This window comes from Engystomops pustulosus, chromosome 3 (genome assembly GCF_040894005.1).
Source record: "Engystomops pustulosus chromosome 3, aEngPut4.maternal, whole genome shotgun sequence".
Classification (NCBI taxonomy): domain Eukaryota; kingdom Metazoa; phylum Chordata; class Amphibia; order Anura; family Leptodactylidae; genus Engystomops; species Engystomops pustulosus.
In genome coordinates this window covers 226,192,670-226,264,758 of record NC_092413.1, presented here as the reverse complement: position 1 = coordinate 226,264,758, position 72,089 = coordinate 226,192,670, and the positions used below count along the sequence as shown (strand labels likewise).

Sequence of the window (72,089 nt, the reverse complement as noted above, 5' to 3'; positions counted from 1 at the left end):
TGAGTACAGATCATGTAGTAGATGTGTCCTGCAGTCCTATGTAACACCACAGATAACACAGTGATATCTCTGAGTACAGATCATGTAGTAGATGTGTCCTGCAGTCCTATGTAACACCACAGATAACACAGTGATATCTCTGAGTACAGATGATGTAGTAGATGTGACCTGCAGTCCTATGTAACACCACAGATAACACAGTGATATCTCTGAGTACAGATCATGTAGTAGATGTGTCCTGCAGTCCTATGTAACACCACAGATAACACAGTGATATCTCTGAGTACAGATCATGTAGTAGATGTGTCCTGCAGTCCTATGTAACACCACAGATAACACAGTGATATCTCTGAGTACAGATCATGTAGTAGATGTGACCTGCAGTCCTATGTAACACCACAGATAACACAGTGATATCTCTGAGTACAGATCATGTAGTAAATGTGACCTGCAGTCCTATGTAACACCACAGATAACACAGTGATATCTCTGAGTACAGATCATGTAGTAGACGTGTCCTGCAGTCCTATGTAACACCACAGATAACACAGTGATATCTCTGAGTACAGATCATGTAGTAGATGTGTCCTGCAGTCCTATGTAACAGCACAGATAACACAGTGATATCTCTGAGTACAGATCATGTAGTAGATGTGTCCTGCAGTCCTATGTAACACCACAGATAACACAGTGATATCTCTGAGTACAGATCATGTAGTAGATGTGACCTGCAGTCCTATGTAACACCACAGATAACACAGTGATATATCTGAGTACAGATCATGTAGTACATGTGTCCTGCAGTCCTATGTAACACCACAGATAACACAGTGATATCTCTGAGTACAGATCATGTAGTAGATGTGTCCTGCAGTCCTATGTAACAGCACAGATAACACAGTGATATCTCTGAGTACAGATCATGTAGTAGATGTGTCCTGCAGTCCTATGTAACACCACAGATAACACAGTGATATCTCTGAGTACAGATCATGTAGTGGATGTGTCCTGCAGTCCTATGTAACACCACAGATAACACAGTGATATCTCTGAGTACAGATCATGTAGTAGATGTATCCTGCAGTCCTATGTAACACCACAGATAACACAGTGATATCTCTGAGTACAGATCATGTAGTAGATGTGTCCTGCAGTCCTATGTAACACCACAGATAACACAGTGATATCTCTGAGTACAGATCATGTAGTAGATGTGTCCTGCAGTCCTATGTAACACCACAGATAACACAGTGATATCTCTGAGTACAGATCATGTAGTAGATGTGTCCTGCAGTCCTATGTAACAGCACAGATAACACAGTGATATCTCTGAGTACAGATCATGTAGTAGATGTGTCCTGCAGTCCTATGTAACACTACAGATAACACAGTGATATCTCTGAGTACAGATCATGTAGTAGATGTGTCCTGCAGTCCTATGTAACACCACAGATAACACAGTGATATCTCTGAGTACTGATCATGTAGTAGATGTGTCCTGCAGTCCTATGTAACACCACAGATAACACAGTGATATCTCTGAGTACAGATCATGTAGTAGATGTGACCTGCAGTCCTATGTAACACCACAGATAACACAGTGATATCTCTGAGTACTGATCATGTAGTAGATGTGTCCTGCAGTCCTATGTAACACTACAGATAACACAGTGATATCTCTGAGTACAGATCATGTAGTAGATGTGTCCTGCAGTCCTATGTAACACCACAGATAACACAGTGATATCTCTGAGTACAGATCATGTAGTAGATGTGCCCTGCAGTCCTATGTAACACCACAGATAACACAGTGATATCTCTGAGTACAGATCATGTAGTAGATGTGTCCTGCAGTCCTATGTAACAGCACAGATAACACAGTGGTATCTCTGAGTACAGATCATGTAGTAGATGTGTCCTGCAGTCCTATGTAACAGCACAGATAACACAGTGATATCTCTGAGTACAGATCATGTAGTAGATGTGACCTGCAGTCCCATGTAACAGCACAGATAACACAGTGATATCTCTGAGTACAGATCATGTAGTAGATGTGTCCTGCAGTCCTATGTAACACTACAGATAACACAGTGATATCTCTGAGTACAGATCATGTAGTAGATGTGTCCTGCAGTCCTATGTAACACCACAGATAACACAGTGATATCTCTGAGTACAGATCATGTAGTAGATGTGTCCTGCAGTCCTATGTAACACCACAGATAACACAGTGATATCTCTGAGTACAGATCATGTAGTAGATGTGACCTGCAGTCCTATGTAACAACACAGATAACACAGTGATATCTCTGAGTACAGATCATGTAGTAGATGTATCCTGCAGTCCTATGTAACACCACAGATAACACAGTGATATCTCTGAGTACAGATCATGTAGTAGATGTGTCCTGCAGTCCCATGTAACAGCACAGATAACACAGTGATATCTCTGAGTACAGATCATGTAGTAGATGTGTCCTGCAGTCCTATGTAACACTACAGATAACACAGTGATATCTCTGAGTACAGATCATGTAGTAGATGTGTCCTGCAGTCCTATGTAACACCACAGATAACACAGTGATATCTCTGAGTACAGATCATGTAGTAGATGTGACCTGCAGTCCTATGTAACACCACAGATAACACAGTGATATCTCTGAGTACAGATCATGTAGTAGATGTGTCCTGCAGTCCTATGTAACAGCACAGATAACACAGTGATATCTCTGAGTACAGATCATGTAGTAGATGTGTCCTGCAGTCCTATGTAACACCATAGATAACACAGTGATATCTCTGAGTACAGATCATGTAGTAGATGTGACCTGCAGTCCTATGTAACAGCACAGATAACACAGTGATATCTCTGAGTACAGATCATGTAGTAGATGTCACCTGCAGTCCTATGTAAGACCACAGATAACAGTGATATCTCTGGGTACAGATCATGTAGTAGATGTCACCTGCAGTCCTATGTAAGACCACAGATAACACAGTGATATCTCTGAGTACAGATCATGTAGTAGATGTGTCCTGCAGTCCTATGTAACACCACAGATAACACAGTGATATCTCTGAGTACAGATCATGTAGTAGATGTGTCCTGCAGTCCTATGTAACACCACAGATAACACAGTGATATCTCTGAGTACAGATCATGTAGTAGATGTGTCCTGCAGTCCTATGTAACACCACAGATAACACAGTGATATCTCTGAGTACAGATCATGTAGTAGATGTGACCTGCAGTCCTATGTAACACCACAGATAACACAGTGATATCTCTGAGTACAGATCATGTAGTAGATGTGTCCTGCAGTCCTATGTAACAGCACAGATAACACAGTGATATCTCTGAGTACAGATCATGTAGTAGATGTGTCCTGCAGTCCTATGTAACACCATAGATAACACAGTGATATCTCTGAGTACAGATCATGTAGTAGATGTGACCTGCAGTCCTATGTAACAGCACAGATAACACAGTGATATCTCTGAGTACAGATCATGTAGTAGATGTCACCTGCAGTCCTATGTAAGACCACAGATAACAGTGATATCTCTGGGTACAGATCATGTAGTAGATGTCACCTGCAGTCCTATGTAAGACCACAGATAACACAGTGATATCTCTGAGTACAGATCATGTAGTAGATGTGTCCTGCAGTCCTATGTAACACCACAGATAACACAGTGATATCTCTGAGTACAGATCATGTAGTAGATGTGTCCTGCAGTCCTATGTAACACCACAGATAACACAGTGATATCTCTGAGTACAGATCATGTAGTAGATGTGTCCTGCAGTCCTATGTAACACCACAGATAACACAGTGATATCTCTGAGTACAGATCATGTAGTAGATGTGACCTGCAGTCCTATGTAACACCACAGATAACACAGTGATATCTCTGAGTACAGATCATGTAGTAGATGTGTCCTGCAGTCCTATGTAACAGCACAGATAACACAGTGATATCTCTGAGTACAGATCATGTAGTAGATGTGTCCTGCAGTCCTATGTAACACCATAGATAACACAGTGATATCTCTGAGTACAGATCATGTAGTAGATGTGACCTGCAGTCCTATGTAACAGCACAGATAACACAGTGATATCTCTGAGTACAGATCATGTAGTAGATGTCACCTGCAGTCCTATGTAAGACCACAGATAACAGTGATATCTCTGGGTACAGATCATGTAGTAGATGTCACCTGCAGTCCTATGTAAGACCACAGATAACAGTGATATCTCTGGGTACAGATCATGTAGTAGATGTCACCTGCAGTCCTATGTAAGACCACAGATAACAGTGATATCTCTGGGTACAGATCATGTAGTAGATGTCACCTGCAGTCCTATGTAAGACCACAGATAGCTGTATCTTAGTGTTTTGTACTATATTGTGTTGTATTGTACTCTGCTCTATTGCTCTGCCTTGTTGTATTGTATTGTATTGCATTGTACTTTATTGTACTGAATTGTTTTTTATTGTTCTGTAATGTATTGCACTGTATTGTATTGTACAGTATTATAAGTACTGTATAGTATTATATTGTTTTGTACAATATTTTGTTGTATTGCTCTGTACTTTACTGTATTGTATTATACTTTATTGTACTCTATTGCTTTTTACTGTACATTATTGTTCTGCATCTTATTGTACAGTAATATAATGTACTGTATTGTATTGTACTGTATTTAACTGAATTGTATTGTTTTACTGTATTGAATTATTGTACTATATTTTGAACTGTACTGTTTTGTATTGTACTGTTTTGTGTTGTACAGAAGTGAAAGCTACTGTATTGTATTATAATATAATGTATTGTATTTTATTCTACTGTATTGTACTGTACTGTTTTGTTCTGTATTGACAATTATTGTAATGATTGTAATGTATTGTACTGTAGTGTATTGCTTTTTACTGTATTGTGTTGTATTTTTTTGTACTGCATTTTAATGTATTGTATTGTACTGGATTATATAGTATTTTGCTGTATTGTTTTGTATTGTACTGCATTGTATTCTACTGTACTGTACTGTATTGTTTTGTACTTTATTGTATTGTGTTTACTGTATTTTGTTGTTCTGTATTGTAGTTTATTGTTTTCAATGTTACTGTACTGCTCTGCATTGTCTTGTACAATACTATAATGTATTGCACTGAATTGTGTTGTAATTTATTCTACAGTTTTACTTTTTACTGTACTGTATTGTGTTGTATTGTTCTGCATTGTACTGTACATTGTATAGTTTTACTGCATTGTATTGTCCTGAACTGTAGTGTATTGTATTGTTTGGCACTGTATTGTAGTTATTGTATCTTATTGTATTGAATTGTACTGTATTGTATTGTATTGTCCTGAACTGTAGTGTATTGTATTGTGTGGCACTGTATTGTAGTTATTGTATCTTATTGTTGAATTGTACTCTATTGTATTGAAATATTGTACTATATTTTGTTGTACTATACTGTTTTGTATTGTAGTGTACGGCATTGTACAATATTGTAATATACTAATAACGTATCGTTCTGTATTGTATTTTATTCTAGTGTATTGTGTTGTATTGTACAGTTTTTTATCGTAGTGTATTGTGCTTTACTTTATTGTTTTATACTGTATAGTATTATACTGTATTATAGTGCATTATAGTGTATTGTATTATACTGCGTTGTGTTGTCTGGTTGGACTAAAAATGTGGACTAACGTTCAGAACTTTCACGTTGGTCTGAGGGGAAAATCTCCATCCTTCAGTGTAATGAAGAATTTATAGTGTCCTTGTATACAGTGTGATGCAGGCAACGTGATGGTGTCATGACGTAATCAATGGGCACTATATATATATGCAAATTTACTATGATGTATATATGTAGGTGGTGACCTTGGTTCAGCTTTTTATTGGCCTCCGTTTGGTGCTGTTGGGTTTTGGTGCTGTATTCATGGACTGAGCTTGGTTAGCATGATACCTTTATGTCCTGGACCTGGATGTTATTGTTGGTCCTTCTGCCGTTTTTATATATAAAGATTAGTTTATTAGCTTGTATTTACCAAACTGCTGTTAGTGATTGTATTTATGTACTGACCAGAGCCTGGTGCTATTACCCTATACATGTTCTCAGCTTATCTCTGATATTGTTTTAATGCTTTCACCATAATTCAGATGCTACAATAATGAACTAGACTTGCTGCTGTTGCTGTATGTGTATTTTCATATTTTGCAGGAATATATTTATGTGTACAGTATAGTGACTGCAGGGATATATTTATGTGTACAGTATAGTGACTGCAGGGATATATTTATGTGTACAGTATAGTGACTGCAGGAATATATTTATGTGTACAGTATAGTGACTGCAGGGATATATTTATGTGTACAGTATATAGTGACTGCAGGGATATATTTATGTGTACAGTATATAGTGACTGGAGGGATGTATTTATGTGTACAGTATATAGTGACTGCAGGGATATACTTATGTGTACAGTATATAGTGACTGGAGGGATATATTTATGTGTACAATATAGTGACTGCATGGATATACTTATATGTACAGTATATAGTGACTGCATGGATATATTTATGTGTACAGTATAGTGACTGTAGGGAAATACTTATGTGTACAGTATAGTGACTGCAGGGATATATTTATGTGTACAGTATATAGTGACTGCATGGATATATTTATATGTACAGTATATAGTGACTGCATGGATATATTTATGTGTACAGTATAGTGACTGCAGGGATATACTTATATGTACAGTATATAGTGACTGCATGGATATATTTATGTGTACAGTATATAGTGACTGCATGGATATATTTATGTGTACAGTATATAGTGACTGCATGGATATACTTATATGTACAGTATATAGTGACTGCATGGATATATTTATGTGTACAGTATAGTGACTGTAGGGAAATATTTATGTGTACAGTATAGTGACTGCATGGATATATTTATGTGTACAGTATATAGTGACTGCATGGATATATTTATATGTACAGTATATAGTGACTGCATGGATATATTTATGTGTACAGTATAGTGACTGCAGGGATATACTTATATGTACAGTATATAGTGACTGCATGGATATATTTATGTGTACAGTATAGTGACTGCAGGGATATAGTTATGTGTACAGCATATAGTGACTGCATGGATATATTTATGTGTACAGTATAGTGACTGCAGGGATATAGTTATGTGTACAGTATAGTGACTGCAGGGATATATTTATGTGTACGGTATATAGTGACTGCATGGATATATTTATGTGTACAGTATAGTGACTGCAGGGAAATATTTATGTGTACAGTATAGTGACTGCATGGATATATTTATGTGAACAGTATAGTGACTGCATGGATATATTTATGTGTACAGTATAGTGACTGCAGGTATATATTTATGTGTACAGTATAGCAACTGCAGGAATATATTTATGTGTACAGTATAGCGACTGCAGGAATATATTTATGTGTACAGTATAGAGTGGCGGCGTGGATATATTTAGATGTACAGTATAGTAACTGCAGGGATATATTTATGTGTACAGTATAGTGAGTGTAGGGATATTTTTATGTGCGAGGTATAGTGACTGCATGGATATATTTATGTGTACAGTATATAGTGACTGCATGGATATATGTATGTGTACAGTATAGTGACTGCAGGGATATATGTATGAGTACAGTATAGTGACTGCAGGGATATATTTATGTGTACAGTATAGTGACTGCAGGGATATATTTAAGTGGCCAGTATAGTGACTACATGGATATATTTATGTGTATAGTATATAGTGACTGCAGGGATATTTTTATGTGCGAGGTATATTGACTGCATGAATATATTTGTATGTACAGTATAGTGACTGCAGGGATATATTTATGTGTACAGTATATAGTGACTGCATGGATATATTTATGTGTACAGTATAGTGACTGCAGGGATATTTTTATGTGTGAGGTATAAAGACTGCGAGGATATAATTATGTGTACAGTATATAGTAACTGCATGGTTATATTTATGTGTGAGGTAAAGTGACTGCAGGAATATAATTATGTATTCAGTATATAGTGACTGCAGGGGTATATTTATGTGTACAGCATATAGTGACTGCAGGGATATATTTATGTGTACAGTATAGTGACTGCAGGGATATTTTTATGTGTTAGATATAGTGACTGCATGGATATATTTATGTGTACAGTATATAGTAACTGCATGGATATATTTATGTGTGAGGTAAAGTGACTGCATGAATATATTTATGTATATAGTATATAGTGACTGGAGGGATGTATTTATGTGTACAGTATAGTGACTGCAGGTATATATTTATGTGTACAATATATAGTGACTGCATGGATACATTTATGTGTAAAGTATATAGTGACTGGAGGGATATATTTATGTGTACAGTATAGTGACTACATGGATATATTTATGTGTATAGTATATAGTGACTGCAGGGATATTTTTATGTGCGAGGTATATTGACTGCATGGATATATTTGTATGTACAGTATAGTGACTGCAGGGATATATTTATGTGTACAGTATACAGTGACTGCATGGATTTATTTATGTGTGCAGTATAGTGACTGCAGGGATATATTTACGTGTACAGTATATAGTGACTGCATGGATATATTTATGTGTACAGTATAGTGACTGCAGGTATATATTTATGAGTACAGTATAGTGACTGCAGTAATATATTTATGTGTACAGTATATTGACTGTATGTATATATTTATGTGTACAGTATAGTGACTGCAGGGATATATTTATGTGTACAGCACATAGTGACTGCGGGGATATATTTATGTGTACAATATATAGTGACTGCATGGATATATTTACGTGTACAGTATATAGTGACTGCATGGATATATTTATGTGTACAATATATAGTGACTGCATGGATATATTTATATGTACAGTATATAGTGACTGCATGGATATATTTATGTGTACAGTATAGTGACTGCAGGTATATATTTATGAGTACAGTATAGTGACTGCATGGATATATTTATGTGTACAGTATAGTGACTGCAGGGATATATTTACGTCTGCAGTATATAGTGACTGCATGGATATATTTATGTGTACAGTATAGTGACTGCAGGTATATATTTATGAGTACAGTATATAGTGACTGCATGGATATATTTATGTGTACAGTATATTGACTGCAGGTATATATTTATGTGTACAGTATATAGTGACTGCAGGGATATATTTATGTGTACAGTATAGTGACTTCATGGATATATTTATGTGTACAGTATAATGCCTGCAGGGATATTTTTATGTGTGAGGTATAGTGACTGCAGGAACATATTTATGTGTACAGTATATAGTAACTGCATGGATATATTTGTGTGTGAGGTAAAGTGACTGCAGGAATATATTTATGTATACAGTATATAGTGACTGCATGGATACATTTATGTGTACAGTATATAGTGACTGGAGGGATATATTTATGTGTACAGTATAGTGACTGCAGGGATATATTTATGTGTATAGTATATAGTGACTGGAGGGACATTTTTATGTGTGAGGTATAGTGACTGCATGGATACATTTATGTGTACAGTAAATAGTGACTGTAGGGATATATTTATGTGTACAGTATAGTGACTGCAGGAATATATTTATGTGTGAGGTATATAGTGACTGCATGGATATATTTATATGTACAGTATATAGTGACTGGAGGGATATATGTATGTGTACAGTATATAGTAGCTGCATGGATATATTTATGTGTACAGTATATACTGACTGGAGGGATATATTTATGTGTACAGTATATAGTAGCTGCATGGATATATTTATGTGTACAGTATATAGTGACTGCAGGGACATATTTATGTGTACAGTATAGTGAATGCAGGGATATTTTTATGTGTGAGGTATAGTGACTGCATGGATATATTTATGTGTACAGTATAGTGACTGCAAGGATATTTTTATGTGTGAGGTATGGTGACTGCAAGGATATTTTTATGTGTGAGGTATAGTGACTGCATGGATATATTTATGTGTACGGTATAAAGTAATTGCATGCATATATTTATGTGTGAGGTAAAGTGACTGCAGGAATATATTTATGTATACAGTATATAGTGACTGGAGGGATGTATTTATGTGTACAGTATATAGTGACTGCAGGGATATATTTATGTGTACAATATATAGTGACTGCATGGATACATTTTTGTGCACAGTATATTGTGACTGGAGGGATATATTTATGTGTACAGTATAGTGACTGCAGGGATATATTTATGTGTACAGTAGATAGTGACTGTAGGGATATTTTTAAGTGTAAGGTATAGTGACTGCATGGATATATTTATGTGTACAGTATAGTGACTGTAGGGATATATTTATGTGTACAGTATAGTGACTGCAGGGATTTATTTATGTGTGCAGTATAGTGACTACATGGATATATTTTTGTGTATAGTATATAGTGACTGCAAGGATATTTTTATGTGCGAGGTATATTGACGGCATGGATATATTTGTATGTACAGTATATTGACTGCAGGGATATATTTATATATACAGTATAGTGACTGCAGGGATATATTTATGTGTACAGTATATAGAGACTGGAGGGATATATTTATGTGTAATGCATAGTGACTGCAGGGATATATTTATGTGTACAGTATAGTGAATGCAGGGATATATTTATGTGTACAGTATAGTGACTGCAGGGATATATTTATGTGTACAGTATATAGTGACTGTAGGGATATTTTTATGTGTAAGATATAGTGACTGCATGGATATATTTATGTGTACAGTATAGTGACTGCAGGGATATATTTATGTGTACAGTATAGTGACTGCAGGGATATATTTATGTGTGCAGTATAGTGACTACATGGATATATTTTTGTGTATAGTATATAGTGACTGCAAGGATATTTTTATGTGCGAGGTATATTGACGGCATGGATATATTTGTATGTACAGTATATTGACTGCAGGGATATATTTATATATACAGTATAGTGACTGCAGGGATATATTTATGTGTACAGTATATAGTGACTGGAGGGATATATTTATGTGTACAGCATAGTGACTGCAGGGATATAGTTATGTGTACAGTATAGTGAATGCAGGGATATATTTATGTGTACAGTATAGTGACTGCAGGAATATATTTATGTGTACAGTATATAGTAGCTGCATGGATATATTTATGTGTACAGTATATAGTGACTGGAGGGATATATTTATGTGTACAGTATAGTGACTGTAGGGATATTTTTATATGTGAGGTATAGTTACTGCATGGATTTATTTACGTGTACATTATATAGTGACTGCATGGATATATTTATGTGTACAGTATAGTGAATGTAGGGATATATTTATGTGTACAATATAGTGACTGTAGGAATATATTTATGTGTACAGTATATAGTAACTGCATGGATATATTTATGTGTGAGGTAAAGTGACTGCAGGAATATATTTATGTGTACAGTATATAGTGACTGGAGGGATATATTTATGTGTACAGTATAGTGACTGCAGGTATATATTTATGTGTGCAATATATAGTGACTGCATGGATATAGTTATGTGTACAGTATATAGTGACTGGAGGGATATATTTATGTGTACAGCATAGTGACTGCAGGGATATATTTATGTGTACAGTATAGTGAATGCAGGGATATATTTATGTGTACAGTATAGTGACTGCAGGAATATATTTATGTGTACAGTATATAGTAGCTGTATGGATATATTTATGTGTACAGTATATAGTGACTGGAGGGATATATTTATGTGTACAGTATAGTGACTGTAGGGATATTTTTATATGTGAGGTATAGTTACTGCATGGATTTATTTACGTGTACAGTATATAGTGACTGGAGGGATATATTTATGTGTACAGTATAGTGACTGCAGGAATATATTTATGTGTACAGTATATAGTAGCTGCATGGATATATATATATGTGTACAGTATATAGTGACTGGAGGGATATATTTATGTGTACAGTATAGTGACTGTAGGGATATTTTTATATGTGAGTTATAGTGACTGCATGGATTTATTTACGTGTACAGTATATAGTAACTGGAGGGATATATTTATGTGTACATTATATAGTGACTGCATGGATATATTTTTGTGTACAGTATAGTGACTGCAGGGATATATTTAAGTGAACAGTATAGTGACTGGAGGGATATTTTTACGTGCGAGGTATAGTGACTGCATGGATAAATTTATGTGTACAGTATAGTGACTGCAGGGATATATTTATGTGTACAGTATAGTGAATGCAGGGATATATTTATGTGTACATTATATAGTGACTGCATGGATATATTTATGTATACAGTATAGTGAATGTAGGGATATATTTATGTGTACAATATAGTGACTGTAGGAATATATTTATGTGTACAGTATATAGTAACTGCATGGATATATTTAAGTGTGAGGTAAAGTGACTGCAGGAATATATTTATGTGTACAGTATATAGTGACTGGAGGGATATATTTATGTGTACAGTATAGTGACTGCAGGTATATATTTATGTGTGCAATATATAGTGACTGCATGGATATAGTTATGTGTACAGTATATAGTGACTGGAGGGATATATTTATGTGTACAGTATAGTGACTGCAGGGATATATTTATGTGTACAGCATATAGTGACTGCAGGGATATATTTATGTGTACAATATATATTGACTGCATGGATATATTTATGTGTAGAGTATAGCGACTGCAGGGATATAGTTATGTTTACAGTATATAGTGAATGCGTGGATATATTTATGTGTACAGTATAATGACTGCAGGGATATTTTTTATGTGTGAGGTATAGTGACTGGAGGAACATATTTATGTGTACAGTATATAGTAACTGCATGGATATATTTATGTGTGAGGTAAAGTGACTGCAAGAATATATTTATGTATACAGTATATAGTGACTGGAGGGATGTATTTATGTGTACAGTATAGTGACTGCAGGGATATATTTATGTGTACAATATGTAGTGACTGCATGGATACATTTATGTGTACAGTATATAGTGACTGGAGGGATATATTTATGTGTACAGTATATAGTGACTGGAGGTAAATTTTTTTATGTGAGGTATAGTGACTGCATGGATACATTTATGTGTACAGTATAGTGACTGCAGGGATATATTTATGTCTGCAGTATAGTGACTACATGGATATATTTATGTGTATAGTATAGGGACTGCAGGAATATATTTATGTGTGAGGTATATAGTGACAGAATGGATATATTTATGTGTACAGTATATAGTGACTGGAGGGATATATTTATGTTTACAGTATATAGTAGCTGCATGGATTTATTTATGTGTAAGGTAAAGTGACTGCAGGAATATATTTATGTGTACAGTATATAGTGACTGCAGGGATATATTTATGTGTACAGTATAGTGACTGCATGGATATATTTATGTGTACAGTATAGTGACTGCAAGGGTATTTTTATGTGTGCGGTAAAGTGACTGCAGGAATATATTTATGTATACAGTATATAGTGACTGGAGGGATGTATTTATGTGTACAGTATAATAACTGCAGGGATATATTTATGTGTACAGTATATTGACTGCAGGGATATATTTATGTGTACAATATATAGTGACTGCATGGATACATTTTTGTGCACAGTATATTGTCACTGGAGGGATATATTTATGTGTACAGTATATAGTGACTGCATGGATATATTTAGATGTACAGTATAGTAACTGCAGGGATATATTTATGTGTACAGTATATAGTGACTGCAGGGATATATTTATGTGTACAGTATATTGACTGCAGGGATATATTTATGTGTACAGTGTATAGTGACTGTAGGGATATTTTTATGTGTGAGGTATAGTGACTGCAGGGATATATTTATGTCTGCAGTATAGTGACTACATGGATATATTTATGTGTATAGTATATAGTGACTGCAAGGATATTTTTATGTGCGAGGTATATTGACGGCATGCATATATCTGTATGTACAGTATAGTGACTACAGGGATATATTTATGTGTACAGTATATAGTGACTGCAGGGATATATTTATATGTACAGTATAGTGACTGCAGGGATATATTTATGTGTACAGTATATAGTGACTGGAGGGATATATTTATGTGTACAGCATAGTGACTGCATGGATATATTTTTGAGTACAGTATAGTGACTGCAGGAATATATTTATGTGTACAGTATAGTGACTGCAGGGATATATTTATGTGTACAGTATATAGTGACTGGAGGGATATATTTATGTGTGCAGCATAGTGACTGCATGGATATATTTTTGTGTACAGTATAGTGACTGCAGGAATATATTTATGTGTACAGTACATAGTGACTGCAGGGACATATTTATGTGTACAGTATAGTGAATGCAGCGATATATTTATGTGTACATTATATAGTGACTGCATGGATATATTTATGTGTACAGTATAGTGAATGCAGGGATATATTTATGTGTACAATATAGTGACTGCAGGAATATATTTATGTGTACAGTATATAGTAACTGCATGGATATATTTATGTGTAAGGTAAAGTGACTGCAGGAATATATTTATGTGTACAATATATAGTGACTGGAGGGATATATTTATGTGTACAGTATAGTGACTGCAGGTATATATTTATGTGTGCAATATATAGTGACTGCATGGATATAGTTATGTGTACAGTATATAGTGACTGGAGGGATATATTTATGTGTACAGTATAGTGACTGCAGGGATATATTTATGTGTACAGCATATAGTGACTGCAGGAATATATTTATGTGTACAATATATATTGACTGCATGGATATATTTATGTGTACAGTATAGCGACTGCAGGGATATAGTTATGTTTACAGTATATAGTGAATGCGTGGATATATTTATGTGTACAGTATAATGACTGCAGGGATATTTTTCTGTGTGAGGTATAGTGACTGGAGGAACATATTTATGTGTACACTATATAGTAACTGCATGGATATATTTTTGTGTGAGGTAAAGTGACTGCAAGAATATATTTATGTATACAGTTTATAGTGACTGGAGGGATGTATTTATGTGTACAGTATAGTGACTGCAGGGATATATTTATGTGTACAATATATAGTGACTGCATGGATACATTTATGTGTACAGTATATAGTGACTGGAGGGATATATTTATGTGTACAGTATAGTGACTGCAGGGATATATTTATGTGTATAGTATATAGTGACTGGAGGTATATTTTTTTATGTGAGGTATAGTGACTGCATGGATACATTTATTTGTACAGTAAATAGTGACTGTAGGGATATATTTATGTGTACAGTATAGGGACTGCAGGAATATATTTATGTGTGAGGTATATAGTGACAGCATGGATATATTTATGTGTACAGTATATAGTGACTGGAGGGATATATTTATGTTTACAGTATATAGTAGCTGCATGGATATATTTATGTGTACAGTATATACTGACTGGAGGGATATATTTATGTGTACAGTATATAGTAGCTGCATGGATATATTTATGTGTGAGGTAAAGTGACTGCAGGAATATATTTATGTGTACAGTATACAGTGACTGCAGGGATATATTTATGTGTACAGTATAGTGACTGCATGGATATATTTATGTGTACAGTATAGTGACTGCAAGGGTATATTTATGTGTGAGGTAAAGTGACTGCAGGAATATATTTATGTATACAGTATATAGTGACTGGAGGGATGTATTTATGTGTACAGTATAGTGACTGCATGGATATATTTATGTGTACAGTATATTGACTGCAGGGATATATTTATGTATACAATATATAGTGACTGCATGGATACATTTTTGTGCACAGTATATTGTCACTGGAGGGATATATTTATGTGTACAGTATATAGTGACTGCATGGATATATTTAGATGTACAGTATAGTAACTGCAGGGATATATTTATGTGTACAGTATATAGTGACTGCAGGAATATATATATGTGTACAGTATAGTGACTGCAGGGATATATTTATGTGTACAGTATATAGTGATTGTAGGGATATTTTTATGTGTGAGGTATAGTGACTGCAGGGATATATTTATGTCTGCAGTATAGTGACTACATGGATATACTTATGTGTATAGTATATAGTGACTGCAAGGATATTTTTAAGTGCGAGGTATATTGACGGCATGCATATATCTGTATGTACAGTATAGTGACTACAGGGATATATTTATGTGTACAGTTTATAGTGACTGGAGGGATATATTTATGTGTGCAGCATAGTGACTGCATGGATATATTTTTGTGTACAGTATAGTGACTGCAGGAATATATTTATGTGTACAGTATAGTGACTGCAGGGATATATTTATGTGTACAGCATATAGTGACTGCAGGGATATATTTATGTGTACAATATATATTGACTGCAGGGATATATTTATGTGTACAGTATAATGACTGCAGGGATATTTTTATGTGTGAGGTATATTGACTGGAGGAACATATTTATGTGTACAGTATATAGTAACTGCATGGATATATTTATGTGTGAGGTAAAGTGACTGCAAGAATATATTTATGTATACAGTATATAGTGACTGGAGGGATATATTTATGTGTACAATATACAGTGACTGCATGGATACATTTATGTGTACAGTATATAGTGACTGGAGGGATATATTTATGTGTACAGTATAGTGACTGCAGGGATATATTTATGTGTAAAGTATAGTGACTGCAGGGATATATTTATGTGTATAGTATATAGTGACTGGAGGTATATTTTTTATGTGAGGTATAGTGACTGCATGGATACATTTATGTGTACAGTATAGTGACATCAGGGATATATTTATGTCTGCAGTATAGTGACTACATGGATATATTTATGTGTATAGTATAGGGACTGCAGGAATATATTTATGTGTGAGGTATATAGTGACAGCATGGATATATTTATGTGTACAGTATATAGTGACTGGAGGGATATATTTATGTTTACAGTATATAGTAGCTGCATGGATATATTTATGTGTACAGTATATACTGACTGGAGGGATATATTTATGTGTACAGTATATAGTAGCTGCATGGATATATTTATGTGTGAGGTAAAGTGACTGCAGGAATATATTTATGTGTACAGTATATAGTGACTGCAGGGATATATTTATGTGTACAGTATAGTGACTGCATGGATATATTTATGTGTACAGTATAGTGACTGCAAGGGTATTTTTATGTGTGCGGTAAAGTGACTGCAGGAATATATTTATGTATACAGTATATAGTGACTGGAGGGATGTATTTATGTGTACAGTATAATAACTGCAGGGATATATTTATGTGTACAGTATATTGACTGCAGGGATATATTTATGTGTACAATATATAGTGACTGCATGGATACATTTTTGTGCACAGTATATTGTCACTGGAGGGATATATTTATGTGTACAGTATATAGTGACTGCATGGATATATTTAGATGTACAGTATAGTAACTGCAGGGATATATTTATGTGTACAGTATATAGTGACTGCAGGGATATATTTATGTGTACAGTATATTGACTGCAGGGATATATTTATGTGTACAGTGTATAGTGACTGTAGGGATATTTTTATGTGTGAGGTATAGTGACTGCAGGGATATATTTATGTCTGCAGTATAGTGACTACATGGATATATTTATGTGTATAGTATATAGTGACTGCAAGGATATTTTTATGTGCGAGGTATATTGACGGCATGCATATATCTGTATGTACAGTATAGTGACTACAGGGATATATTTATGTGTACAGTATATAGTGACTGCAGGGATATATTTATATGTACAGTATAGTGACTGCAGGGATATATTTATGTGTACAGTATATAGTGACTGGAGGGATATATTTATGTGTACAGCATAGTGACTGCATGGATATATTTTTGTGTACAGTATAGTGACTGCAGGAATATATTCATGTGTACAGTATAGTGACTGCAGGGATATATTTATGTGTACAGTATATAGTGAATGCGTGGATATATTTATGTGTACAGTATAATGACTGCAGGGATATTTTTATGTGTGAGGTATAGTGACTGGAGGAACATATTTATGTGTACAGTATATAGTAACTGCATGGATATATTTATGTGTGAGGTAAAGTGACTGCAAGAATATATTTATGTATACAGTATATAGTGACTGGAGGGATGTATTTATGTGTACAGTATAGTGACTGCAGGGATATATTTATGTGTACAATATATAGTGACTGCATGGATACATTTATGTGTACAGTATATAGTGACTGGAGGGATATATTTATGTGTACAGTATAGTGACTGCAGGGATATATTTATGTGTACAATATATAGTGACTGCATGGATACATTTTTATGCACAGTATATTGTGACTGGAGGGATATATTTATGTGTACAGTATATAGTGACTGCATGGATATATTTAGATGTACAGTATAGTAACTGCAGGGATATACTTATGTGTACAGTATATAGTGACTGCAGGGATATATTTATGTGTACAGTATAGTGACTGCAGGGATATATTTATGTGTACAGTATATAGTGACTGCAGGGATATTTTTATGTGTGAGGTATAGTGACTGCATGGATATATTTATGTGTACAGTATAGTGACTGCAGGGATATATTTCTGTCTGCAGTATAGTGACTACATGGATATATTTTTGTGTATAGTATATAGTGACTGCAAGGATATTTTTATGTGCGAGGTATATTGACGGCATGCATATATCTGTATGTACAGTATAGTGACTACAGGGATATGTTTATGTGTACAGTATATAGTGACTGCAGGGATATATTTATATGTACAGTATAGTGACTGCAGGGATATATTTATGTGTACAGTATATAGTGACTGGAGGGATATATTTATGTGTACAGCATAGTGACTGCAGGGATAAATTTATGTGTACAGTATAGTGAATGCAGGGATATATTTATGTGTACAGTATAGTGACTGCAGGAATATATTTATGTGTACAGTATATAGTAGCTGCATGGATATATTTATGTGTACAGTATATAGTGACTGGAGGGATATATTTATGTGTACAGTATATAGTGACTGCAGGAATATATTTTTGTGTACAGTATAGTGACTGCAATGATATATTTTTGTGTACAGTATAGTGACTGCAGGGATATTTTTACGTGCGAGGTATAGTGACTGCATGGATATATTTATGTGTACAGCATATAGTGACTGCATGGATATATTTGTATAGTGACAGCAGGGATATATTTATGTGTACAGTATATAGTGACTGCAGGGTTATATTTATGTGTACAGTATAGTGAATGCAGGGATATATTTATGTGCACATTATATAGTGACTGCGTGGATATATTTATGTGTACAGTATAATGACTGCAGGGATATTTTTATGTGTGAGGTATAGTGACTGCAGGAACATATTTATGTGTACAGTATATAGTAACTGCATGGATATATTTATGTGTGAGGTAAAGTGACTGCAAGAATATATTTATGTATACAGTATATAGTGACTGGAGGGATGTATTTATGTGTACAGTATAGTGACTGCAGGGATATATTTATGTGTACAATATATAGTGACTGCATGGATACATTTATGTGTACAGTATATAGTGACTGCAGGGATATATTTATGTGTACAATATATATTGACTGCATGGATACATTTATGTGTACAGTATAGTGACTGCAGGGATATATTTATGTGTACAGTATAGTGACTGCAGGGATATATTTATGTGTATAGTATATAGTGACTGGAGGTATATTTTTTTATGTGAGGTATAGTGACTGCATGGATACATTTATGTGTACAGTAAATAGTTACTGTAGGGATATATTTATGTGTACAGTATAGTGACTGCAGGAATATATTTATGTGTGAGGTATATAGTGACAGCATGGATATATTTATGTGTACAGTATATAGTGACTGGAGGGATATATTTATGTTTACAGTATATAGTAGCTGCATGGATATATTTATGTGTACAGTATATACTGACTGGAGGGATATATTTATGTGTACAGTATATAGTAGCTGCATGGATATATTTATGTGTGAGGTAAAGTGACTGCAGGAATATATTTATGTGTACAGTATATAGTGACTGCAGGGATATATTTATGTGTACAGTATAGTGACTGCATGGATATATTTATGTGTACAGTATAGTGACTGCAAGGGTATTTTTTTTTGTATTCAAACAAGCTTTATTGAAATTGCAAAGAGGGTACAGACATATAAATTAGTAGCATTATATTGCGAGAGCAAAATGTAAGCATTTACGGTTACAAAGAATGCATTCGTTAAACGCAGTTGCTCCTTACAATTACAATGTGTAGAGAACATCATAGACTTATGCAACTGATAACATTATCTATTTTTCCAAATTGTACAGAGAAGAGAAAAACAAATTTAAACCATGGGGATAGGGAATGCAGGGATGTGGTAGGAGTGAGGGGTATTTGGAGTGTAGGGAGGGGGAGAGTCAGTCCTGCAGCGTGGTATAGGTGGAAGAGTGCATAAAGTCCAACCAGGGCCCCAAGTCAGGATGTGGCTGTCGCCTGTGCGGTGGGAGTCCGCAGAAAGCTCCTCCATCCTTTTCAAAAACAATATTTCTGAGAACCAGTCCGACATGGTTGGCACCCGGGTGGACTTCCACAGTCTGGGGATCAGCGCTCGGGCTGCAATCAGTAAAAAAACAGTCAGTGACCTTTTGGCTTTTGAGGTTGATAGTGGGAGAATAGATAACAGGAGGTGTGCTGGGTCATTTCTCAGTGAGCTGCCAGTTAGGTCGTTTACAAGGTCCACAACTCGGGTCCAGAAGGGCTGTAAAACTGGGCATTCCCACCAAATATGTAACATATTGCCTACATCTTGTCTGCATCTCCAGCACTCGGCTGGACAGGAAGTGTAGATGGAGTGTAATTTAGCTGGGGTCCAGTACCATCTGGACAAGATTTTGAAATTAGTTTCCTGGGCCCTACCTGAGACAGAGATTTTATGACAGAGTTCATAAGCTTTTGACCACTCGTCTGTTGTAAAGGTTCTACCCAGTTCCTTCTCCCAAGCATTTACGTAATGCGGGGTTTCTTTAGCCCACTCGTCCTGAAAGAGGCCATAGATCACTGAGATCGGGTGGGAAATAGCTGTAGGAGATGTGCACATGTGTTCGAAGGGTCGTAGCTGGCGGTGAAGGTTGAGGCGTCTTTTGTGTGCGGTATAAAAGTGGAGCAACTGTTTGTATTCCCAAGTAGTGCGTGGTGTGCACATGGGTTGGGAGATAAGTTTGTCAAGGGGTTTGAGAGAGGAGTCTTGTATCAGGTCCTTGAACATCAGGGTGACACCAGATCTGATGGGGGCGAGAAACTCAGAGTGATTCCCCGGAGGGAAGTCTGGGTTGTCTGTGATGGGGACCATTGGCCCATCGGGGTCGAATAGGCGGGTAGTGGGGTCTAGTCTTTTTAGCGTTTTTAGTGTTTGAGCAGATACATAGGGGAGTGTGTCCAGGAGGTGGTTTAGAGATGCATACGAATGGGACCAGGGCAGAGTGGTTAAGTGAACCGGAGAGAGGCTCTCTTCTATCTGAACCCATAGTTTATGTGTGCTGTTATGGAACCAGTCCAGGACCCTCGCATACGTAGCTGCAAAGAAGTAATGCCTGCATTCGGGCAGTCCCAGCCCCCCCTGTACTTTTCTCAGCACCATTGTATTTTTAGCTATTCTAGGGGATGAAGAGGACCAGATGAATTTATTAAGAAGACTCCCTAATTTCTGAAAGAACAGTTTGGGCAAGGCTAATGGGATCATTTGAAAAAGATATAGGAGTCTTGGCAGTAGGGTCATTTTGACACAGCTCACCCTCCCCATCCATGAGATTTGTTTTGACGCCCAGATCGCAAGGTCCCTTTTTGCTGATTGTAGGAAATTCTCGTAGTTCATAGCGTATGTGGATTTGAGATCTGAGGGGATTTGGATCCCGAGGTAGGTAATAGCCTTCTGCTGCCAGGAGAAAGGGTATTGTTGGCAGAGGCTACGTATCTCGGAGTCCCGCAACCCTAGCCCCATCGCTACGCTTTTGGTAACGTTTATTTTATGGTTGTTGAAATGGCCAAACGTTTCTAGGACTGCCATAAGTGGAGGTAGAGAGGTACTGGGGTTTGTTAAGTATACGAGGACATCATCAGCGAAAGCTGAGCATTTGTAATCTCTTTTTCCCACTCTGATTCCCTTGATATCTGGGTGCGATCTGATAGCAATGAGAAGGTGTTCCATCACTAGAGCGTAGAGCAGGGGGGACAGGGGGCACCCCTGCCTGGTCCCGTTTTTGATGGAGAAGGGAGGTGATAGTGAGCCATTGATTCTAATTTGTGCTTGAGGGGCACAATAAAGGGCACTGATTTTAGCCCTAATTGCGGGGCCCAATCCAATTTGGGACAGAGTTTCCTCTAAGAATGTCCAGTCCACCCGATCAAAAGCCTTTTCGGCATCTAGGGATAGAATGAGGGTAGGGGTTTTAGATAGGGCTGTTTGGTGGATCAAGGAGAAGGATTTGAGAGTGTTATCCCTCGCCTCCCTATTTGGGATAAAACCCACCTGATCGGGGTGGACCAGGCCTCCCATAAATTTTGCTAATCTGCAGGCAAGCATTTTGGCATAAATTTTGGTGTCAGTATTAATGAGGGATATCGGCCTGTAGCTCGGACAGAGCTGGGGATCTTTCCCCGCCTTGGGTATTACAGTGATGAGTGCGTGAAGAAACGAGGGGGGAAGGGGGTTGGTTGAGGTAACTGCATTGAATGTCTCTAGCAAATTTGGTGTGATTTCGTGAATCATGGCCTTATAGAAAGCAGCAGTGTACCCATCAGGTCCCGGGCTGTTACCTGCTGGCAGGGATTTTATCACAGATTGTAGCTCTTCCAGCGTGAAGGGTAAATCGAGTGATTCTATATCCTCCTGAGAAAGAGTTAGCAAAGCAGTGTCTTGAATGTATTGTTGCAACGTGCGCGGGGGTTGCGGCGAGGCGAATGTAGTAGCGGGAGGTGGGAGATTATATAAAGAGTGGTAATAAGAGGAAAAGGCCTCAGCTATCTCATCCGTGGTATGGACAGGGGTATTACCTTCCTTTTTTATTGATGCTATATAGGTAGATGCTCTCTTATCCCGAAGGGCCCTGGCTAGTAGCCGCCCCGGCTTGTTCCCCCATTCATAAAATGAGTGGGAGCACAGATGTTTGAACCGTTGTTGTTTGGCCTCCAGAATAGTTTTAACTTCGTGTCTGACTGCAGTGAGTTCGCGGAGAGTGTCAAGCAGTAGTGTTTGTTTGTGTTTGGCCTCCAGTTCGTGGAGAGTGAGTAGGAGGGATTTGAGTTTAGCCCCCGCTGTCTTTTTCAGATGGGATCCGTGCTTTATGAGGATACCCCTCAGGTTGCGCTTGAGGATTTCCCATTTGAAGGCAGGGGATGTGGTGTCATGTTGGTGGTCCAGGTGAAAAGTGTTAGTGGCCTCCTTTAGTTCCGTTAGACAGAGCTGGTCCTGTAATAGAGTCTCGTTCAATCTCCAATTAAAGGAAGAACGTCTATTGGGTAGGAGAGAGAGTGTGCATGTTACCGGGGCATGGTCCGAGGTGATTATTGAGCCTATCTCTGTGGAGAGAGCCGAAGGAAGGAGGTGGTGCTGAATGTAAATGTAATCTATTCTGCTGTATGTGTTGTGGACTTGCGAATAGAATGTATAATCCCTACCCTCTGGATGGTGCAGCCGCCAAATGTCGCATAACTGCATTGAGCGGAGTAGTTTACGCATGCGATTTAGCTTGCCATATGACACGGATGTTTTGCCTGTAGAGGTGTCTATGAGGGGGTTGATAGCTAAATTGAAATCACCACACAGGATAAGAGAGCCACTTGTGAATTCGGTTAGTTTCTCCAGTATTTTGAGTAGGAAATTTGTCTGGTCGATGTTCGGGGCATAGATGTTAGCAAATGTGTATATAGACCCCTGGATGTCACATTTTAAAAAAATGTATCTGGCTTCGGTGTCAATTACGGATTCCACTATGGAGCATTGTGCAGATTTGTGTATGAATATGGAGACCCCTTTAGATTTTGTCTCGGGGTTAGTGCTGTGGAGATGAGTAGGGTAGTGCTTGCAATTGATTGTAGGCATGTTGTCAGTCTTAAAGTGTGTTTCCTGTACACACAGTACTTGAGTTCTCTGCTTGTGAAAAGAGTAGAGAGTCTGCGATCTCTTTTCTGGGACGTTTAGTCCTTTAGCGTTAAAAGATGCAATTTTAAACGGTAGCGCTGCTAAGGCAGCCATTGTGGGGAGTTTGCGAGAGGACACTTCGACCTGTCTGGATGACTCTGAGGTGAAGGACCAGAAGATGGTGGCTGCAGTGAAGGGGGGTGGGGTGGAGGGGGTTAGGTAGGTGCAAGGGTTAGGATATCAGGGGGGAAAACCTAAAACACAGGGAGAACCCGGTACGGGGATAAGTCCGGGATGGGTTCTAAATAGAGATGAGCGAACACTAAAATGCTCGGGTACTCGTTATTCGAGACGAACTTTTCCCGATGCTCGAGTGCTCGTCTCGAATAACGAACCCCATTGAAGTCAATGGGAGACTCGAGCATTTTTCAAGGGGACCAAGGCTCTGCACAGGGAAGCTTGGCCAAACACCTGGGAACCTCAGAAAAGGATGGAAACACCACGGAAATGGACAGGAAACAGCAGGGGCAGCATGCATGGATGCCTCTGAGGCTGCTTAATCGCACCATTATGCCAAAATTATGGGCAACAGCATGGCCATGACAGAGTGACAGAATGAAGCTAGATAGCATCTAAAACATCCAATAATTGACCCTGACACTATAGGGGACGGCATGCAGAGGCAGCGGCAGCAGGCTAGAGAGTGTCATGGCGACATACCCTAAATGGACTCAGGCTTCAAACCAATGGGTGGCAGAGAGGAACCAAAGGAGGTGAGCAAGAAGCGCTCAAATAATATCGGTACATGATAAAAGTTTGCCAGTATATTTTGTGGATTACACAGCAGGGTGGCGACAAAGTTAACATGGAAGCCATGAAAACAACCCAAAATTCTGCCTGACACAGCTCGTTTGATAAGGGGACCATGTATGGAGGCAGTGAACTAGTAGTAGATTAAAGGTGCTGCAGTTAAAACTATGTTAGTTGGATCTTGGCATGGAGCTGGCGCTCCGCTGCCAGGCGAGCTTTCGCCAATCCAAGCCCCTGTCTCTAGGCTACTCCCCAAACAGCACTTCTAAGAACCTTTTGTATAAGATCAAGTGTAGTAGCGTTCTTATAAGTTTAGGATATGGCGGGTGAGGGGAATGTAAACAGATGCGCAAGAAGCGCTGAAATAATATCCCTAAATGGTAAAAGTTTGCAAGTATATTTTGGGGATTACACAGCAGGGTGGCGACAAAGTTAACAACTTTGATGTGGAATGCCCTGTAATAGCTCTTGGGCGGTGTGCCTTTTATCGCCTAGGCTCAGCAGTTTCAGCACCGCCTGCTGTCGCTTAGCGACGGCACTGCTGCTGTGCCTAGAGCTACCGACTGATGGCGCCATGCCCACGGATGGTAATTCGGAGGAGGAGGAGGTGGAGGAGGGGTGGGAGGAGGTATAGTAGGCCTTTGAGACCTGGACCGAGGTAGGCCCCGCAATTCTCTGCGTCGGCAGTATATGACCAGCCCCAGGGTCAGACTCGGTCCCAGCCTGCACCAAGTTAAGTGTAGTAGCGTTCTTATAAGTTTGGGATATGGCGGGTGAGGGGAATGTAAACAGATGCGCAAGAAGCGCATGATGCGCATGGAGCTGGCGTTCCGCTGCCAGGCGAGCTTTCGCCAATCCAAGCCCCTGTCTCTAGGCTACTCCCCAAACAGCACTTCTAAGAACCTTTTGTATAAGATCAAGTGTAGTAGCGTTCTTATAAGTTTAGGATATGGCGGGTGAGGGGAATGTAAACAGATGCGCAAGAAGCGCTGAAATAATATCCCTAAATGGTAAAAGTTTGCCAGTATATTTTGTGGATAACACAGCAGGGTGGCGACAAAGTTAACAACTTTGATGTGGAATCCATGAAAACAACCCAAATTTCTGCCTGACACACCTCGTTTGATAAAGGGACGATGTATGGAGGCAGCTATATGGACGACTTTTGGAGGTAGCAATGGAGACAACGTGTGGAGGCTGCTATGGAGACAATTTAATTTGGATAGTGCCTGTATGTGGCAGTCCCAAACATTTTTCAAACCAGAGGAGCAGGTAGGTGGCCCTCCAGAAAAATGGAATAGATTGAGTGCCTGTATGTGGCAGTCCCAAAAATGTTTCAAACCAGAGGAGCAGGTAGGTGGCCCTCCAGTAAAATGGAATAGATTGAGTGCCTGTATGTGGCAGTCCCAAAAATTGTTCAAACCAGAGGAGCAGGTAGGTGGCCCTGCAGTAAAATGGAATAGATTGAGTGCCTGGATGTGGCAGTCCCAAAAATGTTTCAAACCAGAGGAGCAGGTAGGTGGCCCTCCAGTAAAATGGAATAGATTGAGTGCCTGTATGTGGCAGTCCCAAAAATTGTTCAAACCAGAGGAGCAGGTAGGTGGCCCTGCAGTAAAATGGAATAGATTGAGTGCCTGTATGTGGCAGTCCCAAAAATTGTTCAAACCAGAGGAGCAGGTAGGTGGCCCTGCAGTAAAATGGAATAGATTGAGTGCCTGTATGTGGCAGTCCCAAAAATGTTTCAAACCAGAGGAGCAGGTAGGTGGCCCTCCAGTAAAATGGAATAGATTGAGTGCCTGTATGTGGCAGTCCCAAAAATTGTTCAAACCAGAGGAGCAGGTAGGTGGCCCTGCAGTAAAATGGAATAGATTGAGTGCCTGTATGTGGCAGTCCCAAAAATTTTTTAAAACAGAGGACCGGGTAGGTGGCCCTCCAGAAAAATGGAATAGATTGAGTGCCTGTATGTGGCACTCACAAAAATTGTTTCAAACAGAGGACCGGGTAGGTGGCCCTCCAGAAAAATTAAATGCATGAAGTACTATAGCAAGAGCCAGTGGGCCCTGTCAAAAAATAGCCATTTTCCTCTGCTTTACTGTACAAAGAGGAGGAGAAGGAGGAAAATGAGGAGGAGGAGGAGGAGTGGATCAATTATTCAGGTTGAGCTTCCTTCACCTGGTGGAGATTGGAAATTCTGAGAAATCCAGCCTTTATTCATTTTAATAAGCGTCAGCCTGTCAGCGCTGTCAGTCGACAGGCGTGTACGCTTATCGGTGATGATGCCACCAGCTGCACTGAAAACCTGCTCAGACAAGACGCTAGCGGCAGGGCAGGCAAGAACCTCCAAGGCGTACAGCGCCAGTTCGTGCCACATGTCCAGCTTTGAAACCCAGTAGTTGTAGGGAGCTGTGTGATCATTTAGGACGATGGTATGGTCAGCTACGTACTCCCTCACCATCTTTCTGTAAAGATCAGCCCTACTCTGCCGAGACTGGGGACAGGTGACAGTGTCTTGCTGGGGTGACATAAAGCTGGCAAAAGCCTTGTAAAGCGTACCCTTGCCAGTGCTGGACAAGCTGCCTGCTCGCCTACTCTCCCTCGCTACTTGTCCCGCAGAACTACGCACTCTGCCGCTAGCGCTGTCAGAAGGGAAATACTGTTTCAGCTTGTGCACCAGGGCCTGCTGGTATTCATGCATTCTCACACTCCTTTCCTCTCCAGGGATGAGAGTGGGAAGATTTTGCTTGTACCGTGGGTCCAGGAGAGTGAACACCCAGTAATCGGTGCTGGAATAAATTCTTTGAACGCGAGGGTCACGGGATAGGCAGCCTAGCATGAAATCTGCCATATGCGCCAGAGTACCAACGCGTAAGAATTCACTCCCCTCACTGGCCTGACTGTCCATTTCCTCCTCCTCCAACTCCTCCAACTCCTCTTCTTCTGCCCATACACGCTGAACAGTGAAGGACTCAACAATGGTCCCCTCTTGTGTCTCGCCAACATTCTCCTCCTCTTCCTCCTCATCCTCCTCCACCTCCACCTCCTCCGATATGCGCTGAGAAACAGACCTCAGGGTGCTTTGGCTATCAACAAGGGAATATTCTTCCCCCGTCTCTTGTGACGAGCGCAAAGCTTCCGACTTCATGCTGACCAGAGAGTTTTTCAACAGGCCAAGCAGCGGGATGGTGAGGCTGATGATGGCGGCATCGCCACTGACCATCTGTGTTGACTCCTCAAAGTTACTCAGCACCTGACAGATATCAGACATCCACGTCCACTCCTCATTGTAGACTTGAGGAAGCTGACTGACCTGACTACCAGTTCTGGTGGAAGTTGACATCTGGCAGTCTACAATCGCTCTGCGCTGCTGGTAAACTCTGGATAACATGGTCAGTGTTGAATTCCACCTCGTGGGCACGTCGCACAACAGTCGGTGAGCGGGCAGTTGGAGGCGGCGCTGCGCTGCCCTGAGAGTGGCAGCATCTGGGCTGGACTTCCTGAAATGCGCACAGATGCGGCGCACCTTCGTGAGCAAATCAGACAGATTGGGGTATGTCTTGAGGAAACGCTGCACTATCAGATTTAACACATGGGCCAGGCATGGCACATGTGTCAGTCTGCCGAGTTGCAGAGCCGCCACCAGGTTACGGCCGTTGTCACACACAACCATTCCCGGCTTGAGGTTCAGCGGTGCCAGCCACAGATCAGTCTGCGCCGTGATGCCCTGTAATAGCTCTTGGGCGGTGTGCCTTTTGTCGCCTAGGCTCAGCAGTTTGAGCACCGCCTGCTGTCGCTTAGCGACGGCACTGCTGCTGTGCCTAGAGCTACCGACTGATGGCGCCGTGCCCACGGATGGTAGTTCGGAGGAGGAGGTGGAGGAGGGGTGGGAGGAGGAGGAGGCATAGTAGGCCTGAAACACCTGGACCGAGGTAGGCCCCGCAATCCTCGGCGTCGGCAGTATATGAGCAGCCCCAGGGTCAGACTCGGTCCCAGCCTCCACCAAGTTAACCCAATGTGCCGTCAGCGATATATAGTGGCCCTGCCCGGCAGCACTCGTCCACGTGTCCGTGGTCAGGTGGACCTTGTCAGAAACGGCGTTGGTCAGGGCACGGATGATGTTGTCTGACACGTGCTGGTGCAGGGCTGGGACGGCACATCGGGAAAAGTAGTGGCGGCTGGGGACCGAATACCGAGGGGCGGCCGCCGCCATGAGGTTGCGAAAGGCCTCGGTCTCTACTAGCCTATAGGGCAGCATCTCCAGGCTAAGCAATCTGGAGATGTGCACATTAAGGGCTTGGGCGTGCGGGTGGGTTGCACTATATTTGCGTTTCCGCTCCAGCGTCTGGGGTATGGAGAGCTGAACGCTGGTGGATGCTGTGGAGGATCGTGGAGGCGACGATGGGGTTTTTGTGCCAGGGTCCTGGGCAGGGGGCTGACTAGCAGCTGACACAGGGGAAGGAGCAGTGGTGTGCAGGGCCGGAGGTGAACGGGCTTGTTGCCACTGAGTGGGGTGCTTAGCATTCATATGCCTGCGCATACTGGTGGTAGTTAAGCTAGTAGTGGTGGAACCCCTGCTGAGCCTGGTTTGGCAAATGTTGCACACCACAGTCCGTCGGTCATCCGGTGTTTCCTTAAAGAACCTCCACACTTCTGAAGATCTAGCCCTCGCCGCAAAAGCCCTCACCACGGGAGCTTCACTAGTTGACAGTGGCGCTGATGCACCAGCTCTGGCCCTGCCTCTCCGTCTGGCCCCACCACTGCCTCTTCCAACCTGTTCAGGTCGAGGACTCTCCTCCGTCTCAGAAGCACTGTGTTCACCCGGCCTCTCAACCCAGCTTGGGTCTGTCACCTCATCATCCTCCGATCCCTCAGTCTGCTCCCCCCTCGGACTTCCTGCCCTGACAACAACTTCCCCACTGTCTGACAACCGTGTCTCCTCATCGTCGGACACCTCTTTACACACTTCCACTACGTCAAGAAGGTCATCATCACCCACAGACTGTGACTGGTGGAAAACCTGGGCATCGGAAAATTGCTCAGCAGCAACCGGACAAGTGGTTTGTGACTGTGGGAAGGGTCCAGAAAACAGTTCCTCAGAGTATGCCGGTTCAAATGCCAAATTTTCCTGGGAGGGGGCAGACTGGGGGGGAGGAGGCTGAGGTGCAGGAGCTGGAGGAGTGGGGATTTCGGTGACATGGGTGGACTGCGTGGAAGACTGACTGGTGGTGGACAAATTGCTCGAAGCATTGTCAGCAATCCACGACATCACCTGTTCGCACTGTTCTGGCCTCAACAGTGCTCTACCACGAGTCCCAGTAACTTCAGACATGAACCTAGGGAGTGTAGCTCTGCGGCGTTCCCCTGCTCCCTCATCAGCAGGTGGTGTCTCACCCCGCCCAGGACCACGGCCTCTGACCCCTGCAGTAGTTGGACGCCCACGTCCCCGCCCTCGTCCTCTACCCCTAGCCCTCGGGTTAAACATTTTTAAAATGAGAGTTATAACTTTTTTTTTTTTTTACTTCTTTTTGTTTTTTTTGGTGTTTTTTTGTGTTTTTTTTTTTTTTTTGTGTTTTTTGTTTTTTTTTGAGTTTTTAAAACCAAACAATCCTATCCTATTGCTATGGCTATTTTCTAGCCAAGTATCAAAGGAAGCACACTACTATGCCAGATGAGATGACACTGAGTTATTGCCTAATAGAAATCCAACCCCTACTGAATTTTGCCACTTCGGCCTTTGCTATGGATATGTGCGCCACTAAGCGCAGAACACAGCGGTCGCAAGTCTCACTACAAATTGCTCAGAATTGGCAAGTACATGCACTGCAGAAACTACAGCCACCAGCAGATCAACCAGAAATCAAATATATAGAACGCTACTGTAGGCTTCAAGAAGCTGTTTGTATTCTCCTCTGGCTATTTTCTAGCCAAGTATCAAAGGAAGCACACTACTATGCCAGATGAGATGACACTGAGTTATTGCCTAATAGAAATCCAACCCCTACTGAATTTTGCCACTTCGGCCTTTGCTATGGATATGTGCGCCACTAAGCGCAGAACACAGCGGTCGCAAGTCTCACTACAAATTGCTCAGAATTGGCAAGTACATGCACTGCAGAAACTACAGCCACCAGCAGATCAACCAGAAATCAAATATATAGAACGCTACTGTAGGCTTCAAGAAGCTGTTTGTATTCTCCTATGGCTATTTTCTAGCCAAGTATCAAAGGAAGCACACTACTATGCCAGATGAGATGACACTGAGTTATTGCCTAATAGAAATCCAACCCCTACTGAATTTTCCCACTTCGGTCTTTGCTATGGATATGTGTGGCACTAAGAGCTAAACACAACGGTAGCAAGTCCCCCTGCTAATTCCTCACAAAATGGTAAAAGATGCAAATTAAAATAAAAAAAGTAGAACGTTATTGTAGCCCTAAGAAGGGCTGTTGGGTTCTTTGAGAATCACTCCTGCCTAACAGTAAGCTAATAGAACACCCTAACGCTTTCCCTGACCAGCAGCAGCTCTCTCCCTAGCGGCATCCAGAGACAGAATGATCCGAGCAGCGCGGCCAGCGGCTAGTCTATCCCAGGGTCACCTGATCTGGCCAGCCAACCACTGCTATCGACGTGTAAGGGTACCACGTCATGCTGGGTGGAGTGCAGAGTCTCCTGGCTTGTGATTGGCTCTGTTTCTGGCCGCCAAAAAGCAAAACGGCGGGAGCTGCCATTTTCTCGAGCGGGCGAAGTATTCGTCCGAGTAACGAGCAGTTTCGAATACCCTAATGCTCGACCGAGCATCAAGCTCGGACGAGCATGTTCGCTCATCTCTAGTTCTAAACAGAATAGTGCGGTAGCACGAAACAAAACCGTAGTGTCTTACTACGATTACACCTATGGGGGTAGGTACTTTTACTGAACGCAGATGTGATATGTCATAAACCTAGGCAGAGTAGTAGTACGTGGTGGCCTAATTGTTTTGCGTTGGATAGGTACATGCATAGGGGCTGGCTAGTAAATCAAACAATAAAGTATGGTAGGGGAATGGGCTGTAGTCTTTTTGCGTCTGTGTACCCAGCATCCGATAAAGTGGGTGCTTTAGCTGCTAGACATCGTCTTTGAGGGTAGACGAATGATGTATGGGTCACAGAGGCCTGGGAGTCAGCATCAAACCATTGTAATAACAGTCAAGACAAAATATGGAGGAGCACAAAAGGATACAATACTTTACGTAGAAAGAACATCAGAGTTTGACCCGTGGGGATTGCGGACTCGGATCTACTCGGGGTCGAATCGTCCCCTGTTCCTTTGCTGTTGCGGTCGGGGCGAAGCTGCGTTTAGCGGTCTTCTGGGTGCCGGGGCATGAGGACCACTGGCCTGGAGAGGGCGGTCTGGAGGTGGATTGTCCCAATCGGGGAGGGTCATCGGTGGTAGGTCCAAGGTACGTAGGAAAGATGGCAGGTCTTCTAGATGAACCAGCGACGCTTGAGCATTGGAAGAGCGAGCGTGTAGTGCAAAGGGAAATCCCCACCTGTAGGGGATATTATTTTCCTGCAACACTTGTAGGAGCGGGCGAAGAGTGCGTCTAGAAAGGTCAGGAAACAAGGCTATGCGTGCTCCATCAAAGTCCAGATCACCTTTTTGTCTTGCCTTCTGCATTATCTGATCCTTAATGGAGTAGAAATGGATCCTGCAAATAACATCGCGTGGTCTTGACTGGTCTGTGCTCCGGGCCCTAAGTGCTCTATGAGCATGGTCAATTTCAATACGTGTGTCCACCGGTCGACCCAGAAGCATGTTGAATATCCCTGTGAGTGTGGGAATAAGATCAGATGCGTGGGTCGCTTCAGGTAGACCCCTAACTCTGATGTTGTTTCGCCGGTTCCTGTTTTCCAGGTCGTCCATCTGAGACATAAGTTGTCTTACTTGTGTGGATTGTGATTCGGTTTTCTCTAAAATCTCCGATAAAGTGGCTTTTGTCTCGGCTCTAAAAGCTTCTAGGGACTCGACCCTATCTTGTATAGCATTGACCTCCACTTGCACTTTCTGGAGATCTTGGCGCCAGGCCCCTTTAAGGTCTTGTGCTAGTGTGTCCATGTCCCCCTTAGAGGGAAGTAGGGCTAGTAGAGCCTGTAACTCTGGATGACCCTGGAGAGCACGGGCCGCAGCCTCAGGTGTAGGCAGTGTGGGGCCTAAGGAGCCGCGGTGTTCCTCCTCTGTGCCATCAAGTCTGGCTTGGTGCTGTGACTCCCGTGAATCACCCCCATCCAGAAGTAACAGGCGCTTAGTTGGGGGGCTCTGGGTTGACGCATTCGCCCCTTTAGGTCCCTTCTTTGGGGTCTCATGTGGAGTCTGTGGCATGGCAGCTAATGAGGCCTTGGATGGAGGGGCCATACTACTGGGGGCCCTGTTTGTGTGGATGTCAGACCCCTGTGGATTGTGCTGATGAGTTAGCAGGTGGCCTGAATGTGCTCCGGGCAGGGAGTATAGCTCACCGTTAGTTGGGTCTTCAATCCCTAGGGAGAGACCTGTGGAGGGGGAAGCACGTTGGATCCGGAGTGACAGCCGATTGCTGCACTCCCGCTCCGCTCCTTCTCCGGTGTAAGCAGCTGGCACGTGTGTCCTCCGTGCAACTGAGGACGAGGTTCACCTCTTCGCTGCAGCGCTGGATAAGCCCCGGTCTGATCGGCGGTCCCCGCTGCTTCGGGACCTTGTATTCTCTTTCCCCCTGTTTGAACGGGTGGCGATCGGGGTCCTCTCTGCGGCTCCACGTGGTGCGCAAGATGGCATCGCGCGGGAGGAAACGCTGCCGCTGTCGGAGGAGGGTATGTGCTCCTGGAGGGGCGAGAAGAAGTTAAAGATGGGCGTGCTGTGCGGTGACCGGCTCTTTTGTCTCGGTGCCCTCTTAGTGCCCGGTTTCCCCATGTGGCAGTGTAGTTTGCCCCTATTTAGTTTCGGCCCGGCACGGAGCTCTGCTTAGGCACGTCTGTGCGCCATCGCGATCAGGCCACGCCCCCTGCAAGGGTATTTTTATGTGTGAGGTAAAGGGACTGCAGGAATATATTTATGTATACAGCATATAGTGACTGGAGGGATGTATTTATGTGTACAGTATAATGACTGCAGGGATATATTTATGTGTACAGTATATTGACTACAGGGATATATTTATGTGTACAATATATAGTGACTGCATGGATACATTTTTGTGCACAGTATATTGTGACTGGAGGGATATATTTATGTGTACAGTATAGTGACTGCAGGGATATATTTATGTGTACAGTATATAGTGACTGTAGGGATATTTTTATGTGTGAGGTATAGTGACTGCATGGATATATTTATGTGTACAGTATAGTGACTGCAGGGATATATTTATGTCTGCAGTATAGTGACTACATGGATATATTTATGTGTATAGTATATAGTGACTGCAAGGATATTTTTATGTGCGAGGTATATTGACGGCATGCATATATCTGTATGTACAGTATAGTGACTACAGGGATATATTTATGTGTACAGTATATAGTGACTGCAGGGATATATTTATATGTACAGTATAGTGACTGCAGGGATATATTTATGTGTACAGTATATAGTGACTGGAGGGATATATTTATGTGTACAGAATAGTGACTGCACGGATATATTTATGTGTACAGTATAGTGACTGCAGGGATATATTTATGTGTACAGTATAGAGAATGCAGGGATTTATTTATGTGTACAGTATAGTGACTGCAGGAATATATTTATGTGTACAGTATATAGTAGCTGCATGGATATATTTATGTGTACAGTATATAGTGACTGGAGGGATATATTTATGTGTACAGTATAGTGACTGCAGGGATATATTTATTTGTACAGTATATAGTGACTGGAGGGATATATTTAAGTGTACAGTATATAGTGACTGCATGGATATATTTTTGTGTACAGTATAGTGACTGCAGGGATATATTTATGTGTACAGTATAGTGACTGGAGGGATATTTTTACGTGCGAGGTATAGTGACTGCATGGATTTATTTATGTGTACAGTATATAGTGACTGCAGGGATAAATTTATGTATACAGTATATAGTGACTGCATGGATATATTTGTATAGTGACAGCAGGGATATATTTATGTGTACAGTATATAGTGACTGCAGGGACATATTTATGTGTACAGTATAGTGAATGCAGGTATATATTTATGTGCACATTATATAGTGACTGCATGGATATATTTATGTGTACAGTATAGTTAATGCAGGGATATATTTATGTGTACAGTATAGTGACTGCAGGAATATATTTATGTGTACAGTATATAGTAACTGCATGAATATATTTATGTGTACAGTATATAGTAACTGCATGGATATATTTATGTGTGAGGTAAAGTGACTGCAGGAATATATTTATGTGTGCAATATATAGTGCCTGGAGGGATATATTTATGTGTACAGTATAGTGACTGCAGGTATATATTTATGTGTGCAATATATAGTGACTGCATGGATATATTTATGTGTGCAGTATAGTGACTGGAGGGATATATTTATGTGTACAGTATATAGTGACTGGAGGGATATATTTATGTGTACAGTATATAGTGACTGCAGGTATATATTTATGTGTACAGTATAGTGACTGTAGGGATATTTTTATGTGTGAGGTATAGTGACAGCATGGATATATTTATGTGTACAGTATATAGTGACTGCAGGGATATATTTATGTGTACAGTATATAGTGACTGCAGGGACATATTTATGTGTACAATATAGTGAATGCAGGGATATATTTATGTGTACATTATATAGTGACTGCATGGATATATTTATGTGTACAGTATAGTGACTGCAGGGATATAGTTATGTGTACAGTATATAGTAACTGCAGGGATATATTTATGTGTACAGTATAGTGACTGCAGGGGTATTTTTATGTGTTAGGTATAGTGAATGCAGGGATATATTTATGTGTACAGTATAGCGACTGCAGGAATATATTCATGTGTACAGTATATAGTAACTTCATGGATATATTTATGTGTGAGGTAAAGTGACTGCAGGAATATATTTATTTGTACAGTATATAGTGACTGGAGGAATATATTTATGTGTACAGTATATAGTGACTGCATGTATATATTTTTGTGTACAGTATATAGTGACTGAAGGGATATATTTATGTGTACAGTATATAGTGACTGCATGGATATATTTATGTGTATAGTATATAGTAACTGCATGGATATATTTATGTGTGAGGTAAAGTGACTGCAGGAATATATTTATGTATATAGTATATAGTGACTGCAGGGATATATTTATGTGTACAGCATATAGTGACTGCAGGGATATATTTATGTGTGAGGTAAAGTGACTGCAGGAATATATTAATGTATATATTATATAGTGACTGGAGGGATGTATTTATGTGTACAGTATAGTGACTGCAGGTATATATTTATGTGTACAATATATAGTGACTGCATGGATACATTTATGTGTAAAGTATATAGTGACTGGAGGGATATATTTATGTGTACAGTATAGTGACTGCAGGGATATATTTATGTGTACAGTATATAGTGACTGGAGGGATATATTTATGTGTGCAGTATAGTGACTGCAGGGATATATTTATGTGTACAGTATATAGTGACTGGAGGGATATATTTATGTGTGCAGTATAGTGACTGTAGGGATATTTTTATGTGCGAGTTATAGTTACTGCAGGGATATATTTATGTGTTCAGTATATAATGACTGCAGGGATATATTTATGTCTAAAGTATAGTGACTGTAGGGATATTTTTATGTGCGAGGTATAGTGACTGCTTGGATATATTTATGTGTGCAGTATATAGTGACTGCATGGATATATTTATGTGTACAGTATAGTGACTGCAGGGATATATTTATGTGTACAGTATAGTGACTGCAGGGATATATTTATGTGTACAGTATATAGTGAATACATGGATATATTTCTGTGTACAGTATAGTGACTGCAGGGATATATTTATGTGTACAGTTTAGTGTGTGCAGGGATATATTTATGTGTACAGTACAGTAACTGTAGGGATATATTTATGTGTATTGTATAGTGACTGCAGGGATATATATGTGTATTGTATGACTATATGACATGTGTATTGTATGACTATATTACCTGTGTATTGTATGACTATATGACATGTGAATTGTATGACTTTATTACATGTGTATTGTATGACTATATTACCTGTGTATTGTATGACTATATTACCTGTGTATTGTATGACTATGTTACCTGAGTATTGTATGGCTATATTACATTTGTATTGGTATATTACCTGTGTATGACTATATGACATGTGTATTGTATGACTATATTACCTGTGTTTTGTTTGACTATATTACCTGTGTATTGTATGACTATGTTACCTTTGTATTTTATGACTATATTACCTGTGTATTGTATGACTATGTTACTTATGTATTGTATGACTATGTTACCTGAGTATTGTATGACTATGTTACATGTGTATTGTATGACTATGTTACCTGTGTATTGTATGACTATGTTACCTGTGTATTGTATGACTATGTTACCTGTGTATTGTATGACTATATTACCTGTGTATTGTATGACTATGTTACTTATGTATTGTATGACTATGTTACCTGAGTATTGTATGACTATGTTACATGTGTATTGTATGACTATGTTACTTATGTATTGTATGTTTATATGACATTTCCTCATCACGCTCCCTGTCTCTCCTATAGTCTGAGATGCTGAAGACATTTTTCCGCCCCTTGGTGTTTGTTCCCATATTGCCGGTGGGTGAAGAACCTTATGGGGCACGGCCGGTGTGCAGCCTGGAGCCTCTTCAGGACACACCTGAGAATTATGTGAAAGCCGGAGACCTCCTCATTGGTGCGATACTGAAGATCACTCTCATGGGCTATAGCAGACCCGTGCAATTTTGGTACAAGAGACCTCCGAGCGACAATTGCGGGTTGTGAGTAATACATCAATAGTGATGGTAACCTCTCCTATCATATACATGGGGGACTCATGACATCTGCCTGCTGATATGTCTCCCTTCCCCGCCAGCTTCCTTGCTTATCCAACCTGCGCCCCACAATGGGCTCGTCAGGTGGGGAGAGGGGCGGGAGCCTCCTAGTACATACGGGCACCAATCTTTATTCCCTTGTTTCCACAGGATATCCTTCGGTTACATCCGGCACATGTTGACCTTCATGTTTGCCATAGAAGAGATAAATAACAGGACGGATCTGTTACCTAATCTCACCCTTGGATATCATATCTACGACACGTGTGCTAAAGAATATAAGACTCTGCAGGGGGTGATGAACTTATTATCCAACACAGAGGAACCCATCCCAAATTACAGCTGCCATAACCGGAGTACAGTGGTCGGATTCGTAGGTCACTTGGAGGCGTCATCTTCCCTGACATCAGCTTCACTAACTGGGGTCTACCACCTTCCTCAGGTCAGGACATCAACTTCTCTAGAGCTTTTCTTTCATCTGTAAAGCATCATGTCCCCTCAAAAGTCCTCGAGTCATTGACATTTATATATCAATGCTTAGAAATACAGTATATAGACACATAAACACACTATGAACACATAGTACTGTATGCTTTACATATGTTATTCAATGTGCAGCATAAAATGTATATAATGGTGCACATGCTCCATTCTTTAGTGAGTTTGGTCAGATGACAGGGCCCCTGACACTTCGGGTCCCATAGCAGCCACTATGGCTGATACCCCTTTTGTTATATCCATGACTTCTGGGATGAGAGAACTCTTGGAGGCATTATAGGTTTTCCCACCTTTTCCGCTCTCCAGCAGTTTTAGGAAGTGACCTGGGTGCCACACTGAGTCGAAGCCTTTTTAAAGTCCACAATACAGGCGTATATATCCTTCACCACTTTACCTTGTGGTTCTGGATGAAGCTGTGCAGGTTACAGATTTTGTCAGTGGCCATCGGTCCCACGCGCGTCAAGTCCTCAGTTGTCTAAGAGCCAATCACCGCTACGCCAAACTTGACAAGTGCCAGTTCCATCAGAAGAGTCTTCCCTTCCTTGGCTATAGTATCTCTGACAGGGGTCTACAAATGGATCCTGCTAAGTTTTCTGCGGTTCTTCAATGGCCACGCCCAGTAGGACTACAGGTATTTTAGACATTCCTGGGCTTTGCGAACTATTACCGGCAGTTTATCCCGCACTAATCCTCTCTTGTGTTTCCTATGGTGGCGCTCCCCAAGATGGGCGGATAGCGGGCACATAGCGGAATTACTCCATAGGAGATAGATAACTACTGGCCATTAAACTTGCTCTGGAAGAATGGCGCTATGGAGGGAGCTCACCATCTGGTCTGTGTATATACAGATCATAAGAATCTCATATATCTGCAGACTGCTCAACGCCTCAACTGTAGGCAAGCCCGCTGGTCGCTCTTTTCACTTTTTAACTTCCTGAAACACTTACCGTATATACTCGAGTATAAGCCGAGCTCCATAATTTTACCACCAAAAACTGTGAAGACCTATTGACTTGAGTATAAGCCGAGGGTGGGAAATGCATTGATCACAGACCCCCCCCAGTACATAGCCAGCCTGCCCCCAGTAGTATACAGCCAGCCCAGCCTGCCCCCTGTAGTATATAGCTAGCCCAGCCTGTCCCCAGTAGTATACAGCCAGCCCAGCCTGCCCAATGTAGTATACAGCCAGCCCCCACTAGTATACAGCCTGCCCAGCCTGCCCCGTGTAGTATACAGCCAGCCCCCACTAGTATACAGCCAGCCCAGCCTGCCCCGTGTAGTATACAGCCAGCCCCCACTAGTATACAGCCTGCCCAGCCTGCCCCATGTAGTATACAGCCAGCCCCCACTAGTATGCAGCCAGCCCAGCCTGCCCTGTGTAGTATACAGCCTGCCCCCACTAGTATACAGCCATCCCAGCCTGCCCTGTGTAGTATACAGCCTGCCCCCACTAGTATACAGCCATCCCAGCCTGCCCTGTGTAGTATACAGCCTGCCCCCACTAGTATACAGCCAGCCCAGCCTGCCCCATGTAGTATACAGCCAGCCCCCACTAGTATACAGCCAGCCCAGCCTGCCCCGTGTAGTATACAGCCTGCCCCCACTAGTATCCAGCCAGCCCAGCCTGCCCCGTGTAGTATACAGCCTGCCCCCACTAGTATACAGCCATCCCAGCCTGCCCCGTGTGGTATACAGCTTGCCCCCACTAGTAAACAGCGAGCCCAGCACTTTAAAAAAAAAAAAACTTATATTCTCTCCCTCCGGTGGCCGCAATGAATAGCGCTGTTCCCCCAATGTCCTCGAGGCTCCTCTTCTGTCTTCTATCTTCTTTTGTCTTCCGTAATATCCTGCAGGGCGCCGCCATGCTCTTCCTGGCCGACAGGCGCATAGTATGACGCGACCGCTGCTGACGTCAGCAGCGGTCGCTTCATACTATGCGCCTGTCGGCCAGGAAGAGCATGGCGGCGCATAGCAGGATATTACGGAAGACAGAAGATAGAAGACAGAAGAGGAGCCGCGCGGACATCGGGGGAGCAGCACGGACATCGGGGGAGCAGCGCTGCGCATTAGGGCCGCCGGGGATGAGTATATAAGATTTTTTTTTTTAAGTGCTTGGCTTATACACGAGTATATACGGTACATTCTGCTGAGAAGAATGTCAAGGATGATGCCCTCTCCTGTGCCATTGATGTCATTGGGGAAGAACCGGCTCCTCAGCATATTATTTCTCCTGAGCAACTGGTTGTTGATGCTCCAGTGGATTTTTCGTCAGCTTCCTCCTGGCAAGACTTATGTCCAACCTGCACTTCAAAAGAGGATATTGACTTGGGAACATTGCTCTAGTGTGGCTGGGCACCCTGGAGTGAAACGCTCTGTAGCCCTCATTTCCTGTTTCTATTGGTGGCCTGACCTGGTCAAAGATGTACGCGATGTTGTGGGTTCCTGAACTTCCTGTGCTCGTAATAAGCTATTTTGCCTTAAACCAGCTGTTATGCTACTGCCATTAACGATACCCAGCTGCCCGTGGTCGAACGTGACAATGGACTTCATCACAGACTTTCCGCCTTCCTCTGGCAATACCATAATCTGGGAAGTAACTGATCGGTTTTCCAAAATTTCCCATTTTATTCCTCTTTCAGGTCTACCATCTGCTCCTCGCCTTGCCAGTCTGTTCTTACATCACATCTTCCGGCTTCAAGGACTTCCTATGCACATTGTTTCTGATCAGGGGGTTCCGTTTGTTTCTAAGTTATGGTGATCCCTGTGTAACTAGCTTCAATTAAAATTGGACTTTCTTCCGCCTATCACCCACAGTCGAATGGGCAATTGGAGAGAGTGAATTAGACTTTGGGCTGCTATCTCCGCTATTTTGTTTCTGCCCATTAGAACGATTCTGTTGGCCACTCTGCCCCATTCTACATCAACTATGGTCTTCACCTACGCCCTCCTCTACCTATGTCCTGGGCGTTCATGCAGTACAGGAGTTGGTACACGATCTGAAGTTAATTTGGGAGCAGACTCGCCTTTCCCTGCTACAGGGTTCTGCTCAAACCAGGCTCCAGGTGGATAGGAAATGCAGGCCTCCTCCTACTTTCTCTCTGGGTGAGAAAGTCTTGATGTCTGGCTAAAGATTCCTGGCTACAAACTTGGTCCGTGTTTCCTGGGTCCTTTTGAGGTCCTCAGGCGCATCAATTTTGTGGCCTACAAACTGCGTCTTCCTCCCACCATGCGCATCCCGAACTCCTTCCATGTATCGTTACTCAAATCAGTCATCCCGAACCGCTTCTTCCGGCAAGTCCATCCTCCTGCTCCTGAGGCTGAAATCACTGATGTCTATGAGGTCAAAGGGATCCTGGACATGAAGACAGTGAGAGGTAAGCGGTTCTTCTTGGTTGACTGGAAGGGGTTCGGGCCGGAGGAAATATCTTGGGAGCCCGAGGACAATATCCTGGACCATGACCTCCTGCAGAGGTTTATCAGGCCCAAGAAGAGGAGGGGCCAAAGGGGGAAGGGGACTGTCACTGTACTGCCCCATATCACTGGTCACGGGCTCACCTCGCCTCCTAGGGCACGCAAAGTTTTAAAGGTCCAGCACACCGCTGATTGGTACTGGCCGTCCCCTGGTAATTGCTTAAATGCCCGTCCCTTCCATTATTCCCCGCCGGATCTTCATGCTTATGCCATTGAGAAAACTTGTGTCCGGGTGTTGTGCCCGTGTTTGGATTTCCTGTTGTCACCTCGGTTCTGTACTTGATTTTGATCGTGTTCCGCCTGCCCTGACCTCCTTTTTTGTTCCTGACGTTGATCCTGTGCTGCCTTTCTCAACCTCCTGCCTGTCCCCGAACATGATTCTGCCTGTCATCTTTGTACCATGCCTTGGCTGCCACCGAGGACAAAGTCACACCTGTGGAACGACCTGGTGGTACCACGCCGCAGTCCAACCCGCTTTGCGGCGGGCTCTGGTGAAAACCGGGTACCACAAAGATTCAGGTCCCAGTTGTCGGCTTACGTCATCATCTGCGGTGGTCCAGTGGGTCCACTTCCCCTGGAGCCTGATGTTGAGCTTGGTGGAGACGTTGTCTGAACTATATACTGATGTTGTATGTTCTTGTAGGCTTCCCTTAGGCTAGCACGGCTGCTCTGTGTTTCTTGTTGGAGGCCATTCTGAGGACCTTCCATAGGGCTTTGGACTTGTGTGAATGGACTTATATTGATGATGTATGCTCTTGTAGGCTTCCCTCAGGCTGACATTGTTGAAATTTATTAATTAGTAGAGTTTAAGCCCTTACGGGCAGGGTTGTCTCTTCTGTGGAGTGTAAGCACTTCTGGGAAGTTTTAACATATTATTGTTCTTGTCTGTAAAATAAGTCACTTCTCCCCATCTCATCATGGTTCTCATGTTTTTAATTACAGATCAGTTATGGAGCGATGGAATCAATATTCAGCAATAAATTTATGTTCCCCTCCTTCTATCGCACTGTTCCCATTGAGACCGCCCAATATCAAGTCTTGGTTCTTTTATTGAAGCATTTTGGCTGGAGCTGGGTGGGAATCGTAGCCTCAGATAATGAGAGCAGCCAACGAGCCAGCATTGATCTGCAACGTTTGCTGGTCCAGAATGGGATCTGCATTGAGTTTGCTGTCTCTATAGTAGAAGATTATGGACTTTTGAGTCTTCCCAATGGAAATGCCTTGAGAATTCTCGCCCAATCCACCTGCAACGTCGTTATACTTTATAGTGATTCAGCAAATAAAGTGATGATGGAGGACATCGGTAGAGTTCATGGACTGAGGAAAGTTTTCATATTGTTTGCAAAATTTTTTATAAACAAAAATGATAAATATTTATCTATTCTAAACGGGTCTCTGCTGCTTCACTTGCACAGTGGGAACATCCCTCACCTAAAAGATTATCTGCTGAATATCCACCCCCTAAAATATCCAGAAAACTTCTTTTTACATGAATTATGGAAACTTGCCTTCTCGTGTCTACCAGAAAATCTTCTGAATATCTCCAAGTTCGGTGCATTTCCCTGTACAGAGGCAGAGGATCTCCGTACTCTCCATCCAGCTGAGTATAACGTGGAGGATTTCCGCTTCACGTTTGGCATATATGCTGCAGTTCAGGTCCTGGCCCAGGCCGTAGATGATATCATCTCACACAGACCACAGAAATTTACTGGAGGAAGAGCACAAAATGTGAAGCCCTGGCAGGTAAGAGGAGCAGGTAAAACTCTGTACTAGGTGATGGCCTCAATTCTATTTACCCCTGGAGCCTCCATCCATCATGAACTTGAAGGTCCCGTTCTTTCTTGTATCTTGTGAACCTTGTATAATAGTGCCTGAAATGGCCGAGCAAAATTCTAGGCTATCTTTGGCCCTCTAGCTCATCGAGCAATGTATAGCAATGTATTTCAAATATTTCCATAATTTTTGTTGATGAGTAAAATGTAACCTTTTTCCTGATTAATTTTCCTAGTAATAGTTGACCCTGACAAATCATACATGTTTCCGTGCATAGAAGAGAACAATGAATATTCTTTATTGGTTATGATATGAAGATGCTGATCTTCTCCAGATGATAGAGAGATGACTCTGACGACCTCATCCTCAAATGATTCAGGGAAATCAACCACTTGGAAATCCAGTATTGTTACTAAACCTACTTACTGGTTGGCATTTTCATGTAGATGTTGGTGCAGATCTTCATTGGTCCTAATTTTTACCACAATTATAAGAGAGAGTTCCCAGCTCTCGGGAAGGCGAATAGAAAGTTGGAGAGGGAGCACGCAGGAGGTGTGCACAATCATAAGTGTAACACAAGAGCACCAAGAAATTTGTCCATTTTTGTTTTTTTTTTTGCGATGTGATTTTTGAAACATTTGTTGATACAAGCACATTATTTACAAATTAGATTTTTTTCCTTTTTGAAGAAAGCTCGGCCCAATGTTATTTTTTTTTTCATTTACTTATATTTTTTAAGGTTAGAATAGAAGGCTACAGGAAAACATACATTTTCTTAATGTCATTGTCTCCAGTGATATATGGGTGTTTATAGCGGTTCCTTGGCCACTAAGTGGAGAAAAAAAGAAATTATAGTTCAGGGCAATATGTACCTAGATATTCACCAAAGTTTTACCCACTTAAATTGCCCCTTTTGTTTATTTTTTGCGCTTACTTACCTTTTATCTCGTCACCTTGCTATGGCTTGCCTCCGTGTGACTTCATTCCCATGATCCTTTGTGGTATGCACCTGTGCTCTCTGCTATATCTGGTGCTTGTCCCATTCCCATGTAATACATACGAACACAAGGCCACCAGGAGGAGTTCACGCATGTGCAACAAGAAGACAAGAAGACAACAGGTCGTTTTTGAGGAGATCGCCAGGGGAGGCAATCCAGGTAAGTATAGACCAATGTGTGTTATATCTTGTTGCTTTTGATAAGTGAAATAAAGTCACCTTCTTGAGATAGTGATACCTTTTAATGGCTACTGATATATAAGATGGTACAAGCTTTTGGGACATCTTAGGTCCCTTCACCAGGCAGATATAACAGGATCACTGAAGGGATACAGATCTCATACACTATGAACAGAAAAGTGATGCAAAATAATGTAAACAAAAGGACAATAGCAATAACAAAGTTGAGACAATAGGTCCTTAATTAGTGTGATGGTTTGTTGTTTCCAAGTTAATGACTCTGGAGTTTCTAATGACCCACTATCTCAGGATAACATTTGTTAGATGTTGTAGCAGGTCATGAATCCTTTTGAAAAATTGAGTCCGATGTATTTTTGGCCACAGGTAGATGTTTCTGCTCATCTTTTACTGAGTGGCATGAGACCTCATCCGGGCTCTAAGTTTTTGTCCTGTCTCTCCAACATAAAGGCCGCCCACATGACATGGTAAAAACTACAAAAAATTATTGGCAAAACTAGAAAATGACTTCTTGGAATCCTGCTACATCAAACGCTTGGCCTACTACTGGTTTGTTGGTGATATTTTGATTATCTTGACAGGTTCAGAACAACAGTTTATTAAATTTCATGAACATTTCAACAAATTCCATCCTACAATGAACCTTGCATTAAACTTCTCACACAGTGAAATAAACTGCTTAGAAACAACTATACAAATCCAAAATAACTATCCGTAAATCCCTATTTCAAAAACCAATTGATCGGCCTTTACAGCTTTCACCCTAAACACATAAAAATGTCTACAAAATCATCTACAGCCAGGCCATCCCATATATTCGTATCTGCTCCAGTCCAACGGACAGAGACACTGATCTAAAGAATCTTAGGAAGACAACCAAATCAGTAGAGCCACCAGAATACCCAGGAGCCATCACCTCCAGCACCACAAGGATACCCAGGAGCCATCACCTCCAGCACCACCAGGATACCCAGGAGTCATCAGCTCCAGCATCACCAGAATACACACGAGCCATCACCTCCAGCACCACCAGAATACCCAGGAGCCATCACCTCCAGCACCACCAGGATACCCAGGAGCATCACCTCCAGCACCACAAGAATACCCAGAGCCATCACCTCCAGCATCACCAGAATACACAGGAGCCATCATCTGCAGCACCACCAGGATACCCAGAGCCATTACCTCCAGCACCACCAGAATACACAGGAGCCATCACCTTCAGCACCACCAGGATACTCAGAGCCATCACCTCCAGCACCACCAGAATACACAGGAGCCATCACCTCCAGCACCACCAGGATACCCAGAGCCATCACCTCCAGCACCACCAGAATACACAGGAGCCATCACCTCCAGCACCACCAGGATACCCAGAGCCATCACCTCTAGCACCACCAGAATACACAGGAGCCATCACCTCCAGCACCACCAGGATACCCAGAGCCATCACCTCCAGCACCACCAGAATACACAGGAGCCATCACCTCCAGCACCACCAGGATACCCAGAGCCATCACCTCCAGCATCACCAGAATACACAGGAGCCATCATCTCCAGCACCACCAGGATACCCAGGAGCCATCACCTCCAGCACCACGAGGATACCCAGGAGCCATCACCTCCAGCATCACCAGGATACCCAGAGCCATCACCTCCAGCACCACCAGGATACCCAGGAGCCATCACCTCCATCACCACCAGGATACCTAGGAGCCATCACCTCCAGCACCACCAGGATACACTGGGGCCATCACCTACAGCACCACCAGAATACCCAGGAGCCATCACCTCCACCACCACCAGGATACCCAGGAGCCATCACCTCCAGCACCACCAGGATACCCAGGAGCCATCACCTCCAGCACCACCAGGATACCCAGAGCCATCACCTCCAGCATCACCAGAATACACAGGAGCCATCATCTCCAGCACCACCAGGATACCCAGGAGCCATCACCTCCAGCACCACCAGGATACCCAGGAGCCATCACCTCCAGCATCACCAGGATACCCGAAGACATCACCTCCAGCACCACCAGGATACCCAGGAGCCATCACCACCAGGATACCTAGGAGCCAGCACCTCCAGCACCACCAGGATACCTAGGAGCCCTCACCTCCAGCACCACCAGGATACCCAGGAGCCATCACCTCCAGCACCACCAGGATACCCAGGAGCCATCACCTCCAGCACCACCAGGATACCCAGGAGCCATCACCTCCAGCACCACCAGGATACCCAGGAGCCATCACCTCCAGCACCACCAGGATACCTAGGAGCCCTCACCTCCAGCACCACCAGGATACCCAGGAGCCATCACCTCCAGCACCACCAGGATACCCAGGAGCCATCACCTCCAGCACCACCAGGATACCTAGGAGCCATTACTTCCAGCACCACCAGGATACCCAGGAGCCCTCATCTGCAGCACCACCAGGATACCCAGGAGCCATCACCTACAGCACCACCAGAAAACCCAGGAGCCATCACCTCAAGCACCATCAGAATACCTAGGAGCCATCATCTGCAGCACCACCATAATAACCAGGAGCCATCATCTGCAGCACCACCAGAAAACCCAGGAGCCTTGACCTCCAGCACCACCAGAATACCCAGAAGCCATCATCTCCAGCACCACCAGAAAACCCAGGAACTTTCACCTCCAGCACCACCAGAATACCATGAAGCCATCATCTCCAGCACCACCAGGATACCGAGGAGCCATCTTCTCCAATACAAAGAAAAGGAGAACAACAATCATGTACTACTGGTTGTGACTTACAGTCCACATTTGGAAATACTAAGAACAACCTCATCAACACATAGAGGAGAGGAGGTTCTACCATCACCATAGACAGGGGCATCACCTACACCTAGAGGAGAGGAGGTTCTACCATCACCATAGAGAGGGGGCATCCTCTACACCTAGAGGAGAGGAGGTTCTACCATCACCATAGACAGGGGCATCATCTACACCTAGAGGAGGTTCAACCATCATCATAGACAGGGGGCATCCTCTACACCTAAAGGAGGTTCTATCATCACCATAGACAGGGGACATCCTCTACAACTAGAGGAGAGGAGGTTCTACCATCACCATAGACAGGGGGCATCCTCTACACCTAGAAGAGAGGAGGTTCTACCATCACCATAGACAGGGGACATCCTCTACACCTAGAGGAGAGGAGGTTCTACCATCACCATAGACAGGGGGCATCCTCTATACCTAGAAGAGAGGAGGTTCTACCATCACCATAGACAGGGGACATCCTCTACACCTAGAAGAGAGGAGGTTCTACCATTACCATAGACAGGGGACATCCTCTACACCTAGAAGGGATGAGGTTCTACCATCACCATAGACAGGGGGCATCCTCTACACCTAGAGGAGAGGAGGTTCAACTATCACCAAAACAGGGGACATCCTCTACGCCTAGAGGAGAGGCAGCTTTACCATCGCCATAAACAGGGGCATCCGCTTCACCTAGAGGAGAGGAGGTTTCACCTTCAACACAGAAAGGGGGCATCCTTAACATCTAGAGAAAAGGAGGTTCTACCATCACCACAGACAGGGGGCATCCTCTACACCTAGAGGAGAGGAGGTTCTTTCATCACTATAGACAGCGGGCATCCTCTACACTTAGAGGAGAGGAGGTTCTACCATCACCATAGACATGGGGCATCCTCTACACCTAGAGGAGAGAAGGTTCTACCATCACCAGAGACAGGGAGCATCCTCTACACATAGAGGAGAGGAGGTTCTACCATCACCATAGACAGGGGGCATCCTCTACATCTAGAGGAGAGGAGGTTCTACCATCACCATAGCAAGGGAGCATCTTCTACACCTAGAGGAGAGGAGGTTCTACCATCACCATAGAAATGGGGCATCCTCTACACCTAGAGGAGAGGAGGTTCTACCATCACCATAGACATGGGGCATGCTTTACACTTAGAGGAGAGGAGGTTCCACCATCACCATAGACAGGGGGCATCCTCTACACCTAGAGGAGAGGAGGTTCTACCATCACCATAGACAGGGGGCATCCTCTACACCTAGAGGAAGTTCTACCATCACCATAGACAGGGGGCATCCTCTACACCTAGAGGAGAGGAGGTGCAACCATCACCATACACAGGGGACATCATCTACACCTAGAGGAGAGGAGGATCTACCATCACCATAGACAGGGGGCATCCTCTACACCTAGAGGAGAGAAGGTTCTACCATCACCATAGACAGGAGACATCCTCCACACCTAGAGGAGAGAAGGTTCTACCATCACCATAGACATGGGGCATCCTCTACATCTAGAGGAGAGGAGGATCTACCATCACCATAGACAGGGGGCATCCTCTACACCTAGAGGAGAGGAGGTTCTACCATCACCATACACAGGGGGCATCCTCTACACCTAGAGGAGAGGAGGTTCTACCATCACCATAGACAGGGGGCATGCTCTACACCTAGAGGAGAGGAGGTTCTACAATCAGCATAGACAGGGGGCATCCTCTACAACTAGAGTAGAGGCGGTTCTACCATCACCATAGACAGGGGGCATCCTCTACACCTAGAGGGGAGGAGGTCCTACCATCAATATAGACTGGGGCATCCTGTACACCTAGAGGAGAGAAGGTTCTACCATCACCATTGAAATGGGGCATCCCCTACACCTAGATAAGAAGAGGTTCTACCATCACCATAGACATGGGGCATGCTTTACACCTAGAGGAGAGGAGGTTCCACCATCACCATAGACAGGGGGCATCCTCTACACCTAGAGGAGAGGAGGTTCTACCATCACCATAGACAGGGGGCATCCTCTACACCTAGAGGAGGCTCTACCATCATCATAGACAGGGGGCATCCTCTACACCTAGAGGAGAGGAGGTGCAACCATCACCATACACAGGGGACATCATCTACACCTAGAGGAGAGGAGGATCTACCATCACCATAGACAGGGGGCATCCTCTTCACCTAGAGGAGAGAAGGTTCTACCAACACCATGGACAGGGGGCATCCTCTACACCTAGAGGAGAGGAGGATCTACCATCACCATAGACAGGAGACATCCTCCACACCTAGAGGAGAGAAGGTTCTACCATCACCATAGACAGGGGGCATCCTCTACATCTAGAGGAGAGGAGGATCTACCATCACCATAGACAGGGGGCATCCTCTACACCTAGAGGAGAGGAGGTTCTACCATCACCATAGACAGGAGGCATCCTCTACACCTAGAGGAGAGGAGGTTCTACCATCACCATAGACAGGGGGCATCCTCTACACCTAGAGGAGAGGAGGATCTACCATCACCATAGACAGGGGACATCCTCTACACCTAGAGGAGAGGAGGTTCTACCATCACCATACACAGGGGGCATCCTCTACACCTAGAGGAGAGGAGGTTCTACCATCACCATAGACAGGGGGCATCCTCTACACCTAGAGGAGAGAAGGTTCTACCATCACCATAGACAGGAGACATCCTCCACACCTAGAGGAGAGAAGGTTCTACCATCACCATAGACATGGGGCATCCTCTACATCTAGAGGAGAGGAGGATCTACCATCACCATAGACAGGGGGCATCCTCTACACCTAGAGGAGAGGAGGTTCTACCATCACCATACACAGGGGGCATCCTCTACACCTAGAGGAGAGGAGGTTCTACCATCACCATAGACAGGGGGCATGCTCTACACCTAGAGGAGAGGAGGTTCTACAATCAGCATAGACAGGGGGCATCCTCTACAACTAGAGTAGAGGCGGTTCTACCATCACCATAGACAGGGGGCATCCTCTACACCTAGAGGGGAGGAGGTCCTACCATCAATATAGACTGGGGCATCCTGTACACCTAGAGGAGAGAAGGTTCTACCATCACCATTGAAATGGGGCATCCCCTACACCTAGATAAGAAGAGGTTCTACCATCACCATAGACATGGGGCATGCTTTACACCTAGAGGAGAGGAGGTTCCACCATCACCATAGACAGGGGGCATCCTCTACACCTAGAGGAGAGGAGGTTCTACCATCACCATAGACAGGGGGCATCCTCTACACCTAGAGGAGGCTCTACCATCATCATAGACAGGGGGCATCCTCTACACCTAGAGGAGAGGAGGTGCAACCATCACCATACACAGGGGACATCATCTACACCTAGAGGAGAGGAGGATCTACCATCACCATAGACAGGGGGCATCCTCTTCACCTAGAGGAGAGAAGGTTCTACCAACACCATGGACAGGGGGCATCCTCTACACCTAGAGGAGAGGAGGATCTACCATCACCATAGACAGGAGACATCCTCCACACCTAGAGGAGAGAAGGTTCTACCATCACCATAGACAGGGGGCATCCTCTACATCTAGAGGAGAGGAGGATCTACCATCACCATAGACAGGGGGCATCCTCTACACCTAGAGGAGAGGAGGTTCTACCATCACCATACACAGGGGGCATCCTCTACACCTAGAGGAGAGGAGGTTCTACCATCACCATAGACAGGAGGCATCCTCTACACCTAGAGGAGAGGAGGTTCTACCATCACCATAGACAGGGGGCATCCTCTACACCTAGAGGAGAGGAGGATCTACCATCACCATAGACAGGGGACATCCTCTACACCTAGAGGAGAGGAGGTTCTACCATCACCATACACAGGGGGCATCCTCTACACCTAGAGGAGAGGAGGTTCTACCATCACCATAGACAGGGGGCATCCTCTACACCTAGAGGAGAGGAGGTTCTACCATCACCATAGACAGGGGGCATGCTCTACACCTAGAGGAGAGGAGGTTCTACAATCAGCATAGACAGGGGGCATCCTCTACACCTAGAGGGGAGGAGGTCCTACCATCACTATAGACTGGGGCATCCTGTACACCTAGAGGAGAGGAGGTTCTACCATCACTATAGAAAGGAGGCATCCTCTACACCTAGAGGAGAGGAGTTTCTACCATCATCATAGACAGGGGGCATCCTCTACACCTAAAGGAGGTTCTATCATCACCATAGACAGGGGACATCCTCTACACCTAGAGGAGAGGAGTTTCTACCATCACTATAGACAGGGGACATCCTCTACACCTAGAGGAGAGGAGTTTCTACCATCACCATAGAAATGGGGCATCCCCTACACCTAGAGGAGAGGAGGTTCTACCATCACCATAGAAATGGGGCATCCCCTACACCTAGATAAGAGGAGGTTCTACCATCACCATAGACATGGGGCATCCTTTACACCTAGAGGAGAGGAGGTTCCACCATCACCATAGACAGGGGGCATCCTCTACATCAAGAGGAGAGGAGGTTCTACCTTCACCATAGACATGGGGCATCCTCTACCCCTAGAGGAGAGAAGGTTCTACTATCACTAGAGACAGGGAGCATCCTCTACACATAGAGGAGAGGAGGTTCTACCATCACCATAGACAGGGGGCATCCTTTACACCTAGAGCAGAGGAGGTTCTACCATCACCATAGACAGGGAGCATCCTCTACACCTAGAGGAGAGGAGGTTCTACCATCACCATAGACAGGGGGCATCCTCTACACATAGCACAGAGGAGGTTCCACCATCACCATAGAAATGGGGCATCCCCTACACCTAGAGGGGAGGAGGTTCTACCATCACCATAGAAATGGGGCATCCTCTACACCTAGAGGAGAGGGGGTTCTACCATCACGATAGACAGGGGGCATCCTTTACACCTAGAGGAGAGGAGGTTCCACCATCACCATAGACAGGGGGCATCCTCTACACCTAGAGGAGAGGAGGTTCTACCATCACCATAGACAGGGGGCATCCTCTACACCTAGAGGAGAGGAGGTTCTACCATCACCATAGACAGGGGCATCCTCTACACCTAGAGGAGAGGAGGTGCAACCATCTCCATAGACAGGGGGCATCCTCTACACCTAGAGGAGAGGGGGTTCTACCATCACGATAGACAGGGGGCATCCTCTACCCCTAGAGGAGAGAAGGTTCTACCATCACCATAGACAGGGGGCATCCTCTACACCTAGAGGAGAGGAGGTTCTACTATCGCCATAGATAGGAGGCATCATCTACACCTAGAGGAGAGGAGGTTCTTCTATCGCCATAGACAGGAGGCATCATCTACACCTAGAGGAGAGGAGGTTCTACCATCACCATACACAGGGGGCATCCTCTCCAACTAGAGGAGGTTCTACCATCAACATAGGCAGGGGTCATCCTCTACACCTAGAGGAGAGGAGGTTCTACCATCATAATAGACAGGGGGCATCCTCTACACCTAGAGGAGAGGAGGTTCTACCATCACCATAGATGGGGGGCATCCTCTACACCTAGAGGAGAGGACATTTTTTCATCACCATAGACAGGGGACATCCTCTACACCTAGAGGAGATGAGGTTCTACCATCACCATAGACAGGGGGCAACATCTACACCTGGAGGAGAGGCACTTCTACCATCACCATAGACAGGGGGCATCTTCTACACCTAGAGGAGAGGAGGTTCTACCATCACCATAGACAGGGGCATCCTCTACACCTAGAGAAGAGAAGATTCTACCATCACCATAGACAGGGGGTATCCTCTACACTTAGAGGAGAGGAGGTTCTACCATCACCATAGACAGGGGGCATCCTCTACACCTAGAGGAGAGGAGGTTCTACCATCACCATAGACGGGGCATCACGGTTTATGGGTAAAAAAATTTGATTAATTCTTAAGGGTTGGACTTGATGGACTACTATGATGATATGATAAAATGATGTAGCATATTTTGTGTCACTTGGTGTCGTAGCGGCTGGAATGGTAACCTATAAATATTTTGGATTAATGATAATCTAAGTTGGTAAATGTAATCGCAAAGTATCGAGACTATTCTTCCTCTGCTCCCTAAGGTCATTACTACATGTGTGTACGACAATGTCACCCTTCTTATAGCCGGCTGTAGTTTTCTGTACACGGGGGAAATCGATCTAAGTACAAGCCGGAGTCGCTTTATTTATCTGTTGGTTGCAGATGTTTCGCTTCTAGTCGCATCTGTGATTTGTTTTTTAAAAGTTGAAAAAAATAAACAAATGTCTATTATCACTTTACTGCAAGAAACAGAACAAACACATTTGCAACTTTATTTTCAAAAAATTTGTGAGATAAAAAAAATCCAAAACTTCATCCAAACAAAGAGACACAGGTCCAATACAACACAAAGAAAACCCCCAAGGACAAATCAGATTAAAAAAGAAGCCAGAAAGAAATTGACAGAAAAAAAGTACAGATAAACTGTTACTGTTCTTCACGTTCATTTCTTGGGATAAAGGGATCTTGGCCACAGATGCAAAGAGAAAACAAAGGGGCTTATTTACTAAGGGTCCGCAGACGCACTTTGGCCGGATTTACCGTCTTTGTGTTGCACACAATGGGATTGTGACGCGGCTGCGCTGCTTCCATGTGACAGAAATTGGGGGGGGGGGGTTGGGCGCTCGTTGGACGATCCAACTGATTCGGACTGAGTGCAGGATTTAACTTTGAAATTGTGTCGCAAGACAATGCACCTACATGCACCAGGAAGAAGAAGGTGAACTCCGGGGACCTGAGCGGGGAAGTGACACATGCAGGATATCGGGCGCAGGATCTTAGTGACTCCCCGCACAGCGCATTATACACAGACAATGCACTTACATGCACCAGGAAGAAGAAGGTGAACTCCGGGGACCTGAGCGGGGAAGTGACACATGCAGGATATCGGGCGCAGGATCTTAGTGACTCCCCGCACAGCGCACTATACACGGACAATGCACTTACATGCACCAGGAAAAAGAAGGTGAACTCCGGGGACCTGAGCGGGGAAGCGACACATGCAGGATATCGGGGCAGGATCTTAGTGACTCCTCGCACAGCGCATTATACACGGACAATGCACTTACATGCACCAGGAAGAAGAAGGTGAACTCCGGGGACCTGAGCGGGGATGCGACACATGCAAGATATCGGGTGCACGATCTTAGTGACTCCCCGCACAGCGCATTATACACGGACAATGCACTTATATGCACCAGGAAGAAGAAGGTGAACTCCGGGGACCTGAGCGGGGAAGCGACACATGCAGGATATCGGGCACAGGATCTTAGTGACTCCCCGCAAAGCGCATTATACACGGACAATGCACTTACATGCACCAGGAAGAAGAAGGTGAACTCCGGGGACCTGAGCGGGGAAGCGACACATGCAGGATATCGGGCGCACGATCTTAGTGACTCCCCGCACAGCGCATTTCACATGGACAATGCACTTACATGCACCAGGAAGAAGAAGGTGAACTCCAGGGACCTGAGCGGGGAAGCGACACATGCAGGATATCGGGCGCATGATCTTAGTGACTCCCCGCACAGTGCATTATATACAGACAATGCACTTACATGCACCAGGAAGAAGAAGGTGAACTCCGGGGACCTGAGAGGGGAAATGACACATGCAGGATATCGGGCGCAGGATCTTAGTGACTCCCTGCACAGCGCATTATACATGGACAATGCACTTACATGCACCAGGAAGATGAAGGTGAACTCCGGGGACCTGAGCAGGGAAGCGACACATGCAGGATATCGGGCGCAGGATCTTAGTGACTCCCCGCACAGCGCATTATACACGAACAATGCACTTACATGCACCAGGAAGAAGATGGTGAACTCCGGGTACCTGAGCGGGGAAGTGACACATGCAGGATACCCGGCGCACGATCTAAGTGACTCCCCGCACAGCGCATTATACACGGACAATGCACCTACATGCACCAGGAAGAAGAAGGAGAACTCCGGGGACCTGAGCAGGGAAGCGCCACATGCAGGATATCGGGCGCATGATCTTAGTGACTCCCCGCAAAGCGCATTATACATGGACAATGCACTTACATGCACCAGGAAGAAGAAGGTGAACTCCGGGGACCTGAGCAGGGAAGCGATACATGCAGGATATCGGGTGCACGATCTTAGTGACTCCCCTCACAGCGCATTATACACACACAATGCACTTACATGCACCAGGAAGAAGAAGGTGAACTCCAGGGACCTGAGCGGGGAAGCGACACATGCAGGATATCGGGTGCAGGATCTCAGTGACTCCCCGCACAGCGCATTATACACACACAATGCACTTACATGCACCAGGAAGAAGAAGGTGAACTCCGGGGACCTGAGCGGGGAAGCGACACATGCAGGATATCGGGTGCACGATTTTATTGTCTCCCCGCACAGCGCATTATACACGGACAATGCACTTACATGCACGAGGAAGAAGAAGGTGAACTCCGGGGACCTGAGAGGGGAAGTGACACATGCAGGATATCGGGTGCACAATCTTAGTGACTCCCCGCACAGCGCATTATACACAGACAATGCACTTACATGCACGAGGAAGAAGAAGGTGAACTCCGGGGACCTGAGAGGGGAAGTGACACATGCAGGATATCGGGTGCACAATCTTAGTGACTCCCCGCACAGCGCATTATACACGGACAATGCACTTACATGCACCAGGAAGAAGAAGGTGAACTCCGGGGACCTGAGAGGGGAAGTGACACATGCAGGATATCGGATGCACAATCTTAGTGACTCCCCGCACAGCGCATTATACACGGACAATGCACTTACATGCACCAGGAAGAAGAAGGTGAACTCCGGGGACCTAAGCAGGGAAGCACCACATGCAGGATATAGGGCGCACGATCTTAGTGACTCCCCGCAAAGCGCATTATACATGGACAATGCACTTACATGCACCAGGAAGAAGAAGGTGAACTCCGGGGACCTGAGCGGGGAAGCGTCACATGCAGGATATCGGGCGCACGATCTTAGTGACTCCCCGCACAACGCTTTATACACAGACAATGCACTTACATGCACCAGGAAGAAGAAGGTGAACTCCGGGGACCTGAGCAGGGAAGCGATACATGCAGGATATCGGGCGCACAATCTTAGTGACTCCCCTCACAGCACATTATAAACGGACAATGCACTTACATGCACCAGGAAGAAGAAGGTGAACTCCGGGGACCTGAGCGGGGAAGCGACACATGCAGGATATCGGGCGCAGGATCTTAGTGACTCCTCGCACAGCGCATTATACATGGACAATGCACTTACATGCACCAGGAAGAAGAATGTGAACTCTGGGGACCTGAGCGGGGAAGCGACACATGCAGGATATCGGGCGCACGATCTTAGTGACTCCCCGCACAGCGCATTATACACGGACAATGCACTTACATGCACCAGGAAGAAGAAGGTGAACTCCGGGGACCTGAGCAGGGAAGCGATACATGCAGGATATCGGGCGCACAATCTTAGTGACTCCCCTCACAGCACATTATAAACGGACAATGCACTTACATGCACCAGGAAGAAGAAGGTGAACTCCGGGGACCTGAGCGGGGAAGCGACACATGCAGGATATCGGGCGCAGGATCTTAGTGACTCCTCGCACAGCGCATTATACATGGACAATGCACTTACATGCACCAGGAAGAAGAATGTGAACTCTGGGGACCTGAGCGGGGAAGCGACACATGCAGGATATCGGGCGCACGATCTTAGTGACTCCCCGCACAGCGCATTATACACGGACAATGCACTTACATGCACCAGGAAGAAGAAGGAGAACTCTGGGGACCTGAGCGGGGAAGTGACACATGCAGGATATCGGGGGCAGGATCTTAGTGACTCCCCGCACAGCGCATTATACACGGACAATGCACTTACATGCACCAGGAAGAAGAAGGAGAACTCTGGGGACCTGAGCGGGGAAGCGACACATGCAGGATATCGGGGGCAGGATCTTAGTGACTCCCCGCACAGCGCATTATACACGGACAATGCACTTACATGCACCAGGAAGAAGAAGGTGAACTCCGGGGACCTGAGCGGGGAAGCGACACATGCAGGATATCGGGCGCAGGATCTTAGTGACTCCCCGCACAGCGCATTATACACGGACAATGCACTTACATGCACCAGGAAGAAGAAGGTGAACTCCAGGGAACTGAGCGGGGAGCGATAACATGCAGGATATCGGGTGTAGGATCTTAGTGACTCCACGCACAGCGCATCATACACGGACAATGCACTTACATGCACCAGGAAGAAGAAGGTGAACTCCAGGGACCTGAGCGGGGAAGCGACACATGCAGGATATTGGGTGCAGGATCTTAGTGACTCCCCGCACAGCGCATTATACATGGACAATGCACTTACATGCACCAGGAAGAAGAAGGTGAACTCCAGGGACCTGAGCGGGGAAGCGACACATGCAGGATATCGGGTGTAGGATCTTAGTGACTCCGCGCACAGCGCATTATACATGGACAATGCACTTACATGCACCAGGAAGAAGAAGGTGAACTCCGGGGACCTGAGCGGGGAAGCGACACATGCAGGATATCGGCGCAGGATCTTAGTGACTCCCCGCACAGCGCATTATACACGGACAATGCACTTACATGCACCAGGAAGAAGAAGGTGAACTCCGGGGACCTGAGCGGGGAAGCAACACATGCAGGATATCGGGTGCACAATCTTAGTGACTCCCCGCACAGCGCATTATACACGGACAATGCACTTACATGCACCAGGAAGAAGAAGGAGAACTCTGGGGACCTGAGCGGGGAAGCGACACATGCAGGATATCGGGGGCAGGATCTTAGTGACTCCCCGCACAGCGCATTATACACGGACAATGCACTTACATGCACCAGGAAGAAGAAGGTGAACTCCGGGGACCTGAGCGGGGAAGCGACACATGCAGGATATTGGGTGCAGGATCTTAGTGACTCCCCACACAGCGCATTATACACGGACAATGCACTTACATGCACCAGGAAGAAGAAGGTGAACTCCAGGGACCTGAGCGGGGAAGCGACACATGCAGAATATCGGGCGCAGGATCTTAGTGACTCCCCGCACAGCGCATTATACACGGACAATGCACTTACATGCACCAGGAAGAAGAAGGTGAACTCCAGGGACCTGAGCGGGGAGCGATACATGCAGGATATTGGGTGCAGGATCTTAGTGACTCCCCGCACAGCGCATTATACATGGACAATGCACTTACATGCACCAGGAAGAAGAAGGTGAACTCCAGGGACCTGAGCGGGGAAGCGACACATGCAGGATATCGGGTGTAGGATCTTAGTGACTCCGCGCACAGCGCATTATACATGGACAATGCACTTACATGCACCAGGAAGAAGAAGGTGAACTCCGGGGACCTGAGCGGTGAAGCGACACATGCAGGATATCGGCGCAGGATCTTAGTGACTCCCCGCACAGCGCATTATACACGGACAATGCACTTACATGCACCAGGAAGAAGAAGGTGAACTCCAGGGACCTGAGCGGGGAGCGATACATGCAGGATATTGGGTGCAGGATCTTAGTGACTCCCCGCACAGCGCATTGTACATGGACAATGCACTTACATGCACCAGGAAGAAGAAGGTGAACTCCAGGGACCTGAGCGGGGAAGCGACACATGCAGGATATCGGGTGTAGGATCTTAGTGACTCCCCGCACAGCGCATTATACACGGACAATGCACTTACATGCACCAGGAAGAAGAAGGTGAACTCCGGGGACCTGAGCGGGGAAGTGACACATGCAGGATATCGGCGCAGGATCTTAGTGACTCCCCGCACAGCGCATTATACACGGACAGTGCACTTACATGCACCAGGAAGAAGAAGGTGAACTCCAGGGACCTGAGCGGGGAAGTGACACATGCAGGATATCGGGTGCAGGATCTTAGTGACTCCTCGCACAGCGCATTATACATGGACAATGCACTTACATGCACCAGGAAGAAGAAGGTGAACTCCAGGGACCTGAGCGGGGAAGCGACACATGCAGGATATCGGGTGTAGGATCTTAGTGACTCCGCGCACAGCGCATTATACATGGACAATGCACTTACATGCACCAGGAAGAAGAAGGTGAACTCCGGGGACCTGAGCGGTGAAGCGACACATGCAGGATATCGGCGCAGGATCTTAGTGACTCCCCGCACAGCGCATTATACACGGACAATGCACTTACATGCACCAGGAAGAAGAAGGTGAACTCCAGGGACCTGAGCGGGGAGCGATACATGCAGGATATTGGGTGCAGGATCTTAGTGACTCCCCGCACAGCGCATTGTACATGGACAATGCACTTACATGCACCAGGAAGAAGAAGGTGAACTCCAGGGACCTGAGCGGGGAAGCGACACATGCAGGATATCGGGTGTAGGATCTTAGTGACTCCGCGCACAGCGCATTATACACGGACAATGCACTTACATGCACCAGGAAGAAGAAGGTGAACTCCGGGGACCTGAGCGGGGAAGTGACACATGCAGGATATCGGCGCAGGATCTTAGTGACTCCCCGCACAGCGCATTATACACGGACAGTGCACTTACATGCACCAGGAAGAAGAAGGTGAACTCCAGGGACCTGAGCGGGGAAGTGACACATGCAGGATATCGGGTGCAGGATCTTAGTGACTCCTCGCACAGCGCATTATACATGGACAATGCACTTACATGCACCAGGAAGAAGGTGAACTCCGAGGACCTGAGCGGGGAAGCGACACATGCAGGATATCGGGGGCATGATCTTAGTGACTCCCCGCACAGCACATTATACACGGACAATGCACTTACATGCACCAGGAAGAAGAAGGTGAACTCCGGGGACCTGAGCGGGGAAGCGACACATGCAGGATATCGGGGGCATGATCTTAGTGACTCCCCGCACAGCGCATTATACACGGACAATGCACTTACATGCACCAGGAAGAAGAAGGTGAACTCCGGGGACCTGAGCGGGGAAGCGACACATGCAGGATATCGGGCGCAGGATCTTAGTGACTCCCCGCACAGCGCATTATACACGGACAATGCACTTTCCATGAACTCCTCTGGAAGGGTAAGTAAATGTGCCCCATTGTGTCAGTAACACGTCCTCCTCTATTTAGGTTATAAGCTGTGTAAATGGTTTATGGAATTAATGCATGAGAAATACCATAAAATAGAGCAGTGAGCTCCTGACGCATGAATCAAATGTCGATCAACATAGCAAACGTTTTATTCCATTGAGTTTTCGCTCTGGAAGAGATCATAGATCTTTTTTACCAGTTTGTGTAGTTGTAAGTGATCGAGTAAGATGATGTGACTGACATCTTGGAACAAATACATTTCCTGTCCTATTAGTCTATGATTAAAGGGAACGTGGTTTCACATTGATAGGTGGGTCAGCACTGTATGGGATGGGGTAAGGTTAGTCATCAGACCTCAGTTGAGAGTTGACCTCCATCATTCACCTGAAAGAGCCCGAACAACACGTCACGACTGAGGAGCAGGTTGTGCCTCGACAGAACTTCCTTCCTACATGTGGAGCTACAAGAAGTTTCCATCTAGGAAGTTATAAATAATTGTTCCCTAACATCACTTGTCTTTTGTTTTCCAGATTAACACTTACCTGAGAAGAGTGAAATTTACTACCCCGGGCGGAGAAGAAATACAATTGGATGAAAATTCAGCCATGTTTGACATATTGAATGTAGTCGTTATGCAGGACGGAAGCCTAGAGACCAGGAAAGTCGGGTCGTTTTATCGACGCCATTCATCTGATTATCAGTTTGAGATTAACGCGAGCTCCGTCCGATGGATTCCAGCATTTACAAAGGTATCATGAACATTCCCATATGAAGGGGTTACTGGTAGTTACCGATCCTTCTCTTAGGCTACATGCACACTGACGTTGCCTGCTGTACCATAGCACGGCAAGCACACGGCAGTCCCGGGGGAGAGGAGGAGGGGAGAGCGCCGCTCACTCCGCCCCTCTCCATAGGAATATATGGCGCATGGTGCCGTATTCCGGAGAAACATAGAACATGTCCTATCTTTCTTCGGGGTACGAAACGGGATGGTGCCGCACATGTGCCGCATGTATGGGGGACGTATAGCGGCCATGTATGCGTCCCCCATACGTTTGTGTGAATGTAGCCTTAGACTGTCCACTAGGGAACAAAACTAGAAAGTAAAAAAGAAGAGAAGAGCCCCAAGCGCTCGTAGGGGAAAAAGCTGCTTCTACAAAGAGAAATAAATGATTGAAATAATTTTGTGGAATGAGATGACGTTTTCATTGTTACCATTTTGAGGACCCATTGATAACTTAAAAAAAAAATGTTGCAAAATGGCAAAAAATTGCCATTTCGGATATGTGGGCACAATTTTCCCATGGGCCACAAATAACCCTTATTAAATTTTGACGGGACATTTTGGGACGCGGCGAAACCCAAAATGTTTATGATTTTTACTGATTATTTATATTTGTAACAGTTCTAGGAAAAGGGTGGAGATTTAAATTTTTAGGTTCTTCTCTATTTACTTTTAAATTTTTTATTTTTCAGACCCCCTTGGGGTACACTATGGCAGTATATGGGGATTTTACATTTCATTTATGTGAATGGCTAGAAAACATACAGCCTTGTGTCCTACAAATATGATCCAAGACAATAAAGTGGCGTCCATGCACCTCAGTTTTTTTTAACTGTGTCGGCAAAGCTAGCATCGAGCTGGTGGGTGTTTGCTGCAGTGTGCAGAAAACACTCCCTATGCACAGAAAGGGCTCAGCCCGTGAGTCCAGTCCAAACACCCACAGCCAACCTGTAACGTACAGATATGTCACACTTCGGTAAGGGGTTAAAGCCCATACTATAGCACATTTATGGCGCTGGCTTTACGGAGCTGCTCCTGTTCAGACGCTGGTATTTGCTGCATCGGTCTCCTGAGATTCTTCATACACAGCGGTCACTGAATGTTATGTAGAGAGTAGGTAGACAGGTCCGTTGCCTCTATATCTACCTGTGGTCACGGGCAGCCCCAATCACAGCGAAGGTTAGTAAGATGTATACAAAACAGCCTTGGATGCACAGACAATAAAAATAAAAGCAAAACAAAGAATAAAAATTAATTTAATTAGGAAAAACCTTCTAAAATTAGTTAGATAACACCTAGTTACCCTAAAACGGGGAATGTAGGATATCAAGGTAGTGAAAATGTCTTCATGTTACCTAAAATGTGTTAAAAAAGGATTTACAATCAGTTCAGAATCACCTCATTGTATTTGTAAAAATGGGGCTATACCGAACTATGGAACACCATAAATAATACACCATAGTGTATACAGGATTGTAAATCACCAGGAGTAGAAGGTGTTAATCCCCACATAATATCAGATATTATTCCCTGTGGAGACCTCAGGATTCCTCCGGATCCCTTTCCTATACGATTCTCTTTCCCTGCACCCCTTTATACTTTGCCATAGTAATACGTCTTCTAGATTAAGATTATTTGGACTTGTGGATCAACCCCCAAGTAACTTCAATAATTTCATCTGTTTCTTAAGACTCCACGCTCAGTGTGCTCCGCGTCCTGCCGACCGGGATACCAAAGACTCCATCAGGAAGGAAGACAGAAATGCTGCCACATCTGCAGTCCATGCCCCAAGGGCGAGATAACCAATTCCATGGGTAAGTATCAGTGTCTGGGAGTCGTCAATCAACCACTGTGGTCATCCCACGACATAATGATAGACTTAGGTTTTTACTACAGTGATAAAGTAGCACGAGCTGAGGTCACCTGAGTCTTCTAATAACAGAAATGTTTCTTGTAGATATGGAAAAGTGTGTGAAGTGTCCAATCGAGCAATGGTCCAATGAAAGAAGAGACGCCTGTATCTGGAGAATACCGGAGTACCTGTCTTATGGAGAAGCACTGGGGACATCCCTGCTCATCATTTCCATGCTTTTCTGCTTCTTGACAGTCATAATAACAGGAATATTTATCAAGTACAAGAACACGACCATAGTGAAAGCCAATAACCAGAACCTCAGCTTCATACTTCTCCTCTCTCTCGTCTTGTCCTTCCTCTGTCCTTTGTTGTTCATTGGGCACCCAACCAGGTTGTCCTGCCTCCTCCGACAGGTGGCTTTCGGGAACATCTTTACGGTTTCTATATCCTCAGTCTTAGCAAAAACCATAACTGTGATCTTGGCTTTCAATGTTATAAGGCCAGGCAATGCGGGGATGAAGTGGTGGAGCAATCATTCCTCTATATTTGTGCTTCTTAGTTGCTCTTTTCTTGAAATAATGATCTGTGTCTTCTGGTTGTACTTTTTTCCACCATTTCAAGACTATGACACCAGCAGAGAGGATGAAACAGTCACATTATTATGTAATGAGGGATCTGCCGTAGCTTTCTTCCTGTCCATTGGCTACATTGGATTCCTGGCGGTGTTGAGCTTTATTGTAGCATTTTTTGCCAGGAAACTTCCAGACACCTTCAACGAGGCTCAGTACATCACCTTCAGCATGCTGGTCTTCTGCAGTGTGTGGATCTCTTTCATCCCGGCCTATCTCAGCACCAAGGGGAAGTACATGGTGGTTGTGGAGGTCTTTGCTATTTTGGCTTCCGGTTCTGGACTTTTAGGATGTATTTTTTTCCCCAAATGTTACATAATTCTACTGAGACCAGAACTGAACACCAAGTCCAATTTGATTAGAATAAGGTTTAAATGTAACATGAAATGAAGTTGTCTGATAAATTTTAGTGAAATTTCCGTAATATCGTTTAACTTAAGCTCAATGAGGTCCTCAATGCGGAGTTTACAATTTAGGTCTAGGATCAGTCTACAAAATCAGTAGTAGAGAGAAGTTCAGGTTGGATTTGTTGAAGGCCAAGTCAAAGGTTTTGTTATTAATGACAGTAATTCCCTCCACACAAAATACAGGATAAATATCTCGGCAGTTAAACTTCCTGCAATTATCAGAACATGTAAATCCCGCTTTATTGCCCTTATTCTTCTAGTCTTCCGGCTTATCCTTTGATCCAGGCTAGAAGATCTATTAAAGAATCAATGGATAACTTGTCCATTGCTGTAGGACATCTGACTTAGTTCTCCGGATGAACAAATACAGAAAGAAGTAAAGCAATAAAGGGCAGAAAAGGGGGAAAACGGCCATGAGCTTCCCGTACTGTACCGTCTTCATACCTGCTGCCGCATATATGTGCAGAATCCATAGAGACCACAACCAGTAGGAGGTGCCTTTTTTCAGCCAGCCAATAGTCAGCCACCAGCCATCCCCATTTGTCAGCCCACTGTATCATACACAAATACGGTGACATATGGAAGACAAACGTCACGTATATATGGATTCATATAGCATGGAAACACAGGACTGGAGAAATCATACATTTATGTGAAAGGGGCCTTAGTGCCAGTGATCAGTGATTAGTTATAGTTTTATAGGAAAAAATGTATGCTGGATCAGTCATGTTATAGGTATTACAAAACATGTGCTGGCTTCCTGGGGCTTTCGGGCAACCACCTCTTCCTCTAAAATCTCTTTACCTTTGTTAGAAGTTGGGTCTAGGACATTGTCATCACCCCTCAGGCACAGATGTAACACACCAGCACCACCTTCATCACCACCACCAGCAATACCACCTTCATCACAACCATCAGCAGCACCACCTCCATCACCAGCACCAGCAGCACCCCCTGCATCACCACCCCCTCCACCACCACCAGCACCACCTCCATCCCCATCACTACCTACATCACCACCACCAGCAGCACCCCTCCATCAGCAGCACCACCCCCATCACTCCCACCAGCAGCACCCCCTCCTTCACCATCCCCTCCATCAGCAACACCTCCATCACCACCACCAGCAACACCCCCTCCATCACCACCACCAGCACCTCCATCACCACCAGCAGCAGCACCTCCATCACCACCAGCAGCAGCACCTCCATCACCACCAGCAGCACCCCCTCCATCACCACCAGCAGCACCACCTCCATCACCACCAGCAGCAGCACCTCCATCACCACCAGCAGCACCACCTCCATCACCACCAGCAGCACCACCTCCATCACCACCAGCAGCAGCACCTCCATCACCACCAGCAGCACCCCCTCCATCACCACCAGCAGCACCACCTCCATCACCACCACGGCCATGTCCCTGTCCCTTATTTCCTGCCTTCTTCATTTTACCCTGCCCTGGAGGAGTGTTGGAGTATACAGATGGAGCTATTACACTATAAGGATATAGATGAACTTATTATCATTTAATTATCTCTCGTGTTACAATGGATGCCTTGCGACAGCATCCACAGTAACACGATTATTAATACATTTCCACAAGCCTCTGGCTATATATCACGTGTGACACTCAGGTATGACATAAGTAAGATCGCTTTTATCTTGGTCCATATCTCAACGCGGTTCGAGCTTTTGTTTTACCATATTTAGTATATTAATGGTGTTTAGGAGCTGTATAATCGGGCTTTTTTTATTCAGTTGTGACCTGATGAAGACTTCAGTGCGGAGCTGAAATTCGTTATTTTAAACTATTTTATTAACTGCAATAATAAAACAATTTTAAGACGCACTGAACTGTTCGAATTTTCTTGCTTCTCCATATTAAAAAGATTGCGTGTTTGTTCGAGATTTCTGTCTCCAAGTGTGATCCATGGCTGCTGCCGCTAACATCATGGGCCTCCTCTACAACAACTGCCGACACCAGGATTGCTCCAGGGGGATCACTTCACTATAAGGCAGCGCCCCGCTTGTATCTCACCATCGGCCCTGACGGGCATAAACTGAGCTTGTTTTCCTAACCAAGGCTACTGATTTTTTGCCTACAGCCCAAAAAATCAGTAGAGCGATCAACCACCAATGATACCTTTGCCTTAAATTTCATCACTACATATGATAAAGGCAATAAAGAGATCAGGAGAATTTTAAATAAACACTGGAATGTTTAACTTCAAGATCCCCTTTTAGATGGTATAATCCCAAAAAAAACACAAATCACTTTCCGTAAAGCCACTACTCTAAAAAACATACTTGCTCCTAGCAAATTAAGACCTATAGGCTCCCATAACAGTGATATAAAAACACCAACAAACAATAATAAAAGAAGGGGTGTATTTAAATGTGGACACACTAAATGTCTCTGCTGCAAAATGCTAAACTCCGGTACTACATGTTTTAAATCCCACAACACAGGAGAAACGTTCCAAATTAAGCAAGAACTCTCCTGTGCCTCGGACTTTGTTATTTATGTTATCGACTGTGCCTGCGGCCTGCAATATGTAGGTCGCACAATACAGACCCTTCGAGTAAGAATTAACGGACACAGACATAAAACTAAAGTTGTTTTTTTAAAACAAAGCCTGTCCAAACATCTTACTCTAGAAAAGAACTGTGATTTTAAAAATCTTACTGTTACCCCTGTTGAACAAATTCCCAAAAACTGTACCAACAGGACAAAAACATTGAATAGACGTGAGTCCTATTGGATTTTTAAACTTGGCACTTTATATCCCAACGGCCTTAATGCCGTTTTAGAATCCATCTAACATCTTCATATTTTTATAACACGGTACTTTTTATCCTTACAATTTCAATAATGTTTTAATATCAATTCAATCTTTTATTTATCCCGATCATCGTCCTTTTGTTCCACTATTTTACATATCCATACCTCATCTTTCCCTCCGCTGTTCATTTGATACACGGCAATAATCTTGATCCTTCCCGGCTTCCGTAGCCTCTGGTTTCTTGCGCGGTTTGACAACCGCCTAGCAACCATTGATTCCCACACACCGATCATCATCACGTAAGTTTGACATTCTCACAGTTACACTTCAGGTTTACCCGCTTTCCCCACGCCACGCAGGGTTCACGGTAATAACTTTTTAATGTGTTTTTATGTATTTCTGTATGGTTTCCCCAAAAAACATGTTTTATATGTTTATTTATAGCAAAACCACTATCAATTTTCTTGTTTTATAACTGCTGTAGTTATCTACCATTGCAATTACGTAACCTGTGTGTTTCTTTCCCGGGCTAATCCCGGTGCATTTGTGTGTGTATATATATCCTGCCATCTCCAATGGAGCATTATGTCTGATGAAGGCTCTTGTACAGGGCCGAAACGCGTAGCAGTTTCGTTTTTTATTTCATTTTTTAATCAAATAAAATACTACCATTTGGAACTCTAAACTGTGGGCTCCTTCAAGAACCGTCCAGCGCCGAACTGGTCTCCGCTCTCCAATCCCTTGGGTTCCGTTCCATTCCATTTGCATCTCTACAATTCCCGTACCTCTGGACTGGGAATTGTTGACTCCAGGAGACCTCCGGCTGTGGCGACTACTTTATACATGAGCTAACACTTATGTAACAAGGTGAGCGGATAATCTGTGGATCTATACATTTTTCCACGTGTATCTGACATGTTTCTTTTGTCACCTCTTTTCACATCTCCTGGATAACTCCGACAAGATCTGCGAAAACCGCCCTCCAGAAACAACCACCAGATTAAAATATTTGGGAATATTCAGTATAGAAAAAAGACGACTGAGGGGAAAAATTTTTTTAAACCTAGACCTGTATCCAGGACAAGGGGGCATCCTCTACACCTAGCGGAGAGGCAGTTCTACCATCACTATAAACAGGGGCATCCTCTACACCTAGAGGAGAGGAGGTTCTACCATCACTATAGACAGGGGGCATCCTCTACACCTAGAGGAGAGGAGGTTCTACCATCACCATAGACAGGGGGCATCCTCTACACCTAGAGGAGAGGAGGTTCTACCATCACCATAGACAGGGGACATCCTCTACACCTAGAGGAGAGGAGGTTCTACCATCACCATAGACAGGGGCATCCTCTACCCCTGGAGAAGAGGGGGTTCTACCATCACAATAGACAGGGGGCATCCTCTACACCTAGAGGAGAGGAGGTTCTACCATCACCATAGACAGGGGACATCCTCTACACCTAGAGGAGAAGAGGTTCTACCATCACCATAGACAGGGGGCATCCTCTACACCTAGAGGAGAGGTGGTTCTACCATCACCATAGACAGGGGACACCCTCGACACCTAGCGGAGAGGCAGTTCTACCATCACTATAAACAGGGGCATCCTGTACACCTATTGGAGAGGAGGTTCTACCATCACCATAGACAGGGTGCATCCTCTACACCTAGAGGAGAGGAGGTTCTACCATCACCATAGACAGGGTGCATCCTCTACACCTAGAGGAGAGGAGGTTCTACCATCACCATAGACAGGGGGAATCCTCTACACCTAGAGAAGAGGAGGTTCTACCATCACCATAGACAGGAGGCATACTCTACACCTAGAGGAGAGGAGGTTCTACCATCACCATAGACAGGGGGAATCCTCTACACCTAGCGGAGAGGCAGTTCTACCATCACTATAGACTGGGGCATCCTCTACACCTATTGGAGAGGAGGTTCTACCATCACCATAGACAGGAGGCATCCTCTACACCAGGGGTCAGGAACCTTTTTGGCTGAGAAAGCCATGAACGTCACATGTTTTAAAATGTAATTCCTTGAGAGCCGTGAAATATGCACATGCCCCCCAGTAGATATTAGCACATGCCCCCGGGGAGATGGGTTGCCACAGCACCGGACCCCCAATAGATAGGTAGCCACAGCACTGGACCCTCAAGAGATAGGTAGCCACAGCACGGGACCCCCAAGAGATAGGTAGCCACAGCACTGGACCCCCAAGAGATAGGTAGCCACAGCACTGGACCCCCAAGAGATAGGTAGCCACAGCACTGGACCCCCAAGAGATAGGTAGCCACAGCACTGGACCCCCAAGAGATAGGTAGCCACAGCACAGGACCCCCAGTAAATAGGTAGTCACAGCACATGACCCCCAGTAGATAGGTAGCCACAGCAAATGCCCCCAGTAGATAGGTAGCCCTCTGTGTCACACTAAGTGATCAGCGCTATGTATATCTTAGACAGACACAGCGCTGATCACTATTTATTGAAGATCTGTCTGTGAGCCACAGGCAGCCATCAAAAGAGCCACATCTGGCTCCCGAGCCATAGGTTCCCTATCCCTGCTCTACACCTAGAGGAGAGAAGGTTCTACCATCACTATAGACTGGGGCATCCTGTACACCTAGAGGAGAGGTAGTTCTACCATCACCATAGACAGGGGGCATCCTATACATCTAGAAGAGAGGCGATTCTACCATCACCATAGACAGGGGGCATCCTCTACACCTAGAGGAGAGGAGGTTCTACCATCACCATAGACAGGGGGCATCCTCTAGACCTAGAGAAGAGGAGATTCTACCATCACCATAGACAGGGGGCATCCTCTACACCTAGAGGAGAGGCAGTTCTATCATCACCATAGACAGGGCGCATCCTCTACACCTAGAGGAGAGGAGCTTCTATCATCACCATATACAGGGGCATCCTCTACACCTAGAGGAGAGGAGGTTCTATCATCACCATAGACAGGGGCATCCTCTACACCTAGAGGAGAGGAGGTTCTATCATCACCATATACAGGGGCATCCTCTACACCTAGAGGAGAGGAGGTTCTACCATCACCATAGACTGGGGCATCCTCTACACCTAGAGGAGAGGAGGTTCTACCATCACCATAGACAGGGGGCATCCTCTACACCTAGAGGAGAGGAGGTTCTACCATCACCATAGACAGGGGGCATCCTCTGCGCCTAGAGGAGAGGAGCTTCTATCATCACCATAGACAGGGGGCATCCTCTACACCTAGAGGAGAGGAGGTTCTACCATCACTATAGACAGGAGGCATCCTCTAGACCTAGAGGAGAGGAGATTCTACCATCACCATAGACAGGGGGCATCCTCTACACCTAGAGGAGATTAGGTTCTATCATCACCATAGACAGGGCGCATCCTCTACACCTAGAGGAGAGGAGGTTCTACCATCACCATAGACAGGGGACATCCTCTGCGCCTAGAGGAGAGGAGGTTCTACCATCACCATAGACAGGGGGAAACTGGCTCTAGCCATAGTACTATATCTATTTAATTTTTCTGGAGGGCCACCTACCTGCTCCTCTGTTTTAAACAATTTTTGGGAGTGCCACATACAGGTACTCTATGTATTTCATTATTCTGGAGGACAACCTACCCGCTCCTCTGTTTTGAAAACTTTTTTGGACTGCCACATACGGGCACTATCCAAATTTAATTGTCTCCATAGCAGCCTCCACACGTCGTCTTTAAAGCTGCCTCCACACGTTGTCTCCATTGCTGCCTCCACACGTTGTCTCCATTGCTACCTCCACACATCGTCTCCATAGCTTCCTCCAAAAGTCGTCCACATAACTGCCTCCATACATCGTCCCCTTAGCAAACGAGCTGTGTCCAGCAAAATTTTGGGTTGTTTTAACGGCTTCCACATCAAACATGTTAACTTTGTCGCCACCCTGCTGTGTTATCCACAAAATATACCGCCAAACTTTTATCATATTATTTCAGCGCTACTTGCGCATCTGTTTATGTTCCCCTCCCCCGCCATAAGGCCCATTACTTATAGGACCAGTATCATTTCAGCGCTTCTTGCTCACCTCCTTTGGTTCCTCTTTGCTGCCATAACCAGGCCAAATACTGATACTTACAGTGCTACATGTTATCCTCGCCAAAAGGAATTTTTTAAATTGGTTTGAAGCCTGAGTCCATTTGGGGTATGTCGCCATGCCACTCTCTAGCCTGCTGCTGCTGCCGCTGCCTCTGCATGCCGTTTTCTATAGTTTCAGAGTCAATTATTGGGTGTTTTAGATGCTATCTCGTCTCATTCGGTCACTCTGTCATGGCCATGCTGTTGCCCATAATTTTGGCATAATGGTACGATTAAGCAGCCTCAGAGGCATCCATGCATGCTGCCCCTGCTGTTTCCTGTCCATTTCCATGGTGTTTCCATCATTTTCTGAGGTTTCCAGGTTTTTGGCCAAGCTTCCCTGTGCAGAGCCTTCCCTTGA

At 44.1% G+C, this 72,089-nt stretch overlaps 1 protein-coding gene across 1 annotated transcript; it reads left to right on the top strand.

Moving 5' to 3' along the window:
- The first annotated feature begins 33,944 nt into the window (after window positions 1-33,944).
- On the top strand, window positions 33,945-64,803 carry LOC140122990 (vomeronasal type-2 receptor 26-like). Its single transcript, XM_072144240.1, has 8 exons — window positions 33,945-33,986; window positions 37,938-38,173; window positions 38,378-38,669; window positions 41,856-42,092; window positions 43,139-43,939; window positions 61,676-61,894; window positions 63,620-63,743; window positions 63,887-64,803. Exons 1-8 carry the CDS (start codon window positions 33,945-33,947, stop codon window positions 64,801-64,803), a joined length of 2,868 nt encoding a protein of 955 aa, XP_072000341.1.
- Window positions 64,804-72,089: the final 7,286 nt, after the last annotated feature.

Excerpts from the sequence above, each read along its gene's own strand:
- LOC140122990 (XM_072144240.1), top strand. The coding sequence starts at position 33,945 with ATGGCATCGCGCGGGAGGAAACGCTGCCGCTGTCGGAGGAGG. Across the intron at positions 42,093-43,138 it reads GGATCCTGGACATGAAGACA|ATCAGTTATGGAGCGATGGA; the intron begins GTGAGAGGTAAG and ends TTTTAATTACAG. Across the intron at positions 43,940-61,675 it reads AAAATGTGAAGCCCTGGCAG|ATTAACACTTACCTGAGAAG; the intron begins GTAAGAGGAGCA and ends TTTGTTTTCCAG.